The sequence below is a fragment of the Melopsittacus undulatus genome, chromosome 9 (assembly GCF_012275295.1).
Source record: "Melopsittacus undulatus isolate bMelUnd1 chromosome 9, bMelUnd1.mat.Z, whole genome shotgun sequence".
NCBI lineage: Eukaryota > Metazoa > Chordata > Aves > Psittaciformes > Psittaculidae > Melopsittacus > Melopsittacus undulatus.
In genome coordinates, this window is record NC_047535.1 from 19,019,548 (window position 1) to 19,090,118 (window position 70,571).

A 70,571-nucleotide genomic window follows, 5' to 3' on the forward strand; every position below is an offset into this window, starting at 1 on the left:
ACTTACACTTCAAAGATTAGCAACTAGAACGAGTTCGAGACTTTGTTTAAATGAAATCTACATTGCATAAAAAGAATTCACAGTAAACATCTTTGGATACAGGCAGAGATGACAAAAATGTGTGGCTTGATATTTATTGTGTATTGGTATTGCTGTTCTTTTTAATGTTTCTACTATACCTTATTATGAGTTGGTTACAGCAGCCTTGCCTTTACAGGATGACATGAGTAGGCTTATGTTTACTGTTATTATATTGCTTGCTTGTAAGCTCTGCCTGTTTTATTGCTGAATTATAATTTTTAGTAATATTATTTAGAAATGTCAACAGCTGCCTAGGAGTTTTTCTTTTTACGCAGATCAGTTTAAACTGTCCAAATCTGAGATACAATACAACTAAATAGAGTCTGTCTATATCTAACAGTCATTTAGCACTGACTAGGACTGCCATACATTAATATTTACGGAGGTCTGCATACATTTTGAAATGAGAAAGTTTTTTTTCATTGCTTCTTGAAAAAAGAGACAAATTCTTTATCTGATGTAGTTGAAAGCATGGAAGGTTGATCTTCTACATCTAAGAGCAGTGGGTATTTAAGATTATATATTATTTAAGCTGTATCTCCCTTTATCAGCTCAGTTTCCACATTGCTCTTTGAAACCACATTGTGGTTTATTTGTTTTCTTGCTTTCAGCTGGGGACAAGCTGCTACAAGGACATAAGCTTGTGAAGGACTTGTGCAGGGAGCTCCCTTCTGCACCTTAGATCTGGACTGGTTGCACACCGTTCACACCCCAAACTGTGTGCAAAGTAACAGAATGCTTTCCATGGTTTGCTAATCCAGCTCAGGAGCCAAGCAAGGTGAGTGTTAGCTGCAAAGCTGCCTGGAAGGCAAAAAGAATCAGTTTTTTAAATACTGAACTAGTGAAATAACTGGGGTTTTTAAGAAAAAGGGGTTTGCCTCTCCCCCCCCTGCTAGATCTGAAATAAAAACTTACAGTCCCTCAGGAAACTTGCACATTGCATCATGAGGAGGAAAGAATTACTTGTTCCTTTCAAGTCAGTTGTTAAAAGAGGAAAATATTTAAAAAGTGAATCTTGCAGTCTGGAGATCAGCAAACTTGTTTTATGTAGCTGCCAGTGAAGAGTCTGGTGTCAAAATGTAGTGGGGCTTGTAAGTGGTAATCAATAAACATGAATTATTTAGGAAACACAGGATAAAAATGAGCAAGTGTTAAAGCAGGATTAATCCACTATATAAGCACTAAGGAATGTGTATAAATTCTTAGCAAAATGATAGTGATATCCATTTGGAATCTCAGTCTGCATGCGTAAAAACAAGTGAATATTTCATTATCTACATGTAAATAAATTATATATAAATTTTAATTAAACTGTGTGAACTAACTGTTAAGGGTCGAGTATCTCAAGTTAAAACAGTACATAATACAGTATATAACAGCAGACATGTCTGGCCAGGTGGTGTGAGAATAAGAAGTGACTTCATTTCAAGTAAGTAACAAGCTCCTGGAAATCCTGTGCAGAGGGATTCAGCTGACCACCACATTGTAAAATAACCTGGAAGGAAGAGACAGTTTAGGAGTGACTGCTTTCCCTGTGCAAGTCCCTGTGCAACTGCGTAGGGAAGAAGGTTTTAACACCATACCAAGCTGGAGCCAGAAAGAACAACCTGTAGTAGAAATAGCAACACACAAGGGACAGACTGATTCAGGCAATTTACTCTGCTAGGCACCAAATGCTTCTTTGAGGCTATAAGTGATCATTTAGAAATTATCTCAGATCAAGCACCCGTAGCCAAACAAAACCAAGCAGAGAGGAGTCTTTGTTGAAGGGGCAATGAGAAAGTCTCATTTAACACAGACACTCTGTCATTCACACTTTTTGCTTATTCTGTCTGTGGAAGTGAGGTCCCAACAGAGCTCTTAGATGCTGGAGAAGCCTGATGAGGGATGTCATTCCAAACCCACCAGCAGAGAAGTCACCCAGAGAGAGGAAGAGGAGTAATAGTTGTTACATGTAAATGAGGTGAGGCAATGCCTGAAAAAATGCTTCACAACAAGAGGAAAAATGAGGCCAGGAATTGGGAGTGCCCAAAAGAGCACTTTGGAGAGCAGCTGCCTGTGGGATGCTAAGAAAATGCCAAGCAGGTAACGGAGACAAGAAAGGAGGTAGAGAGAATCCATCTGAAAACACTAAAACAAACTTAACCTACAGTTCTATCTCCATAGTACATGTGTGAGTAGATATGGGGACAGGAAATGTTTTATCCATAAGATAAAACAAAAAGTAATATGAGAGGGTCAGGGTTGGTTAGTTCGTGATTTTTTGGCTGGTTGGGGGGTTGTTTTGTTGGTTGTGTTTGTGGTTGGTTTTGGGAGGGGTTTAAGCAAAGATTGACATACATGAAACAGGAGTGAGACCATGACACTGTTTAAGCCAGTGGCAAAATCCTTTTGACCCCAAGTCACAATCAGGGCTTTTTCATTGCAGTTTCTGATCACTCCTCACCATGTCACATTAGCACTTATCTCAGTGTTAGACGTCAGCACCAGGCCTTAAGTTGTGTGAAGAGTTATGTACACGCATGTGCACATGCTGTATGTTTTGTATGGAGAAGTGTACATGGCTGTCTTCCATTTATTGTTAGAAAAATGTAGGCACAGAGAGCAGGAGACAGGTGTAAGGCTCCTGACTTGCAGCACAGCACTTCATGGCAGGTAGCATGGTGGTTCTGGGTGTCCCTGAGAGCCCAACCTGCTCTAGAGACCTCCTGGGAAAATGGGGTATCATCTGTTCCTAGAAAACTTGTCATCACTCAGAGCATGAGGCCAGTGCTGCTTTGTGATTTGCAATGAGCAGAGAGGCTTATGAGAATGGCCGTCGTGCATCTGGGGAAGTTTGACTCCTGGCACTGCAGTGATAGCCTTCAGTAGGTAGTGATGCACAGTCAGGTGCTGAACAGGTATAAACATACTAATCTGCATGATGCATGATATGACAAGCATTGTTGCAGACATGCAGAAAGGCAGCAAGACAGTTTTCTGAAAGCTATGTGGGAAATAACAGATAAATCCAGAATTCAGGCACACCTAATCCTCAGTCTGCCCCCTTCTATTTTCTCCAAGTCTCTTTGATATTGTCACATACAAAAAGTAATTACATATTTGAAAATGGTCCCTCATGAGTTGCTTGGAGAGCTATTAAAGAACCCACGTGCAAGGGCTGAACAGAACAAGAATGTGAGTTTCTCACTGTTTAACAGAAATGCAGGAATGGCAAACTCACCTATAACATGTAGGATGGGTTCTCCAAACCCCAGGAGAAAGACTTTCATAGCAGTGTTTAAAGTACAGTTGACAAATCTGAGGATTATCAGTCCACAAACTGTAAGAAAATTAACTATTGCAGCCTTTCCGTGTTTGGAAGTTTCATTGCTTTCAGGACCTGCAGGATTAGCCCCCAGTTTACAAAGGAAACACCTTACCTGACAGGCTTTTGAGTAATGTTCCTCTTTGAAGATATAATTCAAACCACCAGTTCCTTCCAGAGCTTTATTAGAGGCCTTCATCCCTGTTCTGCAGTTATTGGTTTCCTTGTGCATGGAGTGAATTAGTGCCATGTTTCAGCTGGATTTCATGATTGTATTAACCAGTCACTAGTAAAATCTATTCAACTCTTTGAAATACCAACCTGTTGTGGATGCAATGTCATGTTTAATGGGAGCAGGTTACGTTATGAGAGAGAGCAAATGTCTGCACAGGAGGCTATTTAGGTCTTCTTTGAAACTAAACTTTAGGACAAGCAGGGGAAAGTAAAAAAGAAAAAAATCTTGAAAAACCCTTGATGGGTGGAATTTTCAGCGAGTGTTTCTTAGCTGTATTATTTGCCTCAAAGGCAAATACATCCTCTACCTTTGTTCTACTGTTACCCTGCTGGAGTCAATCAGTTTAACAAAGTTGTTATGACTGGTCTGACTCTCACCACTGGGCACTGAGTACTGCAGAGACAGAGAAAGCACATTGCTGCTTTCTCCTGCATGCCTGCTTCTAACCCTGACCCACCACCACCTTGCACTTGTATGTATGGGTTTTGCTGAATAGACAAAGCATGTGCTTATTCTAGCTCCACTAAAGCTTAAATTTATAAACTTAAAAGTTCCTTCTCCTGTTAATTCCTTAGCTTCCTCTGTGTCCTGCCCTATAATCTGCAGTAAAAATGCATGTCGATACTGCTTTCAAACATATGTATTATCTAAAAGGCAAGCCCAGTAAAATGTTTTCCAAATGCACTTGGTTAAAATTTCAAGAGTATAGATGGATGGGGAGTGGGAATTCCCAGTATATCCAACATTAGGAGGAAAGCAGAAACTGCTTATCTTCACATATCCTACAATGTTCTGCAGAACACCAGCTTCAGGTGATGCACCCTTATTAAAACATCAGAAATGTTTCTAGACTCACTGTAGTGAAAGCAAATTTCTTTGACAGTGGTGTCATCTATTGGGACACCAAAATGATCACTGATTCTTACACAAGTAACAGAAAGGTTAACTTAAAGATCTTGAAAGGGAGAACTTATTTAGCTAAAAGGGACAAAAGATGGGGGGGAAGGGAAGGACTGAAGAAAGTTGTATACAAAGAAGCCATTTAATGCAGATTTGCCATAAGGCGAGATAATAATGCTTGAACGTTATGAACTGCAGAAACTCCATGAACACATTATATTTTAAACACTTAATCTGTTTTACAAACTATATACATTCTTCTGCTAAATAAGATGAATTGGGATTCAAGAAGCAGCACATCCTGACAAATATCCTCCTAAAGGCATCCATTAATATAAATCAACAGTAGCAATTTTGTTTGATCATTTATTTGCAAGAATCATTAAGGTTTATTAGCATAATTATTCCCTGTGGGACTTCATGTCACATAAATGAAAAATGGCATTATCAATATTTAAAAGACAAGTGTGTAATGTTCAGAGTACTTAAACAGCACTCTGCAGGTGGTGTCCAGCTGGAGCAAATTAGATAAGGTTTGATTTCTAAATTGTAGAAATATAATTTCAGTGCAACTGTTTATTTCAAAACTACGTCTGCTCATTGTGCAAGGTATAAACACACAGCAGAACTCTGTAGTTACTTGTTACAGTACATGTGCGTACATTGTTTTCTGATTTCAAGTAAGCAACTTGTCTTGAGATATCAAATGGGAAGCAAATGTTGCTTACTGGTGGAAGTCCTTTTATAATCCTGTCTTTTTTACTTTTTCCAGTTTTACATGATGACCTGAAATTTTCACAGTGAAACAAGAGGACTTTCTCTCTTATCCTCCTGTCTCCTTCCAAGCAAGAGAGTAGTTACAGTGTTATTAGATCTTCTCCTCTACAGATCACAGAATCAGCTAGGTTAGAAAAGACCTTTAAGATCATCACATCCAACCTTTACCCCAGGACTGCTAAATTCACCACCAAACCATATCGTTACAACCCTCATCTACATGGTTTTTGAATACTTCCAGGGATGGTGATTCCACCACTGCCATCTTCCAATACCTGATCACTCTTTCAGTAAATAAATTTTTCCTAATATCCAATCTAAACTTCTCCTGCCACAGCTTGAGGCTGTTACCTCTTGTCCCATCACTTGTTACCCGGGAGAAGAGACCAGCCACCTGCTGCCTCCATCCTCCTTTCAGGTAGTTGTAAGAGAGTAATAAGGTCCCACCCAAGCCTCCTTTTCTCCAGACTAAACGACCCCAGTTTCCTCAGCCACTCCTCGTAAGACTTGTGCTTGGAGGGAGACACTGCTGGTGCCTCAGTACCAACTCTGTGATCATCTCCGTACTAACAACGAGCTTGGCTTACACGAGCACTTTCTGAAGCAGATGCAGGGACTGGGGCATAGTAAGACATTTGGGCAAGATTCACAGCCCGCAGGCACTTCCAGGTTTCTGCAGGATGCTGTGGAGGTCAGAGTTAGGAAGAGAGTGTATGGGAATATAATGATGACAATCAGAGGGAGATCAGATGAGTGAAATGCCTGCTTATCATTTGCTTCTCTGGTTGCTCTTGTTGCTGCGTGAGCAAGTGCTGAGTGGCAGGTGTGAGCAGGGGCACACGCTGCTTTCAGGAACAGTTGCCAAAGGTTCCTGCACAGATGAGTACCATCCGGGCACTGCTCGAAGTGAAAGCCTTTGACTGAGGGAAGGGACTAGTGAGAATCCAGCTGTGAGGCAGCAGAGCAAACACAGCTTTTGAGGCTGGGTGAGCCCCACTTTTGGGCTGTTGATCATAGCATGCAGAGCAGCATGAAGCAAGGCAGGGAACATGGCACTGAGCCTGCTGTCACTGAAAAAGGCCTCATGGCCCCTCTGTGTGGCTGCTGACAGTGCTGTGATCCCCCCAGCTCTGCAGTGCCCTACATCAGGGTGCCTTTTGAACAGAGCTGGCATGCAGAGTCCCAGCACAGGAATCATGCTGAGAGGTGAGAGACTGGGAGCACCTGGCAGACAGAAATCCATGGGCTTTGTCTGGTCCACACCAATACAGAGGCAATTCACCACCTCACTCATATTTTTTTGAGCACAAAATTGCTGTTTTATCAGCAGTGAAATGTATCAGGAACCACCGTGTGCTCTTCTCCTCTCAAGGTTCTTGAATAAAACATCAGGGATTTTACTAAACATGACCCAGGACTCCTGCAGACACATCCCCATATGGGGCAGGGAAGCAGAGCCTTTGCCAGCCTGGGGCTCATCGTGGGGTTCTGCCAAGCCTGATGGGCAGGATGAAGTGCCAGTGTAGAAATGTACACAGGCAGCAGAATTACTTTCATATTGCTCTCAGCTCTTTCTGGGACTGATGTTTGTTTTCTATAACTGCCCTTCAGTTGCCCTTTCCGTTGCTTGGCTTAAGGTTATGGTTATGGATTAGTTTGTTAAATACTTTATTGTTTGCAAATGGCATCTATCTCCCTAGTTTTCCAATCCTTGCTAAGCTCCCCTTTGGAGCTCCTCAGCTTTGTGATTATTTACAAATGTTAAACTAAACTCTTTGGAATGAATTGTGTTTGGTGGTATCTTGCAGAAATGAAAGGGGTTCTGCTTTCTCTTAAGTATGTTTCTTAGTGCTCTCTTTGCACTCAAGTTAGAATATATACTTATGCTTGGAGCTGGTGCTTCCAAGAGAATAGGCAGTCCAGAACGCATATGCCATCTCACCCTTTACTTAGTGCATACTTTTCTATGCTGCTACAGGGAGAAAAACAGTAAATCTTAGTACTTAACAGCTCTTTCTCAATATCTCCTTTCGCCTTGGAAATTACGAATCTTCCATCCAAAGGTGTATGTTCTCATAGCATTGCATACAAAATACTGAAATGGAAACCACAACCTTATCAAGTACTTACATGACATCCAAAATCAGCTGAGGCGAGGACAATCACTGGGTTAGAAGCAGTGATGGGTTTCCCTGTGAGACGCTCCCTTCTGCCTGTTCAGTTGGGCACTTTGGCAGATGAGCTCATTGCAGCCTGGTTACTCAAATGCCTCCTCTAAACCCTGCACAGGAAAGACAAGGAAAGGATAGAGATGGAAAAATGTAAGTCTGGTATTTAATCTTCCTGCTTCCAAATGAAAAGCTACAGATGGAACTCATTGTCTTGAGGGGCACTTTGTGACATTTAAATTGGAGTTCACATGTAAAAATCTGATTAAACAGAGAACTGTCTTGAACAGCTTTTACAAACAGAACCTTCATACCCATAAATTCTCAGCTAAAAGTCATCGCTGCTAATTCTCTTACGAAAAGACTCAGTCCTTTTGCTTGAACTTATGTTCTCTATTCTTTTTCACAGGGGACAGGAGTTTGGTTAAGACAGGTAAGTGGATAAAGATCTGAAAGCACAAACCAGAGGTATCATTGTAGCAGTGGTTTTACAATATTTTTTACACAGAAGAATAATATTTGCTCTGCCTAGAATATTTGCTTAAAAAAAAGAAAGGAAAAAAAAAAGAAGATAACAGGTGAAGCAGAAAGCCTGGTAATTGCAACTTGTATTCTCCTGAGTGTTTGCTACTTGGATTAAAAAGAGCATGGTGGACATGGCTCTCTAATTGTTCTTTAATCACTGAATGCTAGTAAAGTTGTGCCAAATGCACAGGACAAATGCCCTGTTCTGTAACCCAAACAGATCTACTGGCCAGGCAGTCAGTTGGCAAGTAAGCTCTGACTTTGCTGTATGCTATAAAAGCTCATTTCCCAGCTCAGTGAATGGATGTTGGATGGTGTACAAAACCTGGCTGATGTTCAGGCTGTAACTGCTGCCTTTTTTCAGGTTACTTACAAGAAGCAATTAAACTGCAGTACAAAGTAGGGAAATAATAAGAAACTATAGAATACACAGGACACTTAAAAACTACTAAATAATGTAAATAATGTTGGTTGATGGGAGAGATGCAGAAAACCACCAACTTGGTATTGGTTGGAATAATAGGAATGGAATAGAAACTGCAGAGAAACAGAAGAACCCAAAGAAAATAGGAAAGAAAGAGTCAGAGAGCCTCAGGCAGGCTCCCATATTGACCCTGAACAAATCCTGACAGGCTGAACACTGGCTGGAGAGAAAGACTTGAAAATGAGTGACAAAATAGTGTCCTAATCCCCTGCTTCTGTTTTACAGCATCAAACAAGTTTGTGCTGCATGTTTCAAGAAGCACTTAGTTTCCTGGCATTGCTAATGTGGAAACAAAGAAATGACAAGGATTGTGTAGAGGTAAGAGACTGTGGGATGAAAAATGATTTTGTCAACACATAAGCCTGGAAGGAACTGTCTAATCCTGCCTACAAGGAAGCTGAACCCGGTGTAGCTGCACTACACTGCAATTTTTATCCTTTAAGATGCTCTCCACAGACTACTTAAGGACTCTGTTTTGGTGTTACCCTGCCCTTTTAACTACGGTAACAATTATTTCATGTCCAAGCAGCAAAAATACCTTCTGTGAGAAACACTGGAGAGTAAGATCACTGTGGTGTAAAATTCATCTGTGGTCTTTGGAACTTACATATTCAGCTGTTAAAAACAGTATGTCTCCTCAGAGGAGCAGGTGGGTGCTTTATAAACCTGAATGCATCAGTAATAAATACTATCAGGAAATGTTGAGGACGTTGTTTACACAGGAATATATGCTGTACAAAGCTGTGGATAGAAATGCATTTCAGTAGTTTGTCATGTCAGCCTTTAGACACACAGCTCACAGCTTTTACTCATGACCAGAAGGACTGAGCAGAGATGAAAGACCAAAAACCAGACCACAGTGCCCCTAAAAAAGACTGATTTCTGTTCATGTCCTTTGCACAAACATCCTTTCTGGCCAGAGACACTGTTTAATCTTTGGAAACTCAGTACTACAGCTAAATACCCATTAAAGCATGTTTTTCTCATTAGGAACAGCTGTATTTTTGTTTAATGCATTTGAAGCACTATTTTTGTTCCTTGTAGTAGTTTTGTTTACAGTCTATAATGTCATAAGTAAAAGATCTCTGCTCTGCTGCTGCCATGGAACATGGTTTTTTTTCCCTACTGCTGCAGGATAATTAAAAAAAAAAAAAAAAAAAAAACAAAAAACAACAAGTTAGTGCTAAGATTTTCTTGAGAGCGATGGCCCCTTAGCTGCTAAATCTGCTATCCCATCCATCACTGATCTCGAGCAAAGCAAGCATTAGTTTCTCTGTGGCTTATCTAGGTCTTTAGTAGATCAATAGCACAGCTCAGATGTCTCAAACTCTTCCCTGTTAGTTCACATTTATCTTTTCATCCAAAGAAGGTAAATTACCTCACAGAGAAGCTGTGTTATCCCCAATAGCGGTTTATAATGTTGCAATATCAGCATGACCCACATATCTTATCTCAGCTGGAATGCATTTGTCACTGTCTCATGTTATGATCATCTGGTAAAACGCCCTAGAAAAGAGGTAAACCTGCAAAATAGCTTCACCATTTTCATTTAATGACCTTTTCTGCTGTGTGCTCATGTACCACCTTCTATTGAAACTGCTTAAGTAAAGGAAAGGTTATTTTTCCCTTTAATGCTCCATTTAATCACTTTTATCATTAGCAAAACTGTTCATGCCTTGGCAGTCTTCACTTCTGCTGTCATAAGTTGACCTGTATGTGGTGATACTTGAGTCTGAGAACTGAATCATTTATCAATATCCTATATTAACCCTGAGAAAGGACTGCTGAGTTTAATCCTACATTTGTACAGTTGGGTGCTGGTTACCTGAAACTTGTCAGGACATGGGAGTGTTTAATGCTGTTAGGAAAAAGGAATGAGAAGCAGGTCACCGACCACTAAGCTATAACCATGCAGCTGTCAGAAGAAATGCTCTATGAAACAGGAGTTTGATAGCAATTATGCAGCTGGGACTCATTCCTCTCCAAACTATAGTAAAGTGGATATTTCATTATCTGTTATTCTAAAAGCTTAATAAATTGTATTATGGAAAGAAAGCTTAAACATAAACACACTTCTAAGGAGTCTGATCCAGCTGGTTGAAAGAACTACATTCCTTATTCAAGTAAGCTGAATAACTCTGGACTGAACTCTGTTCTGCAAGTGTGAAATTCTTAGGTCTTTAACTGCAAAATTAGCTGGTGCCATCAAGGAGGTCTGCTTTTTGACATGAAGAAAAGGTAGGTCTGCCTTCAACACAGTGACTTCTTCCCAGATAGGAATGTACAAGGGGGTCCCCTACCTGGAGCAGTGATCTGCTGTGATGGCACAGCTGGGAGGAATAGCAAAAGCAGATGCTTGCTCCTCAGGTGGAGGTAGATCTTGCAAGAGAGGTGACCTTGCTGAGGAGAACAGGATGTGCTTGGAGGCACAGGACAGAAGCACTTGCCCAGGTGCAGGTGCACTGCCCATGTGCCTGCACCCCCCAGGTTTGCAGATAACCTGGACAGGGGGGTGCAGCCAGTGCCTGGGGACCACAGAGCATCCTCTGGGTGCTGCGGGAAGTGCACTAGGAACTAAGCTGGGCTCCTGCCGAGAGGCACAGTGTGAGTCTGAGTGGCAAGTGGTCACAAACTGGAAATGGGGAAGTTCTGACTTGATGTAAGGAGAAAGAGTAGACATTAAGACAGCCAAGCTTTAGGACAGGAGCCTGCAGCTCCTGGGAGAAGTCTCAAGAAGAGATGGGACCAGCAGTTGTATTTGAAATGGAAGAAATTACTATTTTCCATCCTCAAGTATTCAATGTAACAAAAGGAACAGGGCAAGGATATATTGGGTGTTTCTTTGGAGTTTCTGGGGTGTTTTTCCCTCCCTGTTCTCACCGTGAAACACTGTACTTGCCGTCCTTTGGAAATCTGCCCACACAGTACTGAGCTCTCCCTGCGGCTTAGTTTATGTTCAGGAAAATAATCACAGCATTAAAGGTGAAGAGTTTCTGAGCACAAACTGCTGTAACGTATCGAGGACAAAGTAATTCTCTGGTTGGTTTTTCTCTGCATTTTAAACACACTGCAGCTCCTCTGAATGAGCATGGGAAAGAACAATGAGGCACCAAGGCCTGGAAACATCAAAGTATTTTTCTTTGGGATCTGACTGGATATTAGTGCTGTGTTTTGTCCATTCTGTGGATATGCTGATCACAAACACTCTTTACATGCAAATACAAGCGACCTCTTTCATGTTAAAAAATACCTTTGTGAATGGTCTGGTTGTCTCTGATGTGTTTGTGTGTTTTCAAGCATTTTAACTCCCACCTTTTTGTCTGAGAGCCTTGCTGTCCTGGAAACTGAATCCAGGTCTACTTCTGTTCTCCTTTTAGAGTGCTGCTGTTCCCAACTGAGGACCTCATGTGAGCAAGGATGAGATCTTTTGCACCTGACAGTTATTTGCTGTTAATTGCAGAGGTGAGAGGTCCTCATTTTGTTACTTTGTTGGTGAGAACTCCATTTATTTCCAGTGCATCATGTTAGCTCTTCACTGAGGAGACTGGACAGCAAAAGGATCTTTTGCACCTCTCACCCCACGAGACCTTCACAGCTTGAGCACTGGAAGTCAGTGCTGGCACAGTGCAGTTAAAAGCTTCCTTCTTTCTCCGTAAGTCAGCACCTCAGAATCATTGTGGGATACTGGCAGAGAAAGTTCATGAGGTTTTTCTCTCACATCTCTATCAGTATGCTTTTAGTTAAAGGCATGGTCTCCTATACTTTATTCCCCCCACAGCACTGCAGGAAAATCTTTGTCATGAAAAAGGCAAAAACCACCTAAAGCTTCAGAAAGAATTCCAGTCATTTGGGAGATTTTATAAAAGATTAAATTTAAAATAATGACTATTCTTATATATCTAGATATGGGTGTACCTAGTACAGAATTAGTAGAAACATACAGACTTATTTTTACTCGGTTCTGAGAGGTGATGTTCTGTTAAGCTTTATTAATTTTATTTTATAAAGTAGGTTAACATTACTGAATTTTAAATATTGCTTTGATTACACGTCTTTAGTTTCACTTCACTAGGCAGAAAGGAAAACAACGGTGTGAAAAGTGGCAGAAGTGGTTGGCCATGGATTGGGGTTGAATCCCTCTGGGAGCAAAGCCATCCCAGCGCACCCCTCTGGAGCGAGCACTTGAGTGGTGTAAGGGCTCTCAATGACCGTCTTGTTCCAATGAAGGTCACCCACATCCACCTTCTGTATGCCGCTGGATCCCGGTTTCACCCTGTGCGGTTGACCCCCCCCCTCCCGCCGCCTGGTTGGGATCCAGCACAGAAACACTGAACCGAACGCTGCCCGGTACGGGCCGCGGCTACCGGTGAACGCAGGCAGCGCCGGAGGCCCTGACCTCAGCCCCGCGGGCAGCCCTGCTCCTGCCACGGCTACGCCCACCTGGTCCGTGATAGGCCCGGCCTGCCTTTTCCACCAATCAGCGCCGCGGCCTTCCCCGGAAGTTAAAACTGTTCCCCGCACTTCCTCCCGGTCACGTCTCTCGTTGCCATGACAGCGGCGGCGCTGGCGGGCGGCCGCTATGGTGGGTGTCGGGAGCGGGGAGCCGGGCCTGGGGCTGCTCCTGTTCTGTCTTGTGTTACCCACTCGGTCTTCTCGCCCGTAGGCGTTCTTGAAGCGGGATGCGGGGCAGGTGGAGGTCTCGATGGAAGCGGAGGAGCGGAGCGGGCGGCGGCGGGCTGCCAGGCTGTGGGCGGCGCTGGAGCAGGAGCGGCGGATGGAGGAGGCCGTGCGGCAGGTGAGGGGGACCGGGGAACTGGGGTCGGCGGAGGGCAGGGAGAGGTGGTGCCGCTGGCGGGTCGTCTTCCGGCTGCGCGGTCGTGCGGTTTGCCTGCTTCTAGCTGTAGGTGCAGCTGCGGTGGGAGAGGCGTGACGGGGACTGTTTGTTCTGGTCAGGCCGAAGAGAGCAAAGCCCAGAGGGAGTTGCAGCTGGAGCAGGAGGAGAGGCTGGCGGCAGAGCTGGCGAGGTTGAACCACGAGAAACTTAAAGATGAGAGGATGAGGCAACAAATCAGGCAGAACAGGTAACGCTTTACAGAGCTCAGTGCTTCATTTAACTAGCTGCTGCTGTAAATCACTCGCTGAGAAGTGTGCTTATAGAAGCATGCAGCCTGTCGTGTACCTCCTGCTTGCTTTTTATTTCTCTTGATTGCATTTTGACTGAGCCTTAGATGCAGTGAGATTGTAGGACGGGATCTTTTCAAGCAACAGAGGCAGTTCTAGTGTGCTCTAACCAGAATGCACAACTTACTTTTTACAACAGGCTTTAACTTCCTAAATTTGTGCAATAGAGAAGATCATAACTGGAAAAAAAACATGGGAAAAGGTTGATTTTGAGTGGTGGTTGGGAGAAGGTTGTGGCTGTGGCTGCAAATGCCAGAGATGTGTGTGTCAGAGAAAAGCAGTGGAGGCAAATGTGGGACAGAGGAGGACTGGGCGGTGGGACAGGGGAGGTTTGACAAGGCTGTGCCCTCAGTGGGGTGAGATAGGCTGAAAGTTGTAGCAGAAGCAAAAATGAATTTGAGCTGGGAGGGAAAGTTATTTTAAGAGTAAGGTTTGATAAGTTAATTTTAAGCAAATTTTGTCAATAAAGGTTGCTAAGAATGTTTTGAATATATGTTTATATATATACTTAAAGTTATACATTTCTGTAAGCATGCATATTCATAGCATGCATGTATTTATGTAGTTAGATGTAAAGTATGAACAAGTATTGACAGCATATGTAGAAATACAGATAACTCTTGTTTTAAAACAAATGTTCTTTTTGTGCTTTTAGTAGAGTAGTATTTTTGCCTGAAAAATACTTTTTTTAAATTGGGTTTAAGCAGTGATGGGAATTCCATTATTTCCTATGGGTACTTCCTTGTAATAGGATAAATGTGTTACCTCCCCAGTCTTGAACTTCAGGAGCTGGACAAGAAGCTGAAATTCGCTTACATGAACAAGGAGCGAGCTGCGCAGATCGCTGAGAAGGCAGCTCTGCAGTATGAGAACATGGTAATGAGCTGCACCCGAGTGCAGGGGCTTGTTGTAGGGATGGTGCTGATCACCTTTCCTTTGCTACTGAACTTGCTATCTAAAACAGTGTTCAATGTGGGCTTTCGGGGTGTGTTGAAAATGGGGGTTGTGTTAATGAAGGACTAATTATCTATCAATAACCAGCTATAGAAAAGGTTTGCTTTGTTATTGCAATCGAAGTAGCAGAATAAAGCTGTGTGAATGGAGAGAGTTTTTATTTTAATGGCTTTGTAATATTTATCCAAGTTAAAACTGTGGCACAACATGTAGAACAATTGCTTATTGTAGTGAATCATTACCTCAGAAGCAGATTGTTGAAAATGTTGTTACTACACATCTACCTGAACCACTTCAGAGAATTGTGAACTTGTATTTATGTGTAGAATAACCCTGGTGATCAGGCAGATGGTTCTGATTCCATGAATGTTTTAGACACAATTCAGTTTATGCAGATGGTGCTAAAGACAAGAGTTGACAGAGGATGTTCTGTGGTGTTAACTGACATCCAGTCATTAAGCTGATTATAGTTCTGCTCATGCTGAATGCTCTGCTTGGTCTTCGTTCAATACACAGCTTCCTTAAAGTATTGTTAGTTCCTTTAAGTTGTTTAGATATTGAGGGTTCTCTTCAAGGGTTCTGCTTACTGAATTAAGCTATTAGGCATGTTCAGCACTGCATTTATAGGCTGAGGTAGAAAACATTTCTTTTTTTTTTGTAGTGCTGTGTGATGCCTTTTTACATTACTTGTGTTTTCATAACAAGTGTTATTAGTGGGAGTAAAAAGGAATCTTGCATTGCTTTTCTCCCTATAGATACGTGAGGGTGAAATAGCTCAAAAGATGAAGGAAGAGCACGAAAGGGCAATAAGAGAAGAAAGTACTGCAGAACAGAGGCGAAAGGAGGAGAAAATAATGTATCACAGAGAACTGGAGAAGCAGATTGAGGAACAAGAGAGGAAGAAGCAGGATGCTTATGAGCAGTTTCTAAGAGAGAAAGTCATGATTGATGAAATTTTAAGAAAGATCAATGAGGAAGATCAAATGTTAGTTACTTTTTTATTATTTATGAACTTAAAGCAAAACAATTCATGTACTTCTGTGTAGAAACTAATTCTTATATATTTATTTCATAGACTAAGGCTCATTTTAGTTTTCCTTGGTCACATTTTACTAATAAGAGACTGACTTGTTGAATTTTGCTGTATAAACATCAGAATGTTCCAGCCAGTCTCACATCCTTGTTCCCCAAACACAAAATCCAGCTGATTTCAAGGTGTGCTTCCACTGGTCCCATTGTGCTGGAAATGGCTGTGTGTCACTGATTTCTGACTCGCCTCCTGTCCCTGCCTCTTTGTGAGAGATGTTGTGTGCCTGTCTTATGGACAGGGAGAGGAAATGAGGCTCCTGAGGGCAGGGTAGTAGTGTCTCTGTGGTGGGGTAGCATTTAGTATAAATAAAAAGTCTAAGAGATGCTGATGCCATTAGTCTATTGGGCTTCCTCCTGGTTTTGATTTGACAGAGTGTATGAAATGCAGTAGTAATGAGTACCAATATGTTGAGACTGTCCTCCCTAAGAAAGGGGTTAGACATGAGAATCTTTTTTGGGGGCAATTCATAAATAAGTGTATTCAATTTAGGTGTGTAAATGGATATGGAGAATCATTAAATCTTAGTCTCTGGAATGTTGTTAGCTATGAGTATATGGTCTGTTTAACATGATTCTGCACCATGTTAAATAAACATTTTTTTTCCATCTTCTCCAGGGAAAAACAACTGAAGTTAGCTAAAATAAGAGAAACTCAGGCACATATTGAAGAATATAAAAAAGATCAAGCTGTCTGGGTGAAAAGGAAACAGGAAGAGGTGGAAGAAGAAAATAGGAAAATTATGGAATTTGCCAACCTTCGGCAACAAAGAGAAGAAGATTGGATTGCTAAAGTTCGAGATGCTGAGGAGAGAAAACAAAGAGTTCGAAGCATGGTATAAAAACTTAAATTGGAGAAATAAGATTCTTGTACATTCTTGTCTTTATTTAGAAATCTTTCCTTCCTGTGATAGATTGTCCAGAACCTGGAAAAAGAGCAACAGAAGCACAAAGAACAAGAACAAATCCTCCAAGAGCTGTATCTGGAAGAACAAGCAGAGGCAGAAAGGAAGAAGGAGATGGTAAGTGCTGGCACGTAGGTGAAGTATAACCTGTGCAGTGTGGAGGAAGGGGAATATTTCACTTTCACTGGGCTTCTGTAGATATACGGATATTGTCGCACTTGTCAGATATGGGGTTTTTTTAACATGCTGTATGTATGTTAATGTGTACCTGTGCATAAACTGTTAATGGAAAATGCCAAGTGGAGAGAGGATTATTGCAGCTTTGCTGTAATTCCTCCAGAACATTCAGGCTAATGTAACTGGTCTGGATGAAACTTCTATAAAATAAAAATAGTGGTTATGCAGGAAACCATGTAGTTTATGGAACACTTGTAGCTATGGGCAGCCAAGTCTAAACAGACCAGATACAAAATGTAAAGAGAAAATGAAAACTTTGAATCACTGATCTAGAAGATATGTAATAAAGTGAATGCAAGGGCAATATTTTACATCCCTTCACTTCTTCTGACATCTTTGTGATGGAGTGGCTCTCCTTCAGCTTTTGCGCATGTCACTGGAGTTGTGATGCTTTACAAACATTGAGTGAGAGTTTCCCAAAGTATGTTCAGTAGCAGAGCCTTTGATTACATTTCCTTTACAGGCAGAAATAGAAAAGAGACTAAGGCAGCGCCTAGACTTACAGCAAGCATACAAAGAGCAGTTGGCTCTGAAGGCAGCTGTGCAACAAGCTATACAAGAAGAGGAACAAGCCTTCAGACAACAGATGTTGGCCAAGTTGGCAGAGGATGATCGCCTTGACCAGCTGAATGCTCAGAAACGAAGAATGAAACAGCTTGAACACGGAAGGGCTGTGGAAAAACTTATTCAACACCGTCGCCAACAGCTTGTTGCAGATAAAGTAAGAGCTTTCATATTTGCCTTAGGCTGGAGCCAAAGGGTTTCAGTGAGGACACTCCCGCTCTCTGAAGCGACAAGGCTGTTGTTACTAGGGAAAGGTGACAGGGGACTTGCAGAGAAATGTGCAGGTGAAGCAGGCTTTTGTTTTGGTTTGCTGACAAGTGAAAAAAGTCTTGTTCAAGCTAACTTTTTTTGTAGCTAAAGTCAACAACATCCCTAAAGCCCTGAATACTTGACATGCTCTGCAAATCCCTCCTCAGGAGCCATGGGGTCAGTGCCACAACTAGGGTACTACACTGATCATGATGCATGAAAAGGGGCAGTCCCAGCCTTGGCTTTAGATTAAGTCTCTTGAATTATCATCTGAGGAGGAAAAACGTAAACTGAAAACAAGTCACAGAATCTTCTGCTGTGGTTTTTGGACCCATTTGTAGGGTATAAGCTACATGTGCAGTGTGAATTGAGATTTCTACTTAATCAGCATGAGACTGCGTGCCTGTTTCTCTTCTTCTTGGATTAGCACAGAAGGGCAGGAACAGCCTAACTTGTCTGAGAGCCAGGAAAGAACCAAAATTTACCTACCTTGAAAATGGCTTCCAGTACTGAGACCACATGCTTATGCAGCAGACCAGCCCTGTGTCTTGCCATTCAGTCTTCTCTTTTCTCTGACATTTTTTTCTCGTTACCAAATCCATATTGTTTAAACAGTGCTTTGGGTTTTTTTACATAAACTTTTCCACCCTTTTCAAATGAATTTCCTGTGACCAGGAGTTAGTAAGTGGAAGTTCAGAATTTACTCCACTAAAAAAAATTTCTCTTTATACTGTGGTAGATATTGGTGGAAGCAAATGTTCAGAGAGCCAAAACTGCAGCATTACAAGAACTTCTTTACTGTAGGAGCGGGAACTTGAAGAAAGACAGTTGGAGGTGAAGAAAGAAGAGAAGTTCCAGGCAATTGTTGAAGAAGAGAGACAGAAACTCTTGAAGGAGCACGCATCTAAATTACTGGGTTATCTTCCTCCAGTAAGTGAATTGTATTTTCAGTGCTTTAAATGTTTGCCCTCTTTAAGGTGAAGTTGCAGAGCTGTGTGAATTAATGGAGTTGGTGGGTGTCCTTTATTGTGTCAGCTCTCCTGAGCTCACCTTCTCCTTTTTCCTTTCTTTTGTCTTTGGGAAACAATTTACCAAAATACTCTTTGTGTATGAGGGGCTTTGGGCTCTACTGTAATGTGTATGCCTTGTACAGAGCTTGCTGAAAGCTCCTACAGTGTTTTGCATATCCAGTTTTTGGAGTATGGCATGTAAGTTCTAGAACAGGGCTCTGCTAGCTGGAAAGGGGTTTGCTGTGTCTTAAACCCCATTTCTACCACGCTTCTCAGTTGGGGTTTGGGAAGCAATTTCTTACAGCATTGGCTTTTCCTCTGAGTCTTCTGTTCCCAAAGGAACAAGGCCTTGACTCTGCTGTGTTTCAGAGCTCACTGCATCCATCCATCCATGTGTTTGTTAGAGTTAAAAAGATGGAAGCAGTCACTGTAATAGGAACAAACTGCAATTTATTTTGTATTACACTTCGTAATCAGAAGGACCACGTGGTGGGCCACAAATGAACAAGGAGATGCTGCAGGGATCTGGAAATGCATTTACATTTCTTACTCTTTAAAGAAATTCTTCAATATGGGAAAGCATTGTAAATGTAGTGGAGTGTATTTTTTTATTCAAATATTAATACACTGATTTGGTCATGAATTTGTAAAATTTGGAGTGAATTATTTTCTAATGTAGATTTAGTTAAAGATAACCCTAATTGGCAATACTGTGGTATAGTTTTCTGGTTTGAATATGTTGCTGTAGGAAGTCTTGGTGATGTCAGTGTCCAGGGCTCATGCCTGTTCCACGATATTGATGTTCTGCTTTGTTCTTTTCTCTGCTTTAACACTGTGTCTGAATCCTGTAGTCATACATCATGTTACTTCGCTCAAAATGGTTAAATACAAATGCAATTTGTAGTTTATGTTTTTCCTTAAGTGCTGCCTTAAGTGTGTTCTGTGGGTCATACACATTTTTAGCCTAAAATTAATTTAGAAGTGGAGATCCTGATTTCCAGTTTCCCTTGCTTCCCTTCCCCAAAACATAGTTTCTGATGAAGTTGTTCAGCATCAGCTGATTTCCAGAATGATGTCTTTCTACGGGCTAGTTCAGTACAACTAAAGATGGAGGCAGAGCCTTGCCCCATCCAGAGCCTATCCTCTTGATTTCACTGACCTGTGCTGTGCCGACTACAAATGCTTCCATTAAGAGAGTGCAGATGAATGTTGTCTTTTGTGCATTGCTCATGCTGGAATCTTTACACAGTTCTTGCCATCGTTTGCGTGAAGAACGAAAGAGGCAGTTCTAGGTCAGCACCCAGCACACCTGCTTGAATTCAGACTCATCTGGGAAGTTTTGTTTCAGTTTTCAGGGCTGTTTGTTTCAAAGGTGACACCAGAACCAGGATACAAGCTACAAGCACTCTCTTCCCTGAAAAATCTCAGAGCTCTCTCTGTGTTTTACCTGCCAACGTGTGTTTGTTTCCCTCTGCTGCAGGGAATACTCAGAGATGAAGGTGACATCAATATGCTTGGAGAGGATTTTAGACTGGCGTATCAGAAGAGAAGAGGCAATGCACTTCCACAAGAGAGCTGAAACTTCCCCCATCTCATCTCCGGGTTTGCCACTAGGTGTCACTGGATTTCTAATGAAAACTTCCATTTGCTGTTAACATTGAGGAACTCCTTTTTAACATCATAACAAGTCTCCATTTTAAGACTGGAGCTCTAAACTGACAAGCATTTAGCTCTGCATTTTCCATCAATAAACTGTTACAGAGTGCTCAATTAGTCTCAGTCAGTGCTGTAGCAATGTTAAAAATGTTTTCTCCAGCAACTCTGCAGAAACCTAAGCTAGTGCAAATTCACATAAGATTCTATGAATGCACTATTTCTGTTTGTAACATAAAAGATTTATCTACGCTGGCATTATGCTATTAAAATGCTCATCTAGATGTAGCTACCTCTCATCTCAGAGGGGTATGTCTGAGTTAGTTGTTCCACTGTTAGGTCCTGTTACTTTGCTGGTAGGATCTAAGCAGAGACATTTTTCCATTTTGAGATCAGAACCACCGTTTATACCTTTCTTTTAGTTCATAAACCTACCGTTTATCTGACACGTTCCTGTTCAGTAACTGTGAGGGAGGAATCTGCTAAAATAGCTGAGACTTGGCCAAAGCTCATTCAAACAGCAGCAGCTTTTCTTGTTCCTGTGCATTAATATTCACATGATATTCTTAGCTCATCTACACTTAAATTTTTATCTAGTTCTTAATTATAATGATGACACAATGAAATCTTTTGCTTGCAGAGCACCTATGAGCACTCCTGACTGGATCCCAAAGCAGAAGCTGCTGGCCAGGGAGAGATTTAATATTTTCACCTTTAGTGTCAGCTTCACAGAATAGGACTGCAGCAGGTTCTGCAGCCTGTCTTGGGTGTGAGGGGCAGTCTCATGGGTGGTTTTGCCAGCCAGGGTGTAAGATGTAACAGCTAAAACAAGTTATGGTCATTTCTATAAAAGAGCTGGTGGTGCTTAAATTAGATGCCACACCAACCAGCTCCGAGGGGGGATCTGTTACAGAGAACAGACAAGGCCAATTTTCCAACCACGTGTTTTAAAAAGGACATGACATTTTCTTCTCAACTGGATCACCACTGGGTAATTTATTTCTGTTCCAACACGGAATTTTCTGAGACTAAACCCTGACTTATTTGGACAGAATATTACCTTAGGTAAGGTACAGTTTAAAATGCTAAAACAGAGCAAACTGATAACAAAGTTCACATATTGGAATATTCCTTGTGCAGTCTGTGGTTTTCCACTCATTACAGAATGGAGAGGTTTGTATTTCATGTGATAATACATCACAAGCTTTCAGGCTTACAGGAATTAAACAATTTAAACATAAGCAAAATCAACAAAGTCAATTCACTGGGATATACAGATAGTAGCAATTAACAAGCATTCCTATATGGAGCCAAAATACCATACCATCCAATTTGTATTTCAAACAGAAGTTGTATTTTTATGGAATTAGTGATTTCCCCACTCAAGAGCTTTCATGAATTCCTCTTCAGTAAAAGAAAGCATCTTAGTAGCTTCAATGTGCATCTTAAAAGGAAAAAAAGAAAATAGGAGCAGAAGGTAAAACAGTGTGAGTGACCGATACAAAATCCTGCCTAACAGCTGAAAGGGGCCTCAAATTAGTCATTCCTTTTGGTTTTGTACTATGGTTTGAGTGGATGTGCCCCTGTTCCAGCTAAAGCTGCTACTAATACTTTTCCTGCAAAAATTTGTAGTGTAGGGATAATGCGATAAATTTGATGCTAAACCTTGCACCTGCAGCTCTAGTAAAACAGGACCAACAGCCTTTCCTAGTTCCTTATAGTGCTTTACAAATACCTCTTTTTTCTAGTGAGGCATTGGAGAGGCCTGAAAATCTGCCAGCTCCTGTGATCTCTGAAGAATACATGTAAGAAAACTGGTTATATGCTCCTTCAAGCTGATTGATACACAGCTGCACTTTAAAACTATTACAAATCAAATGCATCACTAAGATTCAGCGTGCTAGTGCTTCTAATATGCATGACTGAATGTTAACTGAGGATTTTAACAAAATACCACCATTAAAAATTAGCCATCAACATAAAACAAAGAGTAACTGTACTGCACCTTAACAGGAAATACCTGGAACTGACCACTGGTGGCTCTGTTGCCACATATCACACCATACACCTGTGGTCCATTATGCACCCCCCTCCTACATGTACATATAGAATCATAGAATCATAGAACAGTTAGGGTTGGAAAGGACCTTAAGATCATCTAGTTTCACCCCCCCTGCCATGGGCAGGGACACCTCACCCTAAACCATATCACCCAAGGCTTCATCCAACCTGGTCTTGAACACTGCCAGGGATGGAGCATTCACTACCTCCCTGGGCAACCCATTCCAGTACCTCACTACCCTAACAGTAAAGAATTTCTTCCTTATATCCAGTCTAAACCTCTGCTGTTTAAGTTTCAACCCGTTACCCCTGGTCCTATCACTACAGTCCCTAATGAATAGTCCATCCTCAGCATCCCTGTAGGCCCCCTTCAAATACTGGAAGGCTGCTATGAGGTCTCCATGCAGCCTTCTCTTCTCCAGGCTGAACAGCCCCAACTTTCTCAGCCTGTCTTCATATGGGAGGTGCTCCAGTCCCCTGATCATCCTCGTGGCATCCTCTGGATTTGTTCCAACAGTTCCATGTCCTTTTTATGTTGAGGACACCAGAACTGCACACAATACTCCAAGGGAGGTCTCACAAGGGCAGAGTAGAGGGGCAGGATCACCTCCTTCGACCTGCTGGTCATGCTCCTCTTGATGCAGCCCAGGATACGGTTGGCTTTCTGGGCTGTGAGTGCACACTGCTGGCTCATGTTCATTTTCTCATTGACCAACACCCCCAAGTCCTTCTCCGCAGGGCTGCACTGAATTTCCTTTTTGCCCAACCTGTAGCTGTGCCTGGGATTGCTCCGACCCAGGTGTAGGACCTTGCACTTGGCATAGTTAAACTTCATGAGGTTGGCATCAGCCCACCTCACAAGTGTGTCAAGGTCCCTCTGAATGGCATTCCTTCCCTCTAGCGTATCAACTGAACCACACAGCTTGGTGTCCTCAGCAAACTGGCTGAGGGCACACTCAATCCCACTGTCCATGTCACTGACAAAGATGTTGAACAAGATCGGTCCCAACACTGATCCCTGAGGGACACCACTCATTACTGGTCTCCAATGTACATGTTTAAAAATCATTCAGTAGTCTGATTTTTATTTCTACTGCACAGAATATACCACATGAAAAGCAGACTGAAAAGAACAAACAGAACTTTTAAACTCAGAACAAATCTATTTCCTGTTCAAATAATGCAATTGGTTGGAGAAATGTTGCCAAGATCATTGTTGTTTGATGAGAAAAGAAGTCCTAAACAGGCAGTGTATTTGCACAGAACTGCCAGTTAAAAAGGCAACAGTCAGGAAGCCCTGACAGCTCCCTGGGCTCCATTCAGCTGATGTCACAGCAGAGGCCATACATCCTCAGCACCACACCACTGCATCAGCTCTTAACCTAGGAAAGTGTCCCAGCTAAATAGTTTTTACTGCAAATTTTAATAAAATGGTTATGTTTTGAAGAACAGGAAACAATTCATGTCTCCAGCCCATTATGTTGGGTTTTGGGTTTTTTTTTGACATACATAGTCTAATATATAGACCTGTTGTCAGTTCAAAAGGACTGTTCCCATGGGCAGTATAATATACTCCAGCTCTGTAAAGCTCAGACTAACTTCCCTTAACCCTTTTTAAAACCAACACTTCCTATTAAATTCTCAAGACAAGCAGAGAGTGGTCTGCAGAGACCACCTGGAGCACCCACAGCTCCCTGCTGCCAGCTGCTGCTCATCCTACTGCTGCTACTTAACACCTTCTGAGGATTTTTCCCTCTAGCCCTTCTTCTTACCCTCACCTTTAGGCTTGCTGTATCTGCCACGTGCATCTGAATCTGCCACACGAACACTGCACAAAAGGCCCAAATCAGGTTTTCCTCATTAATTCAACAAAAGGCTTGTGTGAAGCAGATTAGAAGTCGTCTAGGTAGTTACAGAGGTAGAGCACACGGGAGCTTCAGCAGCTCCTCCCCTGTGCTTACTGCCAGGTACAGGAAGCAGAGTTAGCACCATTCTCTTTCAGGTTCTTCAGTCACTGCCTGGTCTGAAAGAGCAACATCCTTCTGTGGGTAAATGACAATTTTTGTAAGGAAAGGTAAGTGGCTTCCTCTACTTTCTGCAGTTCTGATACAGTAAATTTTTAAAAAATACATTTAATGGAGTTTTGTGGTGTTGATCTGAGACTCTGGTTTTGGTTCAGGGTCAAAAAATTCTGCCTCTTTGACACCCATTTCACTGAATTCATGTTCTGTAGAATAATGTGCTACCTCACAGACAGAGTAGATTTTGAGGGAATTCTCAAAATAAACGCAAAGAGCTAGAAGGGCTGGCCAAAAGCCAAGCTAGCACAATTTTTGTTAGATGAATCCCCAAGATCTCCTCTGCATCCTATTACTGCCAGAAAAGTTCCACCAGAAAGCAGGAGCAGCTCCAGTTTCTTTTGTTCCAGTTACTTCCCCTCCCTCATTCTGTGTTGGAGAGGAGTTCCAGCTTCAAGGGTGTATTTCCATATTGCAGTTCCCATTCTTAGGGTAAGTATGTGTATTTTGTTCCTTGAAGCTGCTACTTCATACAGAACTATTCCTCCTTGGTGGGGGATCAACAATTTCCAGAGTGTTTACAGAATGTCTGGTGATCACTGCAGTGCTCAAAGGGTAAATAAAATGGTATTTTATCGCAGGTATTTTATCGCAGAGGCTGGGCCTTCTAAGGTGCTTCTGCTCAACAAGTCACCAGACATTGCTGTATTAACTCTCCAGCTGCTTTGTTTTGAGAGTGCAGAAAGGAGAGCAGTTAACTCCACCCCAAAATGAATCTTATATTCAACAGAGTAAGCAATTAGCAGTGAACCACTTTGTGGTGTTCAGATCTTGTGCAGTCAGTTGTGAAGCCTCTAACTCTGCATGTCTCTTGTTCAGCCTCAGAGGGAAGAGCTGAGAAATGACAGCATACAATCCCAAGTATTGGGTAAGTGAAAGGTGTGATGGAACTAGTAAGGCCTAAGTGCATCAGTAAGTGGAAAACTTATTTGGGCAACATGTATAGTATGCATTCCCCTCAGTTTAATTTTCTTTCATGTTAACTCATAGGTTCTTTCAATTCATATCATCAAAGCACATTTGAACGATCTATGCTGAAAATGTATTTGAGAAATACAAGGTATTTACCCACTCTGTAGTGTCCCAGGTTTCTCTTTCCAAGTAAAACACCCCTCCTTTTTGGGACATCAGTATGGCTTTACTGATGCGATAGTAAAGACCTCTTTAGCTATATTCTATCTGAAGTATTAGTCTACTTTTTGCTGAAACACCTTTTCTATGAAAGCCGTATCACTGATTGTTCAGCATGAATTGTCAGCAAGTATTTTATTGCCTATCTTCTTTCTAATTGTAGCTTCAGCTGCTAAAGAAACTGAAAGGCAGTAACCCCTGCCCTCTTACGCTCTGAGGAGCAGGATGGAGTGAGATATGAATGTAGACTCAAATGCCTTTCAAAATAAGGCTAGCTGCAAGTCAGGGTGCACAGGAACAGCCATGCAGCTATGCAGATATTGCTACATCTGTGATTCAAAGTATGCATGATATTCCAGGAACTGCAAAAGGAGATCAACTCCCCTCGTCCAGTCTAGTAAATTCACACCTGGGATATAAGTACTCTCTACTCTCACCTTTTTCTTTTTTGTCTGACACACAAGGAGATCTGCACCTGGGCAGAGTTGTACATGTACAGAATGCCTCAGAATATAAATAAACAGTGTTGACAGAGAAGGACACACTTTGAGGACCCAGGAAGAATGTAGGTCTAAAATGTAACGGCTCACTCCTGAGAGGGCACACTGTTACAGCTGCTGCTATGACAAGTAATATGCTTGTGAGGGGAACTAAAAAGAAAATCTCAGGTCGCTAAAATGGATTCTACTGACACAGCAGCAAAGGGAGCTGCTGGCATTACCTGAACAGTGTTTGTTCTGGGACAAAGAGATACTCTCAGTGCTAAAGTTTGTCAGTAGTAATCTTTCACCATGACAGGCTAGGCTTCAAGTTAGGAATGGGATCAATTCAAAAGGAGACCAGCCTCTGCTATAAAGCAAAATGCTAGCAATATGCACTAAAAAAAGTGAGGCTGCTGCTGCCTCGCATCGAAACCTCCCAGTTTTGGGACTCCAGTTTACAGCCCTAACCTTACCTAACAACAGACACATTTAGCTAGAGACTGTTAACTGAAGTAGAACAATACCTGATCCTTACCTTTTGTCTCTTTAAGATATCAATTAACTTTAACTGCTTTTTAAAACCGGTCATTAGCTCTTCTTTTTGCTTCTGCAGTTTCTTTTTCTCTGCTTTTAATTCTTCAATTATTTTGAGTTCTTGGTTAGTTGCATCCTACCATGAGAAGGAAAGGAGAAATGTATAGTCAGTGGAAGTGGTGCTTTAACCAATAAAACTTGGCATTACATCACGAAATGACAAACAGTAGCCACACATGACATTCCTGAAAAGAAATAGGATAAATCAAAATATTTCCACATCAAAACTTAAAAACCCGAAATCTCCAAGATAAAGCTGTGGTTTGCCTGTGTGTATGTATCAGGTGTGTGTGGGCACTTCTCCTTTCTTCTGAGCACATCTAATTTTCACACAAACAGGGAAAATTAGAAAGGTGGTAACCTTATTCTGGACATTTCTTCCTCCTGCATAGGTCGCAGTAGTGTCTGAGATAACTCATCAAGCCCTTTTGGTGACTTGCTCTAATTCAAGACTGTAAGAGATATGATGCTCCCAAAGCTGCTTGAGCCATTTATTTCTTTTTACCATTACTGACTGATTACAGATCAAAACGTGTTTTCCTAAACCACTGTACCTTGTTACTTTGCTTCAGTTTACTCAGCTCTGCTTTATACTTTTCTGCTTCTTCAAGGGCCCTGTTTAAGCGAACCTCTGTTGCACTCTGACTGCTTGTGGCCTGCTTTTGTACACGCTTTAGATTCTCCAATTCCTATTTAAGAAGGAAGGTATCAAAACAAACATGAATAATGTTATTTTACTGAATCCCATACAGACATCACATTTACAGCACGGCTCACCCTTAAAAACTGAAGAGCCTGTGGGCTTCTTTGGCCTGCAGATAGAATCTGTCTCAAAGACAATTAACTGCACCAACAAAATATCCCCTTTGAAATCTTGAAAAGATATCTTTATAATCTTTGTTTTAAAGTTCTCTCAAAACAGTTGTGGAGCTGATCACGTAAGACTACAGGATTGACTGGAAAACCTGTATGTTCAGTCAGAAAAATAAACATCAGTATGTGCCCTCTGTGGCACTCTGGAAGGGTGGCTGGTATCCCCAGCTGCTCCCTCCTACATGTTCCTTTAACCTCTTTTCCCCAAAGATCACTGTGTGCCATAAAGTTAAAACAGCCTCCTGAAGGTGGCTAAGGGTAGGAACTATTTCATCTAGCAGAAAATAGCTCATCAAGTGATTATGGCAACAATCAGAACAGTTCTCTCTTGTCTCTGATGATAGTATTTCATAGTGATGTATGTGGGGAAATGAGAAAAAGAGACCAAGCTGAGGAACAGAATAATGAGATTAAAGATCAGGGAATATAGATAAAAGACAAGGTAGAAGAAATAAACAATTCTGGCAGAAAGAGAACACCTTGTCATTTGTGAAAAAGAAACAAGACTTTTTAAAGTCTATCAAATTATTAGTAATGGGCACAGAAAGATTCTTTTAAGTAAATCAAGGTAGAGAGCGGGCTTGTTGTTAACCTCAGACTGCCTTATTTCTGAGTAACTGTTACATTTTCTCCATTTCACACCACCTCTTGTAGTGGTTACTTATGATTTCCACATTACTTATCCAAGAAATACATCCTAATGGACAATTGTATGCAGTAAAGTCACCTCGGTAAAATTATGAGGTATTTATGAGTCACCTCAGTAAACTTAGGAGGGAACAGGTATTTTTAGGAAGCTCAGTTTTGTCCAAAATGGATGAAGAAAACAAAAGAGTAAGATACATCTCACTGACCCTTCAAAATCCTGTTGGTGAATATGCCTCCTCTAAGAGTGCACAAAACCAGATGTTGCTTCAAGGTTTTTATTTTGTTGCTAACCTGTCCATCTGACTGATTACAAACCACATGGGAAAGAGCCCGGCAAGTAGAGCAGAAGAGCCCCCCACCTGAGCACCTGCATCATCAGGGAATGCAAATCCATTTGCTGGAGACTGACCCAAAGAAAACAAGCTGCACAGCCTGCAAACCAATATGTCTTGTATCAAGATGATGAAGCTGTAAAGAGTCAACTAAACCTTTTGTGCTGTGTATTCTGCATTAATATGAAAAGCTTTGATATGCAGCCTTCTAAGCATTTAATGACCAAAACCACAGTCTCCATGCAATGCAAATTACGTATCAGCTAATCATATAATTTAGTGAAAGAATTCTAATCATTCTTTTAGGGCCTTTTTATATTTACTGTCATACATAATACCTTATCAAGGATTTTTTTTTTCACAAGTCATCTAGTGAGGATGGTTTTAATCTTAAAAATGCTTGAAATAAGTATTTAACTTTGTAAGTTGGCAAGGTTTCTGCCAGTTCTTCAATACTTGAAGTAAAAGCTGGATTAATTTTCTCATATAATGTTTCTCTAAGGGGGGGGTGGGAGCACATTACTGTGTTTTAAAACTGCATCCCTTTTCCATCCCTGGATTGTCTCCCCTCTTCTGGCATGGCTAAAGCACTTATATATCAGTAGGGATTGTGATACCAGAGAGCTTATCCACAAGTAACCTGCCCAGCAGGCTTGCTTTTCTCCCAGTAGCAAGCATATACAGCACTTCTATCTTTAGAAAGCTCAGCAACACCTGTCCACCCCCAAAAACATTTGAGAGGTGATGTTTGCTTAATGTCAAGCTCTTTTCAAGGCAAATTATAAAACCCCTGCATGAAGCCTTAAAAGGAGTAAGAGAACAACCTTAGTGTTTCCCTGATCTTTAGCTAACACTATAGCAGATTGTACTAACAAGTGAGAGAGAACACAGAGGAAAGAATGTTCTTGTAGACAGGCAGTGAAAAAAGACAGAAAAGGTGATGTCATTTATTAGATCAATGAGATGGGGAAAAAGAAGATGCAGGAAAGAAGAGGGTGGAAGATTTGTGCAGCATCAGCACTCAACTGCTGCTTGAGGTGGGTGTTCCAGCAGAAATATTCAGAGTCCAGTCGCCAGAAGAACGAGAATTAAAAATAAACTCATTACCATGTTTTAGGTAAATTGTGAAAACCAGGTGAGAATCTGTGCAGAGGCACATGAAAGAAAAAGTAGCTGGGGGATTAATGAAATTGAAGAAATTGTGGGAAATCTACGTGTGGGAAAGCACGTAGCACAATCAGAGTCTTCTATCATTTATGTTGCAGCAGAAATCACAACAAAAGCAATAAAAGCCAAAAACTCAGAGATTATATTTGTGCTATCTCAACTATGCTTTCTCCATGTGAGTTTTGAGTTCACAGGCACAGCAGTACAAATTCAGGCCCATGTTCACAGGAAATAATCTTTACACATATGTCTAGAATTAATCTACAGCTACATTAATTATATGGTATTGATTAATACTTCCTAACTAAAGAATAGAACAGTTTTCAGATTGCCAAGTCCACAGGATATCTAAGCAGTTTCTGCAAAATTATTTTTAAATGCATGGGTTTGGTAGATATTTTTTTATATCAGAAAAAAAAGAGTAAAATAATTTCTGAATTAGCAGAGAACCATTCATTACATACACTTTCCTTTTTATGCCTTATTAGTATTTAAACAGGTACCACTATTTGGCATGATCGTGCCTGATCGTGCCTGAGAAATTCTAGAAAACAAAATCTACTAGGAACAACTGAAGCAACTGAGGATGGTAAATGTAGAGCAAAGTGACCGTATTTTGGATATAGCAGCTGTACAGCAGAAGTGAATAAACTTTTCATCACAACAGACATCCAAATACTGGGATAAACTTTCTAACTGTGGCTGTGCATAAGAACCAACATAGACTGTCTAAGGAAATGATGGAAAATTACCATCACAGAAGGCTTTAAGTATAGGCTAAACTTATTTCCAGGAGGGTTTGGATATCATCTGTCCTGTCTTGGTTTAAGAAAATGGCCTAAATGACCTTGTAAATCTTTTAGTCCTATTTACTGTGAGTTGATGAACAGTATGAGTACTTCTGTTGAATATTTTTTTGCTGACAGAATCAATCATCAGGGTACTTATTTGAGGGAACTTAAAACCTCCAAGAATCTGCACAAAAGAACACACAAACTTTAAACATTTTAGTTTAAAAATGCTAGAACTACAAAACTTAGATTGTAAGTTACAATGCTAGAACTACAAAGCTTAAGATGAAAGCATGCCTATAGAAATGTGTAATATGATTTAATGGCAGTATAATGAGACTGTATCAGGCCGAGTTGTGTTCTGTTTTCCCCATTTTTTAAGAGAAATGTTCTCCTGGTTATACTACATGTGCAACACAATACTATATGTATCACATGGTTTTGAAGTCAACTTCTCCCACCCTGAGTAATTAAACCACATGCTGCTCTTAGATAAAGTTCCAAACAAGCAAAGCTGCGTATGCAGCCATCTGCTACAACTAGGCACCTATACAATTTTGCATACGTGGCCTACAGCAGGAGACAGGTTAATTTTGATTATTTAATTTTCAAGACCAAAGACACATCTTTTCCTCTACCTGCTGAAACACTAATGTAAAGCCACAGGTGAATTTTTGGTTTGTTTTTTTAAAGTTCACTAGGTTCTGCAGTCGACAATAAAGCTCTTATTACCAGAAGTCATTTTTGACCATTATAATTAAAGCCAGAAAAATAAAATATCCCTGTATTTTCCAAGATTCCTCTGTGAATTTGACAGTGGTTGTTTTTTGTCTCTTGCGGGTCTTTTACACAAAAACTTAATTATTTTAAAATACAGAAATATATGATGGTGGAAGCAGAAGAAAAGCAATTTGTAAAATACATTATTTCCTCCTTTCAAAAAGTGATTAGACTATTTAAATTACAACTTCTAAAACTACTATCAGAGATTGAAACACTAATGGGATCAGTGGAAACCCATCTATCAAGCTAGGGAAATGTAATGCAGTACTTTTCCCTTTCTGTGAGACAAATGAGACTAACATCTGCAATACCTTTTCTAGCACAGTGACTTCTTGTTGTAACCCTTGACTTTTTCTGCTTGCTTCTTGTGACAAGGCTTTGTATTTCTCACTCTGAGAACATAGCACACTGATGGTTTGTTGCAGTTGGGCAATTTTTCCTTCAGTTTCTTTAAGCCGAGACTTTAAATTCTGATTTTCGTCATCCTGTTTGACAGTAATTAACAGAAAGAAATCCCAACTTGATTATTGCAAGGAAGGAGCAGGATAATGCAATAGTAACATTTTGTAAATAAAAGACTGTAAATATACACGTACTGTACACATGGAAATCACTAGTTTAAAAATTGTTATTTTTAAACTTTCAGATCCTTCATGATGGACTTCACAACAATTTCAAAGAGAAAAAGGAACTATGAGAAACTAAGAAAACAAAACACAGATCTACTAGGACAACAATTAAAAGGATGGGAATGCTTTCCTCATTTATTTTTCTGCAGGCTTTTACTTCGAAGTGTCTTATAGCAGTATGTAAAACATTTAATTTCTCCTAGTTCAAAGGTTTTGAGAACTATGAAAATGCTACAGAATAGTGTGAATAACAGAGGCATGCAGACATTTTGTGACACTTTTGTGAGAATAGCTAAATGCACTCATTAGAAAAAAGAACAGAGTATAACTACTGATAAATCAATCCATTATGTTTTAGGAGATTATCTGGTTTTGAATTAAAAGCAAGCTAATGATCTAGGATCCATCAAGTATTCAAATTCAAGATTCTCTTAACATCAAGTAAATCCCATATTAGATTCATGACCTTACTGGCAATTACATCCCACATTAGGCATTATAATTTCAATGCATTTTTATTTTCTAACCTTTTAAACATGGTAAGTGAATATAAATGTTGAGTTATTTCAGAGATACATTATGCCCTTCATTCCTTTAAGAAAAAGAAATCAAGGCAAACACAGAAATGGGATTTCCATGAAAACAGATCTTCCTCTCCTGTATTCCCAGCAACTAGGAATACATGCTTCTCACCTGAGAAATATATGTGCTTTACTCTAAGTTTCATGTGCCCACATTCACCTCAGAAGTTCCTAGTTCTTTAGACTTAAAACAGATTTACTGCTTCCTTAGAACAACTGGACTGTGAATTGGAACAAAACCAGAATCTAACTCAAGGCTTTGTGTATCTGAAATTTTTGTGACCTTCTGAATGTAATTAAGATATTTTCAGACCAGAGAAACTAGAACCCAAGACTATATGTTTAGATACAGAGCACTATGGGATGAGGACAAGAATAAGTACTGGGTCATCTTCTGTCACCTACTATAGTAACAGAATTCTGTGGTATTTTTTGCATGAAATTATGAAGTTCAATAGCTACTGACAAATTATATTTGATTAGAAAATGAATGTCTTCAAAATCTAATAATGATGTTCTCCCAATCACAGCATGAAAGTACTGAGATGCAGATAAAGTACAGATATAAAATATCAAAAACTAATTCCTTCCAAATATTTTCTCCAGGCACTTATCCTTCTCCTTAACTCTAAACTAAAAGCTTGAGAGAAAAAAATATAGGTGGTTTGCCATATGTTCTGAATGCCATCATCACTTTTGGACCTGAGGAATAGGTGCAGAAAAGCATTCTGAAGTTGAGAGACTACAACTAAGAATGATCTAACAGTGGAAAATGGAAAGTTAGTTCAAAAATCTTCCTTAATTACAAATACATGAAAAAGAGGTGATCCCTCTGGCAGGCACACACAAACTATTTAAGGTTTTACAGTTCAAGAGATGTTTAAGCATTACCTAAAAACATGTTGCTAGACCGTGCAGATCATAAAACTCACCTGTAGTACACTCTAGCACTAAAATAACAGTGTAGCTTAACAATGCCTTAACTTCAGCCTGATCTGCCCAAATATATAATTCCAAATACAATTCTCTGCATCAAGTACAATCTGAAGAATGAAGAAACACAAATTTCTCTTTTGATTACAGTATTTCACTTGAACTGGATCACAGATCAGCTCCAGGCACCACTCTTCTCTGTGTACCAAAATTCTTATTTGACTGCTAGCTTATCCTTCTTTTTCTGAGGCTCTGCTAATGCTCTCCATCCCAGCAGTGACGGCTAAGGCACTCTGCAACACCAGTGCTCCTACAGCTGGGGCATATCTTCGTTCCCAGGGGTTCTTTCCTGCCTGCAAGCTTTCACCCCACGATCATACAGAGAAATTACTATCCTTAATTCTAAATTCTTAGGAAATCTAGAAAAAACAACTTATCTCTTAATACTTAAAAAGGAAGGGCTGAGGGACTTCCATTGTGATTGTGTTAAAGGGGAACTTACTCCATTTCTACAGCACTCACCTTTTTCCTGCATACACGTACTATACTAGCCAGCTCTTCTTGTGTAACACGTAACTTTGCCTTAAGAAATCTTACTTGAGCTTCTGTGAACATAAAAAGTTACATTTAATATCCACAAGTACTCATTATTCAATGCAGTAAAGAAGCAAGACCGATACAAGAACTCACTTTCATCATCTTGTTTTTTAAAAACACACTACACTGGTTTTAATTATTAAGAGAAAAATAACTCGGATTCCTAAATAAATATTTCAGGTTTCTCACTATTAGGCAAAACTTTGTATAGATTTTTCTTCTAATGACTGAACTCGGTATCTTTAAAATATAAAAGATTCATAATTCAAAATTGAAACTTTTGGCATACTATACTATACATTACAGCATTCCTTGAGATTGACATCAAGAAAACTATATTGTAGGGTATATCTACACTGCAAACAATCTGTACTTACAATTTATGTAGTTACACCCAAAGTAGTTTTGAACTGTTCACAAGGAATTAAATGCAGAATGCAAAACCTTCCTAACAGGTAAACACCCCTCCCACAGAGTAAACTATGCTTTTTTTAAAGTACACTATTCAATTAATAGTCTAAAATTAATTTAATCAGATGTTTTTTCCAAATGAAGTACTTTATTGCTCTTGGACAGCTAAGAAATGTACTACTGTCATGATAAAACCAGCTGTGTGCGAACAATTATGTTCTTTTATCCTGTATTCCCCACCTTTTCCTCAGATCACTCACATGGAACTCCCCCTGAACTTGCACAGGCATAAAGCATGGAAACATTATGAGGCTCAAGTTGAGCAAATAAGAATAACCATTATTCACCGTAGGTACAAGGGGAAAAGCATAAAGTGGAGAATGATTATCAGGAGCTGCATGGAAGGGATGGATGGTTGCATGTGTTCACTTGTTGGAATAGGAATTCTTTTAATTTCACCCACAATCCATTAACTGCCCATTGCAGATTAAGTTGCAACGCTGCAGAGCCCAATTATAAGTAGGATTTAGAAAAACACCACCAAAAAAACAAGATATAGACCAACTTTTTTCCTCCTGTTACATCCTTGCTAGTTTCTAGTAACAAGCAGCTGTCTTGAGATGGAGACTATATTGAAGCCACCAAGTTAATATTTTTTCATGTACTTCTACACTATTGCTTGATTTTCTTCATAATAAAACATATTGTAGCTTGGCATTCACAATATCCTGTGTCAATAAGTTGGCTAATTTAATTGCACATTGTGCAAAAGAAAAACACTTTGTATAGCTTGCTTTAAATCCAATTTAATGTGGCATTTACTAGTGTTTGCATTACAAAAAGACAGTTTTCCCCTTCCCATTACTGTTTTCATTATGGAATTTTTTATACTGCCTTAATTTGGTTTGTTTTCAAACTGAAGATTCAAATTCATGTTCTTCCATGCTTTTAACTGTTACTATACATTCCTTTCTAGTCCTAGATCCTGGTTTTGAGATGGGCTATGCAAATCTGTGTGTCATACTCAAGATGGGGTAGTATCAATTATAGAACAGCATAATACTAACAGCACAATATTTTGATTCCTGTTATCTTCTGACGGATTTCTAACAATCATTTTGCCTTTTCCACCATTAAGCATTAAGTTTATGCTTTTGGAGATGTCTTAATTGGTAATAACTAAATAAAGTCCAGCTCAGAAGTAGGTGTAACTGGAGGTGGTTTCTCAGCATTACTTTGCACTCTTTAATGCTGAATATAAACCTGCATTCCATCACCTCACTCGGTGCTGAGATTCCTCTACAACACTTCAATGTCAGTTTTAACTAGCCTAAGTTGTTGTTTCATATGCAAATTTACCAGCTATATTCTTTTTTTCCAGATTATTTTTCTTTATATTGAGCAATGTAAGCTCCATGCAGAGCACTCCATGGCTACACCACTACCTGCAAAACATGGTTGTTTCTTTTTGCAATTTTGTTTCCTCTTTTACTCAGTCCACAGACAACATCTCTTCCATTTTAGATAGCTCTGTGTCATTAAGAGCACTTACTACTAAGCCTTGTTGAAAACCCAAGAGTGCAACTAGGACCAGATCAGCTTTTGGAGGTGGCTATGATGCAAAACTAGTTTGAATTCTCACAATAGATAAAGGTAATTAAACAACTAGTTTCCTAATGGGTTGCTTTTAATCACCTGATGGTCTTAGTTCATAAAGTAACCAGCAGTTTAGAGAATGGTAGGCAGGAAAGGGGTATCTGAGAGATTTTAATGTTCTGATTGAATGAATCGTTGTCTTGAATTCCTAAGGTAATCTGAAGATTAACACGAAGTGTGACAACAGAGTCAGGTATTTTGTTCGTATGTGTGTGGCTACAGTAGATAAAAACAGAGCTTCATGTTCAGCCTTCTATGTGTCTGTGTGCGTCTATCACTTCTTCTTACCGCAGCATTGAGTTATAATCCACAAAAATGGGCCCTGAGAAAAATGATGTGTAAAAATCCTGTGTTGGCAGAAAAACAGCTGCACTGTGACAACCTCTGATCATGAAATAAAGATATGGAACCTAAGTCCAAGATGAGCACTGCAAGAAGCTGAGGGAAAGGACACTGCTATCGAACCTTATCAGCCATTGGCCTAAAAACTATCACAGGCACATAAGCCCAAGGAATCATTTTACCGAGAGATTCCAACTAAGGAATCAGCCTGCTCTGTTACAAGGGCCTATTTAGTTTTCTACCTTTACTTCAAGCTCTTGGATTAGAAGAGGATTTTTGGGGCATTTTGTACTACTGCAGTGAATCTCTGACTTCATGCTTACTTTAGCATTGTAAGAAACTATATAAACTTACTTTTATTACATCTGAGCCAAAAAGACAGATGTGCATCATTCCTTTAGCTTCACTGGCAAATACTGCAACCCCCTTTCCTATTCTATTTCTAGGACAAACATAAACACACCATGTGGAGTGGGAAAGTAGCTGGAGGATTCAGATTCAAGCACTGTAGCTGAACCATTACTTCATTTAAGCCACTTTCTAAGATCCACAGCACTGATCTGAGGAAAGGCTTTTTCCTCTAAGGTCAGAATCTGTAAAGAACAGGAGTTAATCTATTTGGAAATAGAAGCTTAGCATCACATATTTTTATTCCCGCAGTGAAATGAATCAAATGTCAGACACAAATTTGACATATGTAACCACCCAAATATCTTCCTACAAAGGTAAAAATCAAGATAAAAATTCACTTTTACCCATGATTATTCATATGTGATCTGATCTTTCTCTAGGATTACACAAAGAAGAAAAACCTTCCTGTTCTGCCTTTAACTAAAGTTCATTAGAACTTTCCCTGCAATTCCTGTATAAACTCTTTTTTTTCTGCAGGAGAACCCATTTCTAACAGTGAGGAAGGAAGAATAAAACTACTTAACCACAGCAGGAAACCTACCTGCTCCAATTTCATTTCCAGCACTTTGAATAGTATCATCATCTACACAATCTGGTAAGACTCCTTTCTCTAGTTTTTCCTCAATTTTGCTTATTGTTTCTGCTAAAGAAAAATCCGTGCAATCCCCCAGTGCTGCAACAGCATCAACACTTTGTACTTCCAGGTTTCTTGCTTTTGAACTAAAAAAAAAGCAGATCTTGGATTTTAAATGTATAATAATAATTTTAATATCTACAAAAATATAGTGTATTTGCTATTTTTAAGAGTACACAAAGTTATTTACCTAATGCAACTTCATTGCTTGCATTCATATGAAAGGCACATTGATCGCAATTTCTCACTTTCTTTGTGTAAGATTTCTTTATGTAAGATTCCCTTACTGTATTCCACATAAACAATTACAGGGTTTTACATATTATAATGTGGAGGGCAGAAAAGCCAGTACCATTTTCTACTGAGAAGATTCTGGCATGATCTTCTCATCCTACAACTTCATAACTAAGAGTAAAAGTAGGAAACAGGAATGTCAACTTGCCTTTAGCTAATGTCCTTTACCTTAATTCTGCTGTTTCTCCCTACCTCCCATGTTAACTTTGAGGACTCTGTCCATTCTAGCTATACTCCTACCTTACCACAACTTCTGTATCATTATGCCTGGCCTAGGAAACTTCATTGATCATGGAAGCAGCATACCAAAGTTTTCATAAAATCAAAACACAATGTTGTGTGATGCAACGGCTACACAGGGTATCTCCTCATCTTTCTTTTATAAAAAGATAAAGTACCCACAGGATCTGAAGCTTCTAAATTCTTATTCCAGTATATCCTTATCCCAGTGCAGCTGCCAATCTCCTAGCTGCTAACTTTCTCCCACAACTTTGGATTCACCCTGCATCTGCACAATTCCATCTCTAAATCTCTTGAAGTGGTGCTAGTGTGACAGTCTCCCCTGAACTGCCCAAGAGAGGTCCAGAGGGTCCACAAGTGACTTACGGGTCCATGAGTGACTTACAGGTCCTGAAAGACAACCTCATCCTGTGTTAATTGCATGTTCTGTCTCTTTGCAGCCAATTTTCATCCTGGTTTTGGTATTTGTCCATATTCTGTGGCAATTTTAATTTGCTCCCAGGATTTTATGCATTTCTCTACTTTTTTCTTTTGTCCAGATCTCCATTTCTTGCTTTTACAACCTTGAATTTGCTTTTGACAGAGCTGAAGCTTTTCAGCTTGGAACTCCTGAAAGCTGTAGCACTATTACTGCTTCTGTCCTGTCCTGTGAGCCCAAGACTCACCAAAATAAAAGAGACACTCAAGAGCCTTATTTCCCATCACAAGTCTGATCACAAATCAGTCTGCACCAGCTAAGTGTGCTCTCTGAGGTTGATTCAGATTATGTAATTCCCACATGTATGCTCCTTAGGCATCCTTTCACTTGAAGAGTTAAAAGAGTTTAACTGTCAGCCTTGAGAATGCTTGAGCAGAAAGCAACAGTTGGAATATTAATCACACATGTTCCCTAATAATTTTTTGTATGCTTTCTGCAAGCAAACAGAGGTAGCTACATGGTGGAGCTGACTGAGCAGGACCAAAAGTTTGATACATTTATTTACACAAGTATATATCAATATAAAACCATACATGAATGAAAATAACCTGATAGACAAAAATAGCAACTGAAATATTTTATTACAAACAAAAAGAAGTGTATAATATACCTTGAAGTTGCTCTTTTCCCGTTACTTCCAGAGTATGGTCTGTTCTGAGCCATCAGCATAGAAGCACATTTCTTCTTGTTTGTTGGCTACAATTTGTTTCAGAAAGTAGTGATTTTTTTTTTATTAGTTACAAATTACTTTTTTTTTCCTTTTTTTTTTCTAGTGTCTTCTGGGTTATTTTTGTTTGTTTTCTTCATCTATTTAGACTCAAGGATACTTTTCAAACTTTCAGAAGAACAATTTTTCAGTTTTATTTGCACTCATCTTCATCTTGCTACTTCTATGACTATAGGCCCAAATGATAATACAGCCAACGGTCATTTGTTTGTGAGAGGTTTTGCACACATACTCATAATAAATTCAGGCATAAGCAAGGCTCTTGGCCATCAAGATATTGACTACTTAACTGTCACAAGAGTGCATTTCTTTCAGGACTTCATACTGTCGTGCCTTCAAAGCTATGCTATTTTTATGCATTTTTATTTTCATCTTACAAATACCCTGTAAAAGGAAGATCTAACAACATTTTTGTTACTTTCACCCAAACAAATATTCTTCCAAAATTAAGGGATTTTTTATTGTATCCTCATAAATGAGGACAATATTTTGGAAGTTTTAGCTCACCTCCTAAAAGATTCAATACAACTGTGATTAGAGACCATTGAGTTTGCTGCTATTCTCAGGCTCCTTTTTCCATTCTATTTCCCTTCCTGTACTCAGTTATTTTGACTACTGGTTTATTTTGACTACTTGTTTATTATTACACCTAAAAGACACTAGCACTGCCTTTAGTATTATACTGGTGGGGGAATAAAGAGGAGAAAGAAAAAAATTTATTATGTTCTAATACTTCGCCCTTAATTTGATGCTCCCAACACTGAATAATTCTGTGAATGCTTTACAGAAGAGGAAACTCAGAACACAAAAATGAAATGTAAGTCCACTTAACCACCAGTGTCACTGAGAAAGCCTGGTAACACAGTTCCTGTACCACTGTTTTGAGCATCATTTCCTTTTGGCTTCCTACCCATTTAAGTCCTCAGTGTAGAACAGTCTCAAAACCAAAATATGTGAAAATCATACCAGAAGACAAATTAACCAGGATAGTTTTAACTCTGATACCTTAATGTGTGAATGTGTAAGAGAACAAACTTGAGGACAGAGTGGATCTCTGCAGAAAAAAAAAAAAAATAAAAATTAACTGAACATGTATAACAAAATAAACATTTTACAATAAATATTTACACTCCCCTGCCAGAATTAGGAGAATAACATTTTATATATCTAGAATAAATATAGCTAAGGTACTTCAACCATAAATTCTGTCTCATTCTCTGCCCTTCCATTCTACCTTATTTGCTATCTAAACCACCTGGTGAGTCTAGAATACCTAATACAGCAGTTTACTTAGGTACCACAATCTGAATCTTTTACAGTTCAGGTGACTGCTGCTTATCTGCTTATTAGGCTGAAAACCATGCTGCTTAGTAACTGAACTTCAGGTTAAATGACTATTTTTTTAAATCTGCTGGAAAAAAAGCAGAAATTTTTAGCATACTGTGTGCTATCCAAGTCCAGTTTCTTGTCATATATGTCACTTTTTTGCTTTCAGAATCAATTATGGGCATTTGTGCTATTGCACTAAAAGGCTACCTTTTTACTACCCTTTGTAATTTTTTACTTCAATTAAAATGCTGGCTTATAAAAGATTTGGAATAAAATTTAAATTTAAGCACATCAAGTCACCTCATTTTTTTTTTCCCCAGCTGATTTGAGCAAATGTTTAGATATTGCCTTTAAAAATTTCACAGACATCCATTCATCAACAAGAATTATCTGCATAAAGCTCCACATTTTATTAGAAACCCCAAACAAACAAACAAAACCAACCCCCAAAAATCCTAACAAAACCCCCAGCCAACCAGCAACAAGAAGAACAAAAACACAACTGGAGAAATCATCTGTGTGTGGCTGGCAACAGACTTCAAGAATAGGATGATTAGTTTTCGTCTATTTACCCTATTTTCCTCATGCTTCCTTCCTATTGGCTAACATTAGGAGCATGCAGAAGGTGAGGATTTGCTGCCATAGAAATAGCAGTTTTATGTTATTCTGAAAAATATGAAAATACAATGCTCTCTGTACTCAAGAAAACAATAATGTTCTTTCCATCAATAGACTAATCTGTTCCTACTATAGCTGTTGTCTCAGGGCCTTCTTTAAAAAACAGAAACAAAATAAACCCTCATTGTTCACTAAATTCCTCAAACTTGTTTAACCTTAATGATTTATTTCCACTTCCCCACACATGACAACCCATTTTTAAAACCTCATAACATAGTTCTATAGTTGTGTCATAAGTGAAAATGGATGTGTAAATCCTGAAAAGGTATATAAATAAGTAGCTAGAGTATTGTGGCAACACTGAAACAGAAGCTAATGTTTAACCATTCCATCTCTGCATGTAAACAGGAGATGCATGTGCATGAGCAAACCCTTTGTGTTTGCTAATCCTATTCAAAGCCTCTAGCATGCTTGTCCATGCGCACAGTTCCCACCGCCATGAGCCTGGCAATGCTCTGAGGAGTGAAAGTGTAAACAAAAGCTGATGTCAGTGTGGTGTCACTGGAGCTGCTTTGTCTCTATATAATTCAAGTTTCTCTGAAAAAAATGATGCAATAAAACCTCCAGAACCAGTTATTTTAAAATATACACCGATTTTGAGTGACTTATATTTGTTGCTCTTTTTTCACTGTGCTTAATGATTATTTTTTTCTTTAAACCTGTCTTTTTTTCCCCTTGTACTACATCTTTCTTTGCTTCAGTTTCTCCCCTTCTTTTCAGTTGCTTTAATGTTCATTCTCTGTAATGAAATCAATGGAAATTTCAAATGGATGTTTCAAAAATCTCTGAAATGTTTCCTTTAGATTTATGGTCTATCTGCTTGCACAATTTTGGAAAAAATAAATGGTCTAAATTAAATATTAAATACTTGGAACTAATCTAATTGAATGGCCTCAATGTTCACTCATGGATAATCAGTGTGCCTAATTCCTAGCACACATTTCTATTTTTTTCAGTACGGTATAGGATTTAAATTCTTCTGACACATAAAGATCTGCCAGCACACAGACTGTGGTTGTTTTAGGATCTTTTAATTTATGAAGGTAATTGGTAGATCAGCCGCTTCTCTGATGTGCAAATTGCCAATATTTGTTTTTAATTCTTCCAGCACTCCCATTTATTTCAAATGCAAACCGTCAAAGCTATTAACCCCCTTTGTGGGACTGAAGCTTCCAATCACATTACCTCATAAACCAGCCCTATAACTTAACTCCAGTTTGAAGTTCTTAAAAATCTTCTGCTGTTCAAAATCCATCAAACAGAACATAAAACTAAAGCAAGATCCAGAATTTGTTTGCAAAGCATGATGATACTGATAACACATGGAGGTTTTTTTTTTCCCTCTACAACTGACAAATTTAGCTTTTAAATAGCTCAGTAATAATTTTAACTACAGCAGCAAACTTCTGATGGTATAGCCAAGCTTCTAACACAGACTTGCTTTCTACCACAGTCACACTTTTCATGTACTGAAAAACCCTTTCATGTCCATAGAGAAACCCTCACTTTTTGGTTTCACTTTTGCTCTGCACAAAAGTAATTATTTCATCATCTCTAGCAGACTTTCATACATGCTATTTTATGTTTCCCAACTGCTTTACTTTTGAAACACTATGTAGTCTTGCCCAGTACCTCTGTTATCTAGTAGCATCAGAAACTTAGGAACCTACCAGATCAGATCCTTGATAAACTGTTTATTAGTCTATCTTAAATTTACCCACTCCCTGTGCTGTAAGTATACAAACTCTTGAACAACTAAGCAAATAATAATGCCCCTGACCAGCTAAGTAAATACACCTATGTATCCACTCCAGCGCTAACAGGTTTTAACAGGCCAAAACACATAGCTGTTCATATGTTCATTCAGGCCAAAGCTGCCGGAGTACTGAGGTGTAATGATATCCAAGTTCCAGAGTGTGACAGCTGAGTGGTTGTCTGCCTTGGGTTTCTCTCTGTTGTTGGGGTGGGGGTGGATTTTTTTTGTTTGTATGGGTTTTTTCATCAAACACTTTCTATCCCAGGAATATTTAGGCCAAGTTTAATATGAACCAGTATCTATTTAATCGCTTTGTCAGATTAACTGGTTAAAAACCACCTACTGCTGTCTAGTGTTTCGTACTGCAAATAAACCTTGCTTTTATACAGCTATTAGTACTACTTAGCATCCTAGGTATAACATGTCATGAAAATGAAGACATTTTTGAAATAACAAGAAATAATATTTTCTTAGCATCAATTGTTTCAAATAATAGGAAAAAAAGGAGACTCCACCAATCCAGTATGCTGCAAAGACAGATTCAAAGGGAGCATGACCAAGGGTGCAAGGCAGGGTGTACAGGATCACTGTAAATATTCCCCAGGAATTATATGCAGCAGTTGCAAAGCACATACCTCTGTTTGTCTTCTTCAGATGACTCAGTCTGTACTAACACTGGTCTAGACAGTATCTCCTGGCCTTTCTTTATTTAAAAAAGAAAAAAAAGGTCAATTTTGGGGGAATATAATCCATTGAAGATTAATTACATGTTTGTAAATCTTAGATCACAACAACCGTCCACTACAGAAAAAAGTGGAAACTATAGCCTAGTGTGTAAAAGAACTTCTAAACATAGGAAAAGATGTGGAAAAATTAAAATGCCATTCCTGTACCCCATCATGTATTCCAGCTCCACAACATGCAATTGCCTTTTGCTTGTAAAACTTTGCTCAGTTTAACATCATCTGAGATGCTGTTACCCTGCTTCCTTGTTCTCTGAAATACAGGAAGTAGCAAACGCACAGCAGGTAGAACAATTTTTCAATTTTCCATATTGTATAAGCCTTAGAAATAAATGTTTATTCTTGCAATATGACTATAATTGGACACTGATATTGCTGTATGTACTTTAGAGAACAATTCAGTCTGAATGTTCAGATAGCTTCTATGCTGCTAAATTACAAACACAATGCATAATCCAGAACAAAATGCAGTTGTCCTGTTTTGTGTTTTGTTTTTTGGGGAGGGTATTTCGTTTGGGGCCTTTTTGTTTCATTTTCAACTTACAGTATTTTTCTCTTGTTGTTAAATGTATAGCTGTGCAATCTGGCAGTGCCATGTGGTATACTAAGTGTCCTAAGAATATTTATCTTCTGCTGTATTTGGAGAAGGAAAAACAAACAAAAAAGTGGTTTTGTTGTTGCTGGTTTTTAAAGGAAAGAGACTAGATGCTATTTTAACCACTTCATCTGCTTCTGTTCCAATGTCAGGCAGTTAGTCTCAGCTTGTCACAGCTCAAGAGAAGACTATGTTTTCACAGGACATAAAAATGAAGTTTCAGCAGTAGGAAAAGTGCATACAAGTATAGCTTTCCTTAAGACTTAGTAATTTGCTTTTTAAGCTTTATTTATTTGAGTGCATTTACAATGAATATATCTAATATATAGAACACCTTCTCCAAACTGTTTTGGGCATAAACCATACCTCCCCCATACCTTTGTTCTAATTTGTCCAAATTTCCCATAAAACCTTGACTCTATCTGATATACAGCCACACCAGTGTTAAAAGATAATACAGACAAAGATGGGATTTTTTTCTGTTTTAAGAAAGTTTTCTTCTTACTAACCATTTTTTTTCTATTTATGCTGCTCATTCTTTGTATTTCTTTCAGCTTGACCAATGTAGATCCTATTTCATTAGAGTGTTGTTGCAACAGTATCTGGTTTTCAGATACCTGGGGTTTTGTTTGTTTGTATTTAAGACATAAAACCAGATACTTTTCCTAAACAGCTAATTTTTCTTTTTTACACAGCTTTATGTATGTACCCGCACAAATGCTGTATGCATCTGTGTGGATACTGATCTACCTGATGGAACTATACGAAAATCGGTTTTGGGTGTTCTTAGTAGAAGTTTATAATCTTGGAGGCAAAAAAACCCCAAACGCTTTTAGTTGTCATGGTCTAAATAATTTCTTTTGAAACTGGATCCTGTGTATGTGTGAATCAAGGCTGAATCATGTAACAGTCTGCATAATCTACCCACCATTACTTCTTCAGCCTGATGCACCCGTTTTTCTGTTTTCGCTTCTAATTCTGCATTCAGTTGCCTGAAAAGAGTAAGAAAGTTCGTCACTGAGGCTTCAAAAGATTTAAAATAAGTAAGTGTAAGCATGAGGGTACCACCACCTGGACTAAGTGAAATTTTACAAACTCCTACAAACAAACACCAAAATATACTTGAGGGTATTAACAAAATTATGTTTCAACGATTTCCTGTGTTTCTGTCAAATCAATGGTCATAAATCACTTATACCCATTAAATAGTAAGGTTTAGACTACAGTTCTGAGAGGTAGAGTTTTGGCCATGTCATTGCTTAATACACATTTTACAGCTTCGTTTCTTCCATGCTTTCTGTTTTCAACAGTCTTTAAGTATACTCAGCAGCAGAGGTTGGGACAGGAATCATGTACAACTACATTTCTTGAGCACATAATTAAGATGCTTCACTATACATATGTACAGGTTAAAGTAAGCTTGTGTTCTTGCATGCTTCACAGCCTTTCATGCAGTAGGAGTCACTGACGTTGAGACATGGCCCTTTGTGCATCCTGAGAACAGGTAACAGCGCTTTTAGATCACTTTCACTGCATTTGTCACACACTTTAGAGCATTTAAGCGGTTTTTGAACAGACTTAAGCACTTATACGTTCATAACTTAAAAGTAATGTCAGTGTTTTAAATGGAGGTGTCTAGTGTCCAATGCTGTGGGATCGAAGCGCGGCCCAGCACAGTGCACAGCCCACCCTAAGGCGCCTGTGTGAGGTGGCGGGCAGCAGGGAGGCTGCACCGCGGGGGGCACAATTAAATATTGTCGTGGTACTCTCCGCTTCGGGGAAGCTAGCTGAGGGGTTCGGGTACAGGGGGTTAAGTGTAAACCCCGCTAGGACAGGGTGCAGGACGCGGCTGAGGTGACAGGGCCGGGCCGCTGCCCCCGGCCTCCTGCTTACTTGTACTCCTGCTCCCTAGGCAGCAGGTCGCCGCTCAGCACGCCAGTCCCCGTAGCAGCGGGCGGCATGGGGCCACCGGGCGGTCTCCGCACCTGCAGGGAGGACGCGTTAATGCGCGGAGCGGGCACGGCCCGGCCACACTGCCCAGCTCATCTGCCGGTGCCCGCCCCGCCGCCTTACCCCGAGCAGGCCCGCGCCCCACCGGACCCCGTCGTCCATCGCCATTTTGTTCTCGCGGATGCTGCCGTGTGGCGTCTCCTTCGCCAGGGCAACCGGCAGCGGCCGGGTGTGGTGGCTCGCTCGGTCCCTCCTCCGATCCCCCGTTGCCGCGGCCGTTGCTCCTGGCCAGGCCTCCTCCGGCGCTGTCGGGTTCGGGGCAGGGACGGATAGCCACGCTTCATCCCTTGCTGGCAGGCGGTGGGAAGCTGAAAAGCTGCATCCCCCTTTCCTTCACAGGGCTTGGTGCCAGGGTGACCCCACGGCGGGAGCCCTGTGACAGCCATTGCAGTCCGGGGGACGGGCTCGGGCATGGGCATGGGCCCCTGAGCAGAGTCCCGGGGTCAGCTGGCTCCTGGCATGGTGCTGGGCTGCTGTGGGTTCAGGTGAGGGGATGTGATGAGGTCTGAGGGGGCATTACACTTACTGTTGTAATAAACATGTATTACAACTTTTCAGTTAGATCCTTTTGGCCTGGCTACATATTGTCTCACCAACATGGCTGCAGTGTGTGAAACTTTTGCTTTTGCAGCATTATGACAATGGTTCTACCCTATTTACTACTATTTAATGCTGTGGTCTCCGTGTTTTCTGGTGCCAGTTTGATTGTTGTCTGTTTTTCGCCTTTGGCATGCTTTTGAATGTCTCCATTATTTTTGCCCCTCACCCCTGCACTGTTTGATTTTTGCTGTGTTTCTCCTTCATCTGTCGCTTTCCCGCTCACCTCAGTCACTCCAGTTTCCATTCCCAAGTTTCTAACAGATGCTGCCCCTCCATGCAACAGCAGCCCTGCCATCCTGTGCCTGTATAGGTACCTAGGTATCTACATAGCAAGAATGATATGGTTCTATACCCTGAGTTCCATAAACTGTATATGAGTTTAATGAAGAGATTTGCACTTGAAAAATCAGAAGGGCTTAGCTGACTATAAGGTCTGTGTGTAGTTGAAGGATTTCTGCAGAAGTATTAGCTGGAAAACAGAAGAAATGCTTGGAGGAGGTTAACTTTGAGCACTGAGACATGCAGTGTAATGGGATAAGTAGAGGTGAAATGAAAGACAGTACAATTGTGGTTAGTGGAAGGAAAAAATAGAAATACCAATATAGAAAATGAAAGTGCTTAATAGTAACATTGACAAGAAGGTATGGACACAAAGGAGGAGAAGAATGAGCCTATGAAAAAAGTTACAGAGATTTTGAAAAAATTGTCAACCAAGAAGTCAGTCCATTATAATTGTTTTTTAGGTTTTTTTTACTAACAAGAATAGCAAGAGGTTAATAGCTGCCTTTCAGAAAGAAGATACACAGAATTTAACTCCATCATTTATGCTTTTGATTTAAAGAAACAAGAAAGGGCAAGGTTAACAGTAGAAACCAAACCTCCAAAGGGAGAAAGACAGATTTTGTTAAGAAATAAGTTGCAGATTCCATAAGAAATTAAAACATCGTAACCAAAGCAAGGTTTTAGAAGCCTCTCCAGTGAGGTTTAGTGAGGTTCTGGAGAATTTTAAGAGAAACAGAAGAGCCAAGGAAGGAAAACAAGGTTGGCAGCATGAAGACTCGAAGGAGAAACATGCTCTTTCTACACAGCAAATGGGATTTTTCAAAAGAAAAGTACTATATCTTTTCGTAAAACTAAAATATCATCTTAGTAATATTCAATATTTAAAGTTCTTGTCCAATATAGCTGCAAGATCATAACACCTTAAAAATGCCAAAGGATTAGCTGAAGACCTCTGTTAGTTAGATACGAAGGCAACAAAATCACTGGTTGAGATTAGAGAGATTAGAGCCATGGTTTTCAAGCCAGCTTCTATCTAAGTCTTAATGAACAAAAGAAGGGTTATTTATTATACCATAAATTGTCGGATATGTTAACAAAACAGCAATACAAGGGGATTGTTTAGAGCCCTCTGGGAATAATAATTGCAGATTTGAACAATTTTTCTAAGTTTCACAATGTGATTTATTTAATAGGATTTATTTTATTGAAATATCAACCGGATTTAGAATTAAACAACCTATATTTGAAATAATATGAAAAGACTAGGATGTTTAGATAAGTATTTTGAGGTGAACTTTAAAGTATTTCTCCAGAGATGTGGAAAACAGAAATAAGAGATTTTGGTACATTCTTGATCCCTTACTCCATTAAGGTTTTATCACTTTAAAGTTGACCTAATGTGACCTTAACAGTTGTGGTTAATTCTCTAATACATAGTTGGTAACTGGGTAGAGAACAGGCTTATACTGGAGATGACAACCAATAGCAAGATACATAAGGACCTCAGAAAATGTATCTCAGTATTTATCTGGAGAAAGAAAAAAAAGGCATTTGAAAGCATAACATTGGTATGATATAAGATTTGGCCAACATTTGTCAGCAGATTCCCATTTTCCGTTTAAGTAATTTTTTAAAACTTGACGTAACACAGTAACTGTAAAACCAAAATGTTTTTGTCATTTTGATATAAAGCGTCCATCAGATTGGATGCACATTTCAAACAGATTGATGTTTGTGATCATAATGAGCTGTACTTGGGGCCTGTTGCTTGGGACCTGCACAATTAGAATAGTACATCACCATTCTGTATTTTCCAAGTGTTTCAATTTTCTTTTGGGTTTGTTTTGGATGTTTTTTGGTGGTTGGGTTTGGTTTTTTGTTTGTTTGGTTTTTTTTAGAGTTATAATATCTCAGAATTAAATGACTCTCACAGAAATGTTAGATTTGAAATTCAGTGGTTCACTGCATTGCTGTTGTTGCTCTTCCAGTGAAGGAGGAGGTAGATCACAGAAGCTGGTCAGAGTGAGTCAGGACAGAAAAGTGTGCACAGCTGGTATGATGTTAGAACAGTTTATTGCAGTAGACTGCTGAGGATCAATATTCAGTGTTTACTTTTGATTAGACCAAAGAACATGTGTTATTTGTTACCTGTGGCTCTCTTTCTGTAGCCACAAATTTTGTGATCTCACTTTCCTCCCCCAATAAGAATACAAAAGCACAATATTTTTATATTAAGTTACTATCTTTATACTTTTAGATACATTTTTTTGTCCATAGTATCACCTTACTGACTTAAAGATTCATTATACAGGATTTTCCATGCTTCTCATAAAAGTTGTGATATTTACTAGAAACCCAGAATAGTACCAACAGCCAACATTATAGGAAGGGACAGGATCCCACTGTATATCCCATTACCTGTCAGAAACAGAGGAAAAAATGTGGTTTAGGACAACATTTTCTTCCATAAAAATCACTGCAAATGTATTAGGCCAAACAGACAACAGCTGAGACCCTTGCTCAACTCTTCATGTGTGGGTTTTTTGCTTTTAATAAGGTACATTGTAAACAAATAAATAGCATCATATATATCCCTCCACAAATGCTCACCATTTAGTAAGGGATCACTATAAGGGTTATATATTTGCTTTGGTGTGTGGTAGAACTAAGTTTGATTAAAAACATATATATATATATATATATATGTATATATATATATATATATATATATATGAGAGCCTTCAGTAAAATATTACCTCTATTGATTCCACCTCTAGATGAAAAAGTCTTTTATAGGACTTGCTGCTGCCTGCTGTACCTCCATCCTAGGAAGGAGGGATGCTTCACTGAGGCAGTATAACATGAAGTATGTCATTCTTACGTGTAAGCTAATTTATTTGACCAGAACAGTCTGTGCTGCTTAGATTACCCTGCTCCAGGTTAAGCACTCATGGAGGGACTGTTTAACACACCATATTTACACTTTCATGTCTGAACTCTGGTACTTTTTTCTGTCAACACCCCTGTTTAGTCACGAGAATCCAAAGCAATCCAAGGAAGGAGATGTGTTACAGTACACGGACTGCCTCCATTGCAGCTGTGTGTGCCACACAGTGCTGCCATATCTCATGGTCCATGTGACATAAACTGCCATTCACGCTATGCTTCTTATCACTGTGCTTCACAAACAGGGCATGCATAGGGAGCCCTACGCAGAACAAAAACTACAGCCTGTGCAGGCTGAACCCAGTCATCAGGAAGTAAAACAGAGACAGGCTGACTGCAGCACTCACAGATGAAGGCAAAAATGTAAAGCTAGCAGGCAGTTTGTTTGTTTACTTATTTATTCTAAATGTAGCAGAAAGGATGCCTAACATATGCAAAACATATCACTGTTACCTAAGCAACTGTAACAATTACAGTCCCTTCACACTTGAATAGTTTCCCTACCTTAAATTTTTGCTTCATTTTCCTAGTGCTAATTTCCTGGAGGAGAGAAAGGGAAGAGCAGAACTTTGGAATGAATTGTAGGTGAAATTTAATACTTAGCAGCTTTCTGAAAGCTTGGAATGTTTTAGCTCTAAATACTCATTTTAGGTTTTACTTAAAAAGATACAATTGCTATTTCATATTCTTATTACATGGAGTGGAAGTAACATCTAATCTTGAATTCACCTACAATCAGACTAAAATACATGTTTTTTGTGCAATAATAGGGAAGAAAAAAGTACAGCATTTTCAAACAGTAGTGGAGTGGTTGGATCTAGACAATGTGTAGCTATTAAATCAATAATCCAGACACTGAGGGAATTGCCCAGACAGCTGTTGGATTTTTTTCCCTAATCAGTAATAATAATCCAATGGTGTTTGAAATGGCATGATTGTATATTGGAACCTATTTTTGTGCTGGTATTTTCTCATGCATCTCTAATGGCTCCCTAAAAGACCAAGTATTATTATTAACAGCCATGTATTTTTTTTATTAAAAAGCTGCTAGCTTTTTTGGATATATGAAGTCTGAAAAAAGTACCTTTAGACCTTATTGACAAATACCTGCAGCTGATTTACCTTCAGTATAGCCTGGTAGCTTTTTTTTTCTAGCAGAATGACCCTGATGGATGTTAGTTGCCTGTGTCAAGTTTTGCATGACAGAATTTGGGGAGGGGCATGGGAACCAAGCGTAAAGGTTTTGAGGGGCTCTGCAGCTTGAGGGAGAGCAAGCCGACCAATAAGTCTCTTCCATCTCCAGTGTCTCCAGTTTAGCTTCATATGGATTCAAGTGCAATGGAAATGTTTATTCTGTTTCTAATGGCTGTGTAGACATATACAATACCTAGTTTCCAGGCTAGTCTAAGTTATTTTTTTTCTATAGCTATAACCAGCATACTTAGGCTATCCAGATTGCTATTTAAAAATACAAACATATTTCTTTGTTCTTCTCTGCTTCACTGTACTATGGAGCTTACTTATTTCAGTGTCATTCTTTCTAACCTAATCCAAACAATAACCTTGGCTCAACAATTTAAACATATTGAATCCCTGAGCAGAGTAGTTTTCCCTAGTAATACTCTGATTACAGCAGCTTTTATGTCTGAACAGGAAAGGACCTTAAACACTAAATCTCATCAGCACTGTAAAAAATAAGTGGTGTGCATCAGTCACATTTTCTTGAAATACCACAAGTCTTTCTTGAGGCCTAATCCTTTAATCTCTGGATTTTGGGCACTTCTGTTCTGATTACTAGGGATCAAAAGGTTTGGCAAATACTCTTCAGACCACTCTTCAAAGTGGCCACTGTAATATTGCCAGGTTGTTATGACAATTGTATGATTTTTCCTTGTAGTAGTAGCTGGTACTTTTGTAAAAAAGTAGAGAAGTTTGCCCGTGCAACAGTCTGCCACATGGAAAATTAATAGAAAATGGTCCTCCAATACAGTGGTTCAGAGGATTTCAGAGCATGGCAATGTCAAAGGGAAATATCCTTCACTAATGATGTAAATCCCTCCTACTAAGACACATTTTCTAATGGCAGGTACCCTGAATGACCTGCTGCAACATATACAAATGTTGTTTTCAGATCTTGTTCCCAAAGATACAAAGCTGTAATTTTAGTGAAACTAGAATTCTTATCCCATTTCCTACCTTTTTTGCATGTCATCCATAGACCAAAATCAGTCCCTTAGACCCTACTACCAGATAGTTTTATCAAATGTTGCTTGGTCTGTTCTGGAATTATACTGTTTTTCCTAAATAATCTCATTTCCTCATCCTATTTGAAACACAGACTAAATAAGTTGAGAAGAATCAGTGACTTCTCCCCAAGTTTCATTTTACTTATTGCAAGCTAGAAATAAAATTTGGCCTAATATTTTCCCTATATTTGATCACCAGGACTCCTAAAGACTGACTTTACAAGTTAGAACTCTGTCTAAAGAAAACAACCCTATCTCACTTAAATTTTAGAGGTAACATGCTGCTTTTGAGAAGAAATCACTCTCTCTTCAGCAAAGAGGCATGCTGTTGACAGGGCAGATTTGGAAAAAGAATCAATCTTGTCACCTAGATGCAGAGCCCTGCAGTTATAATAGGAGCAAGTGCAAATCTATACATGCTGCTCCTGTTTATCACAGCCTTCATTGCTGACCTGCATTTTTGTTCCTATCCATGTAGTTGTCAATAAGAAATTCAGTCATGTATTTAGAACCCAAAACCCTGGAGTCTGAAAGAGCCAATGTCTCTTTTCGTTAATATTTTATTTACATAGGTGTGTTGTCATTTGTATCCAAATCCTCTTCACTTGGAAGATTATGTTCTGCTACATAGCATAAAATTAATTTAGAAAACACTTTTTTATACTGTTGCTTTTGTGGGGTTTGCTACATTGTATATTTGAGCATGCATATGAAGGGTGAATGCAGATGAAGTCCCTCAGAAGTACTCTGCTGTGTTGACAACACCACAACAGATCTGGCCTTTACTATCAACTTGCATATTTTTATTAATTTTTCATTCAGTGCAGGGTAAGGCATCATGGTACTAAAATATTCAGTGAATATAGTGTGGCATCACCAAGGAAATTAATATTATGTAACAAGCACAAACAAGTTCTAATATTTTAAATGTGTCGATACTAGCATTCAATGTTAGCCTTAAACTAGAATAACACATCTTTTGGCATTTGTTCTTTCTATGTTGCTTGATAAAAGAAATGCTAATTCAGCCTATATTGTCAGTTCAGCCCTTGGCTGCCCTGCTAATGCCTATTCTCTGGTAGAAAACTTGTTTCGGTGCAATAAAATGGATTAAAAGTCAATCTACACAGCCATGTGTAAACTGCCAGTATGAACGCACTTGTTAGTGCGTTAAACTGCATTGGAAAATTACTTCAGCTCAAGGGAGGTACAAACTTTTTTGCTAACTGTAGTAAAAGATGTGTAGCTGAGGGAGGTTAGTTTGTTATCTTTTGCTTGTTTTCATAAACAAATGCCAACAGCAATTGTTGTTATTGCAGAGCCAGCAGAAATTCAGAGGGTTTTTCTTTTTGTTGTTCTGCCACACAAAAAAGGGATGTTATTTTAACAACAATGTTTGATAGCTTTTAAAAATACAAGGCCTCACTTTTAGGCATGCTGAGCCCCAACAATTGCCATTAAAGTAGGTTCTTGCTGCAGATGCCCTACAGCACCCTAAGGAGTCCCTCAGATTTGAGATCCAAGTACATTAGGCAACATCTGTGATGTAAGGATAGGCACCAGGAAAAGCACAGGGACTTTTGTTTTCTGTACATGAACTCAAATTGGAGCGAGTCTTTTGAAACATACATACATTGAAAGTGTTCACAGACTCTGCAATGGTATCATCACAGCCATCAGCCTCAGCTTAAACTAAAGCAAGGCTTCTCTAATGGGAATTGTTGGATAAAATTTGGACATAACTACTGTGGGATGATCAGGCATAGTGAAACATCCATCTTTTGAAGAAACTATGGCAAAAATAACCCTGGGCTGAATACTGAGCTAAATTCCCAGAGATTTAAAGGTTTCTGTTGTATGATCACAATGTTTTGTATCTCTTAGAGCAGCTAAGGTTTTACCAGGATTCATGCCTCAGCAGGTAACAGCAGATAGCTGAGAAGGCCTTCTGGAAAAAGAACCCGACAAAACATGTAAGATTTCAAATCCCTGACAAAACCCAGTACATAAATGAAAATGTATTAGTTGCATGTGCAAACAAAGTGGAAAAATGCCTTTGCTTCTGTCCCATCACTCCTTACTGTCCTCTTCCCCAAAGTTGAATCCCTACTTTAATTTAGGTGTTGTATATTTGTTGGGTGTCATAGGGTAGATGTACAAGTAATGTAGTGGCAGGTAAAGGCTGTGCATTCCTTTAAATTCCTTTTTATAGTGAAATAATGTATTAGCATTATTAAATGAATGTTTGTCTTTAAATGCTCTGAACCCTTGGTTAACAAGGTAGGAGAGAAGAAAGACTGGCTGATGTTAATTTTGAATGAATCAGCTTTTATGCCATTGGCTGTCCTGAGTAAAAAGAACACTCCAAAGGCATTTAAGTTCAAAGACTACATTGTGGCTTCTTTTCCCTAAAACCTGATCAAAAGAAAGAGATTCATTGGAACAGCTATTTTGTTTGATTAGATTTGGACATTCTTCTCCAGTGTTGGCAACTCAGATTTTGCAGGATCATGCCACTGCATAAGAAGGAGAAAGTGGAATGTGGAGATGAAAGCAAATGTTTGCTATCAAAGAAAAGCTGAATTCTCACTGTAAACACATAGTTTGAATAGTGAAGATATTAATTGTAAAAATTTTGCTGATATTAGTAAATTTAAAAATTTACACTAAAACATAATGTAAAGCTACATTAATACTTTTTTAAATGAAAAATCATCATATTAAATAGGTCTTATAAAAGTGATTCTATAGTGATTCTTTTCATTATATATTGAGTCTTAAAAGGTACTTAAGTAGAATTAAAACTTAAAATGATACAATTCTAGACTGAGATTGTCATAAGCTAATGTCATACCTCCACTCCAGGATGGTGACTTCATTTCTGTGAGAATCACCTCTCTGTCACTTCTTAACCAGGCTGAACTAACAGCTGTATTGCAGATGGTATTCTTAGTTCAAACTGAAAGTCCAAAAGTGCACTAAAAACTCCACACAATTGATACTGTGCAACATGCAAAGCTGCTGTACCTGCTGTAAAAACATTATTTATAGCAGAAGTCATTATCTCTGACATGAATTTTAGTGCATTCAGTGACAACAAACATACTGAGACTCTTCTTAGGGACTGTCTTGTTACAAGTAATGTGTGATGCTGGTTACGTGAAGTTGCTGATGCCTATTAATCAAGCTTTCTCCTTATTTTAAATATTAGAAGGTGAATTAGTTCAATTAGAAGAGAAATACTTTCAATTTGAAATCACATTAAGGAGATATTGAATATAATAAAATCATCATCATATTTTCTAATAAACTCTTAGCAGAGGACTATGGGTTTCTGACACTGGTATCAAACTGTCAGGGGTTTGCTCACAGCATTCCTGTTTTCTGTTCTCTTGCTGTATAACATATCTGCTGTGGGCCTGAGTAACTCACATGTTCTTCTGCTCCATTCACTGGCTTGAGGCACAGTAAAGCAGTGTCTGTCCCATGTGTGGAGGAAATCAGAGAAGGCACTTTCTCTGGCTGATTTTGGAAATGATGCTAGAGATCACATGAACTGAGGAGAAGGAAAATGGATCCCTAAGAAGGGTTGTCAGAGCTCATTTAGCCTTGGTGAATGATCTAAAGAAAAGGTCTCTGAAGTCAAACTGGGACAGCAAAGAGAAGAGCTGTAAAGAGACTAGCACATCAACTGTGAAAGAGCAATGAGCAGAGTTAGTGGAGGTTTGTCTGATGACTGTCTTTCAAATCAAGCACATGGAAAGATGATGAGAAGAAATCACTTTAACCTGCACACAATGGGAAATTAAGGACTGGAAAAATCTTTGTAACATATTGCTTGTGAAAGAGAAAAAAAAACCCCAGGCAATTGCAGTGAAAAATAAGTTAACTTTTCTTTGAAGTCAGCACAGCATGAAGAGCAATCATGCATCCTTTCCCTGTGCTACACTGGCATCCTGACTAAGTGCTGGCCTGTAGTAAACCACCTCCACTGAGGTTGTGGTTTATTTTCCATGCAGCTTTTCCAACTGTGTTGACATTAACTATAAAGCTGCACATAATGTTATTCCATGCCATGTATAATTGTGTTTTCCCTTATGTGGCCAGCTGTCCAATAGGAAATTAAAATAAACTACCTCTTTTCTGGGCCACGTTGAACAACCATGTGTCTGAGCATTCAGTGTTTTATAGAGCAATGTCCAAGTTTGCATCAGTGAAGTTTTACAAAGCTACACACGTGACAATGGCAGTTGTTGATCTGAGGGGGCTATGCTGAAGAAAGCACCACTTGTGTAAATCTGAAAGCATATTTTCCCCAACTTGCATATTTTTGTAGATCTCATTTGACAGAGATTTGAGTTTTGCTGGAGATTTATTCTGATGTTGGAAGTCTGTTTCAGGAAAGTGGTTAAGCTCATATAGAGTGCTAAGCATGTGAGCTGTTATCTAACTACATTGCTGAATCAGACTTCTAAATTTGTTTCCTCTTCTTTTGAATGGAAATTGATCCATCTTCTGAAACACTGTTCGTGCTAATCAAAACGCATTTATTTTTCCAGAAAGACATGTTAGGTCAGTTAATGTTTGCTTTAAAGTTAGGTTTCTCCTGGCAGAGAGAACAGTTTAAATTATGTCTGGGCTACAGTAGAACGAATTTTGTAATGAATATATAAGTGATGGAAGAAGCATATCAAGCATTCCTGCAAGTAATATGAAGCATCTATTTTATTGTTTGATCTATGGCTGTACTGTTTGAGATTAAGATTTCTTCTTTTTTTAAATCTTTTCCTAATGTTTCAGTCCTCTGGAGTATTTATCCTGTAAATTAGTAGCATGATATGAAACTGTACTGCCTCTTTCCAAGTTCTTTTAGAATTTACTGTTATGTATGAGTTTAGCTCAATTTTGGGAAAAAAAAATTGTCAAGTTTTTCTATCTGCCTATGATTTTTATGGCAGAGACCACGATGCAGAGACCACCTTTGCAACTGATGCTGTGTGGTCTGATATCTTAGTGTATTGCAGTCATTGACACAATGTGAATCTGAACTCATTAACTCAGCTTTCCACTCATGCTGTCATATCTGTGTCTATGTGGCTTTAACCTTTTGCTCTTAAAATATCTCATTGTTACAGCCTCTGGTTCAGCTCTGTGAGAATGTGAGTCTGCAGACAGTTCATGCAACACCAAGCTTTTGTATTCTAGGTTAACTACTATTCAGATTCATCACAAAAGCAGACAAAATAGCTGAAGAAATACTGAGAAACTACTTTGGTTGAGGGAGAAAAACTGAAGGATGGAACATGTGTTTTGTCACCTCAAACACCAGAGAGCAAAGGATTACATTGACAGTTTCCCAGGATCCAAAATTATATTTAGTCTGTTTACATAGCTGCATAGGTTATTTGAATGAGAAAGAAGGAAATGAAAGTGGCCATATCTACATCAGCTGGTAGCTGTTCACAGGAAGCAGCAATTACTGTCTAGCCTTCTTCCCCAGGAAAGCCCTCCCAGTTGCCTCATGTAAATGCATGGTGCATGGACATGCAGCCTTGCCATCAAAAAAACACCAGAGAGTAATACAAACTAATACATGAGTACAGGAATTAGAATAATTCCTGCATGAGCACAAGCAAAGGTAATTTCAAGTGCAATTCTCAAACTGAGCTAAACTGGCAATTGAAGGAATGTGTATTTGAAATCAGTAGCTGTGCACTTGCAGTGAAGGAGAGACTCGTGAATGGCACACTTGGACAGTATTGCCTCCTTCAAATGTACTCAGCCTGTGCAGTACTCTGCCTTTTCCCTCTTTGCTGTTTTTGGTCACAGCTCACACATCTGTGAATCATTCAAGGGGAAAGTTTTAGAGATGCTATGTGTCAGGTCAATCCAGGTTCATTCACTGTACAGCCTTAGAAAGCCAGGAACACTGGTGTGTAAACAACGGGGGAGGGGAAGGGAAGGTTTAACAAGACAACCAGGGTTCATCTTTTCTTTTAGTGTTGCGTATAATTTGGTTTTCTGGTAACACAGTAAACGCAGTTGTATTTTCTTTAATTAACTTGTACAAATACAGCAGCCAGTTAATATTCCTGCACTCTGTGTGTCGTGAAGGATGCACAGAGAAAACCTTTGTTATTTTTCTGGTGCTAAAGGAGCTCCTCAAATTAAACCACATATTCTTCCACACAGCAACAGCAACGTAGATGACTGACAGCATTAATTCAATCCAGAATGCTTGATAAATTGAGAGGAGTTGTTTACCTAGTGTATGAAAGAGTCTCTTGGGGATGGGTTTTATTGTGATCTGCATAGTCATCCATCTTCCTGTACTGTGTGTGCTCATGTTTGTGAGTAAAACATATACAGTAATTTAGCATTCAGATAATCCCACAGCTATAATCCAGACAGATTTAGCTGAAATTTCTCCAGGTTTTCTATTATCTAGATTTAGCAGTGTGGTGTCGACTGGATATTTTAAATTACTGCAAATGCTTTTTCCTACAATAAACAACATATTTTGATGTTCTCATAATTGAAGCTGTGGATTCTTCCTGGCATTAACCACATGTAAAAATGTATCTTTGTGAGGACAGTGACTGCACAGCTGGAGCATGGTTTTAATGGATTCCGGCTATTTGACTACATACCACATAAGACCATACAATGTTTATATGAAAATCAATGTAACATATATGAAAGTACTGAAGATAATCTGAAGAATGTGCATCTTCACACATCATCTATTTAAAACTGAATTCAACTTTAATTCAACTTCAATTTTAATAATGTTTTACTACAGTATATTAGACAATATAATATAGAGCCTGGATCTCTGACAGCATTTTTCATAAGTAGATCTTCTTTTGTTGCTTTCGGTTTCCTCAGACAGAGTTTATAGTGTTCCTTGCTCAGCAGTTTTGAGGAAAAGAGGGAGTCCAGGGGGAGAGAGAGCATCATTATCCACATGAAATGAAGGGATATTGAGTCCAAATGCACTGGGTGCTTTTCACAGCAGAACACCCTTTGTCATATGTTCCTCTGAGTAATTGCAAATATACTCAAGGGAGCAAAGCAGACACTGAAGAGAGGGTTCAAGTATTCTTGCACCAAAAAAATGCCAGCCCTCCTACACTTGATAGCATTGGTGGAGCTGCAGGAGAAATAATGCTTATGTAGGAAATTTTTAGGAGGGAAATGTACTGTGGGGAAAACTGTAAAGTTGCTTCTTTCACACAAGTAGCCTGAGAGTGTCTGAATTGAGGCAAACTGCAGAGCAGGGCACGATTGTTCTCTGCCTCGTAATTGTGTTGCAAATGCACCCAGCACATTATTCACCCCCAGGTCAGATCTGGGAAGAGGCTTGTGCACACTTGGCACAATAATTTGATTCTAAGATTATGTCACCCATAAGAGTCTGAGAAATTCAAAATAGGCAAACCATTTGGGAATGTTTGAAAAACAAACTATTTGGAACCATCTGTGGGAGCTGGGATGCCTTGTGTCACATTTTTGCTCCCTGAAGTGTAGGATTCAGGCTCCAGTTGACTAGGTGAATTCATGTATGCTGCCCATGAAAGCACTGTGCTGTGTTCCAGGTACCTTCTCTGACTGTGCAATATCACCAGCCCCAGTAACTGTAAAAATCTTGAGAAGTTTTCAATACAGAGGGGGAGGATGCTGTGTCTGTGTGGTGGTACTTCTGGTTTCATACTTGCTCTGAGTTATTCTTTGCAATACTATTGCAATTGGGTTTCAGAAGCAGCAGCGCTTATGTACTTGCAACTAAAAAGAAAGGGAATCAGAACATTCACTCACCTCGCTCTGATGCCCCTGCTAAAGCAGTGGGCCTGCTCCTGTTGCACTAAGAGCCTCCACTTCTGGTGTGAGAAATTATATTTATTCTGGAATATCTATCAATATCCAAGTTTCATCCTCAGTAACTTAGAGCTATGAAGCTGTAATGCCAACGAGATGGAAAAGCAATCCGATAGCTCTTAAACTGCTCTTTCTTCCAGACGGTGCCTGGGGCACCAGCTGTTGTAGCTGGGAGTTTTCAATCCCCAGTTCTCTTCTTTCTCAAAAGGATTTCCTTAGACTCCTAAAAAGTGATACCAAACCACCACAGATGAGCAGAAGAGTTTAAAAAGGACCTGACATAACTATGTCTTAGCTGCATCTTTATTTGAAGTAGAAATCAATTTGAAGTTTGACAGTCAGTGTCTAAGGAAGTTGCAAATGCACCCACAGGCATTCTCATTGCTACACATAGCTGCTCAACTCACTAGCTAGAGTCTGGTTGCCTGCTTTTTTTTTTTTTTCTTGTGTTTTTTTCCCCCATCCTATTATATCCTAACCTCTCATTCAGTAATTAAGTCATGCTGAGGACATTTTTCCTCACTCCCTTTGGATTTTCACTTGCTAATGCAGATACATCTCAAAATACCATCTTCCCAAGTTATTAAATCCAGGGCTTGGTGTTACATACTGGGCTTAGTTGAAGTAGCAAACCAGCAAAGAAAGACCAAGAAACAAAACAGGATATAAACCATGTAAATATTGACAGATTGTTTTTATGACTAAGCTATGATTACTCTTTGTTAATTTGTCTATGTTTCAGAAAAGAAGGGAGGAAATTTAAAGAGCAGAGTAGTAGTTTCTTACAGCAGGTAATTGTGTGTTGTGATGTAGAATTTTCTGTTCAAGAAATCCCCCAAAATTAAAAAAGTTCTTAACAAAAACTATGACAGTATCTCACAGTGATGCAAGTCTGATGTGTTTAAAAGTAACACCAGTGTGTTTTATGTCTGTATCTGTAATCTGAGATTAAATACACTGTGGATAAGGTTAAAACCATAATTTTTAATAACCACCTACCAGGCACTTATGGAGTATATTGTTTCCTTTTTGACAGCTAAATTGCTAGTAATAAAGCTTTGTATCTTTCCCATGATAGTGTTTGTCCTCTAACATGGTTGTGCAACTGCATCATCCGCCATAAACTGCACCAGTATAAGGATGGCAGAATCTGGGCCTGCAGCATTTAGTTAACCATTGTGTGTGCCATTAGCAGAGCTGGTACCTTTCTGCCACCTCCCCTACCTCAGTGCAGGAGGAATAAAGCAACTCAAACTAGTTAATGGCTGCAATTCTGAAAACAGATTTCTGCGCAAGAAGTTGCCATATGCACAATCATCCTTTTCCTCTTTGAGTAGCAAACAGCCAGAAGGTACTGAGCCCCGTCTCAGCATTGCAAAGGGCAGAATCTCAGTCATGGCTTTGGTAGCTGTGCTCTGCTGTTTTTTTTAACCCATTGAGGTATTTTCTAAAGATGCTCTTATTTCCCTGTGCTTGGCTGGTGTTATGGTGACCATTAGTGAATATATCAAGTTACTGGTATGGGAGTAGCCCTGCCAGGAAGCCAGAGGGCATGTTCAGTGCAAACTGTTTTTAGAAGCCCAAATAGGCACAGCTCGGAGTTGAGTGCCTGCTATGTTAATAGGACTAAATGTTACTTCTCCTACCCCCTGAACTTGGACAGAACACAGCCCGTATCTGAGAAAAGCCTTACTTCTGGGTTGATGTCATATTTGGCTACTTGGCACTTAAAGCATTGTGTAAAGAACAGTTTTCTCAAAGTGGGATCAGACAGTTGTATTTTTGAGTTTGGGATCTGCCAGAATTCAGGGGGAGGACTTTTTCAAAACAGAAAGGGGAGAAATTTAGAAAGGAAGCAAACAAACAAATAAATGCCCCATCCTCCCCAACATGGGAAATTTTAATAAACAGAATGTGATCAACTAACTCTGTGGGTTAAAGTGAAAATGAAAAGCAAAGTCAAAGCTGCCCCTGCTTCCTTTCTTCCTGATGTTGAAAGACATCTGTTCCTTGATTCGTGAAAGAAGGAAAACGATCTGCCTCAGGAAAATCAAGTTAGGATGGTAACTTACTGATTTATTTATTTTAGTCTTCTCATGGTGGTATAAAACATCCAGCTGCAAAGTGCACTGGTTTGTAAACTGAGCTGCTCCACTAGAAGTTATTCAGATTAAAACTGCTGGAAAACTCTGAGCACCATCCCAAACAGTAAAGTCTAGCATTTTATCAATTATATTCCCCATGCTTTCCCCCTGTCCTCAGATATCAGTTGTAAGATGGCAGCTTTTATCCAAATCTCCATGAGTTCACACATAATATTTATTAAAAAGCTATTTAAATACACCAATTATCTCTTAGGTTCCTTTCAAAATAGCAGAGGACATCACATGCTCTCTCATACTGAGGTTTATACCTTGGTCTGTTTTGCTTTTGAATTGTTAGGGGAATTTTTGAAGCCTGATAGTATGGGAACGGCTGTTTCTTGGCTGTATGAGGTATTGATTTGTAAGAGCAGTGATAATGTAACTGATCAACTGAGACATTGATAAAGTTTTTTGATAAAGGATGCCATTCTTCTCCTATCTCAGCTGATTTGCTATTGTTTTTTTTGCTAGGTTGAGCATCCAAACCAAACATGTTCATTAGGACCACAAAGATCCCTGTGGGTACTGAGAAGACTATAACCACCACTGCTGACTCATTCACTGCACACGGGAACTGCTACCCACCGTTTCCCTCCCGCCCCCATTCACATGTTATCTGCCCATGGAGTGGGTTCCCTCAACTGAGAACTGGCTTCATCCCCATCTCAGTGGTACCTTTCCTGTTAGCCTAATTTTGGCTCTGAGCTAGATCCAGTGCCTAGATAGGATAAGATTTCAGCCAGATGGATTATGATCAACATTTTCTTTTCAATGTTCTTGGCTCCAACCCCACAGAAGATTGCTTCAGCCCAACAGAATAAAACCCTGTCCTTCAGGCAGCTGAGCCAGTTGCCTTATTTTAGCATGCAATGTGATTATCCTGTATGTTCCATATAAGAGGTAGTCCGCTCAGACATTCTGATTTGCACCTGAAATCTGAATTTGCTCCCAACTTTACGACTACACAGTGTGAACTTCCTTACACAATTAGATGAGGGCATTAAGAATCTGGACCTATGTATAATATTATAGAAAAATAAGTCTTTTATTTCTTACATTTCACCCTGATAAAAATAATGTACGTGCTATACTGAGCTCTGTGCTGGTGAGGAAAACTTGTGAAGCTTATAAACTTATTCAATGCACATAGATAATGACTTTTTTTCCCCCAACTTGATTCAGATTGTAGATTAATGAGATTTAGTCCACCAGTCCTTACTAATTCTGCAATCACATATTCATGCTGAAGAAGACCTTTCAGTGAGATTCTTCACAGGGTAACCCTTTGCCAGCTATTGGAAATGGGATCATTGCAGAGATACTAATATTTGCCTGCTACTTATCAAATGTATAGCACAAATCTGCCTGGCCTTTTTGTTAATTATTTATAATGTAGCAGACAAGGATAACATTCTTAGAATTATTATTGGAAGAATTTGTGATCTGTTATGAAGTGAAAGTGATTTTGATATATGAGCAGTATCGGGAGGAACTGCCAGTGTGAAAACTCAAACCGGATCTGTGTGCATAATAATCTTGTCTCACAGGAAGTGGTGGGAGTAATATGTGAAAGAGGTTGTTCACATGTCAGTATCCTTGGGAGGTCTCTAGGTGACTTTTCCTGCACTTTGTGATATTCTGCAAAAAGAAAGATTCTCCTTCCCCTTCTTGAGCCTTTTTATGTCACAAAGTGTGCATACCAAGCCATGTCTGTAACAGCTCACACTGGTTCTTCAGCAAAGGGTGCAAAGTAGGATCAGCTGCAAAACAAAGGTTCCAGATCTCACTGCTAGGTAATGTTAATCATTAAAGCAAAGGTATTCTTAAAACTGTCTTCCTTATTAAAGGCTGATTTATCTTTCCACATTATATTGTGATGAATACCAGACAAGCTTTTGCATTGCTTTTACTCACAGCATAACTAGAATCACAGTTTTCATAATGAAGTCCACAGCCTGCAAAAGATTTGTATTCCAAGTGTGTGCATAGACCCTGTTGTTCTAGATTGTACTTCTCTCCTGAAGCATGCACTGACAAGCTCTTCAGTGTGTTTATTACTGTACAACACTGTGAGCCAACTAATGTTTATTACTGGTTGCGCATTAGGTCACTCCAGAGTTTCACCACAACAGGGTACATTTTAAATGGGTTGTGCCTGAAGGGCACTATCCCTTATGGATTATTTTAGAAGAACCAGAATCTTAATAAGGATATGCTGAGCTCCCACCTCAGCCTCAGGGGAGAGTAGGTAGAGTGACAAGTCCCATCCTCGTATTCTCCAAGCACAACCACTCTTGATTTGTACCTGGTCTTTTTCCAGAGCTCTGGGATGAAGGAAATCTTCTGTATGTCCTGTCTCACTCCCTACAGCTGCACTAAAGCCAACCGCAATTACTGGTATGTGTATTATGTTGAATAATTAAGTCTATGTAACTTCATAAATACATGTGTATTACACCTAAGTTATGTTAATAGAAGAGAGATGCATGCATAAATATATGTACCAGACTGCTCCATACAGATGGTATTTATTCTATATTAATTAATACTGCATTCAGAATTTCCTCCCTCTTTAAATATTTTGAACATAATCTTTTAGAATCTAAATGTATACATACAGATTCTTTTTGTTTTGACAGCTGACCATTGTATTTTGTCTTCAGTCAACATAAATGGCATTGGGTTGTTCTTATAAGTACTATTTTGTGTATTTTCTATTTAAATGCCATTATTGTAATTCTACTCTCTACTTAAATCAAGTTAATCAACTGATTTAATCAGTAAAGATGGAAAGCAAACAATGGTGCTAACCCTCCTGAAATCTGGAGAGTTAATAGGTTGAGTCTGACTGCATTTGAGTCTGCAGGTGTTGGCTTCACTGGCCATCACCTTCTTTTATAGTTTGTTTTTTCTTAGTCGCTTGTTTCAAAACAACATTACACCTAAGCATGAAATGTAGCCACTGCTGAGATTTTACTGTTCAGCATGTGTTCAGAAATACTGCTTGAGACATGCAGTTTTTGCCATTGTAGTCTTACAGTAGAACATTTCTGCCTTACAACCAGAGCCACACAGATGTGGCTAAAAACAACAAAGCAATGACACTATCATGGATATGCAAACCCCATTGCTTTAAGGGACACTCTAAAGGAAACTAGGCCAAAAACTTGACCTATTTTAAAAGACATGGCAATCTGTTCTTTTAAAAAATGATTCACACTCCACTGAGTCCTTCTCTCTCTCCTATACCATGAAAAATATTGTACGGTAGCAAGAGTCAGAATTTTTTTCTCTCTGTACAGTTTCCTATATAAATGTTCGAAGCTGAAATCTCCAATTTGACATCTTAGTTTTTCTCCATCACTGACCTTGAGAAAAAAATCATCTTAAAAATTACCAAATGCACAAACTGAACTAATTAGGTGTAGCTAACTGCAATTGCTACCTCTCTGTACTTTCTCCCTAGCGTTAGCTGCAGTGGACCCATTTGGCAGCCAAAAGGTCTTAGAATCCATACAGGATTTTTGCTTCTAGGGACTTCCATGTTTTGCGCTTGAAAGCCAGGAGCAGTGAGCCATATTTCTCAGTTATTTTGTTGTTTGAAATCTGGCTGTGAAACTCTGTTTACTTTGCGTTGGACTCCCGCCAGAGGAGGCCTGGTTTTAGCAGATGGTCACAAAGCAGAGGCCAGACATTTCCTGCTGTGTCCTGACGAGGCACTGATAGCACCGCTCTGAGGCACCGGCAGTGCTGTCTTCTGCAGCCACCATGCTAGAGGTGCAGGGACTGTTGGTGGAAAGGTGGTGAAGAGTCCATGAAGCAGCCCCTGGGGCAAAAACCTTTGTGAACAAGAGTCCTGACATGGAGCTCAGAGGTGGTGGAGCTGCCAGCCAGAAGATGAGCTGGAGTTTTGACTAAGAAGAACTGAAGTGTTAAACCAGATGGATATAAACCAGTAGTGATAACCTGTGATTGCTTTGATCTTTGACAGGACAACCCACTGTCCTGCCAGGGATAGAGAGCTGAAAGAAGAAAGACAAAATGGGAGGCTATGGCATTGTGTAGTTTTACCTGTCTGGTCTACAAGCACAATGTGTACGTAGCATTTTCCTTTTCCCCCATTTCTGGGGGGCAACTTCTCTGAGAAAAAAAATCCTTAATGTGTCCTCAGGCTGGTGTTTGATCTTTCAAGACACTGCCTGCTTGCAAGATGGGGAATCAAAGGGCAATGCCATAATTGCAAGCACTTGTTTATTGCTGGATCACTGCCTTGCCAACTTGAACACAGGAGAAAATGCAAACAAATTTCTCAGGAGACCGTAGGACCTGGAAATCTTCCAGCATTCCTTTAGGCAGCAGTAAGATTAAGAACATCCATAGTTAATCTGGGGACCCAGAGCTTGGACCAACATAGCTGAAATTCACAGATCCTAAATGGCTATGTGCCTCTGCATCTGGGGATTTAGTGCTCTCCCATTCTCTGCTATCAGGTACCTGGAGCCACCACATTACCATGTCAATAATTTGAATCATGATTTTCTGCAAGTGACAAGGACCCTGTGAACTGCAGCAGGCCCTCTCCTTGCACTCAAGCCATTCTGCAGCTAGGCAGTGTTTAGTTTTGAATGCTTGTGCATTTCCAGTTTACTACTGGATCTCAAATGAAAACTAATCAAGGGAAGACTGAAGTATTGACTGCATTATTACATGAAACTTGCATATATTTCTCTCTCCTTTGCCTTGATTCTGTCAGAATCTCCTCAAACTGAACCTCTGGAGCAGCACAAGAAACAACTGACAAGATCAGGCATCTGTGTAGGGGTCCACATGAAGCAAGGGCTGCATACCCATTTCATTACAGCCTTGAAACTGCCTTGCAGAGATACAAATTACTAAATAGATGGCAAAGCAGAGAACTGAAGCTGTGCTTGCCAAGAAAACTGCTTCCATAACTAGTCAGAGTGGTAGCTAATACTTCTTCGCTGGAGAAGGACTCATGATCATGTGGCCTACCTCACACTTCCCTAGCAGTTTCTGGTGATTCCCATTATTTGCCATGTTGCAATACTGCCCACCACGTAACACTTGCACCCAATCCAAACGTGCTGCAAGACCCAGCAAAGCTCTGCAAACCTGTGGTCAAGTAGGATTTCTTTATAATTAAGATAGCCCCCTTTACGTTAGCCTGGTTTCTCCTGTCAGTTGGTATGATATGATTTTGAAGGTTTTCTAGGTAAACTGGCTATGTTTTTTTTTAATAATTGAAACCATAAAAGCTGAAATATTCATTAAAAATGGTGGGGTGAATTACTAGTTATTGTACCTTCATTTTACAGGTGCTACACATGATATGAGATAACAAAACAAAGAGAACCAGAGGGAGATGTCTTGGGCATAGCTCAGGATACACCGAGACAGAGATCCCTAGGGAAGGAGAGCTGCAAAAAGCCATCACAATGGAGTTCACTGAACCAGCATTTAAAGCTTTTGGAAAGTGTCTTTTTTTAGCAAGCCTTTAAAGTCAGTTATCCTCACAGAATATGTTTTATATTTGTCTTGAGGATAAGGATAGGAAGATTTCATTATTTATCTGCCTCAGACCTCAGGTTAGTCTCTCAGTGTGTAGTCTCTGGCTTTGTGCTAGGCAAGAGGTGGCAGATCCCTCTCTATTGACAAGAGAGAGGGAAAAGCGTCTTTCCCTCAGTGCTATCTGCTAGCTGGAGAAAGGGCAGCGAGGCTTTCCTCCTTGAAAGCATGAGATGCTATATTCCCTGATTGTCAGAGACAATTTATAATGCAAGAAAAAACAAACCAAAGCCATGGTAAAGTATAGGAGAGAAAATGCAGGAAAATAGGTTAGTCAGTGTTTAAGCAAAACTTTTCCCCACAGAGAGGGCTTGTGTTAGAGCCTAAGCTCCAGAAATGGAGGAAAAATAAACACATCTTTTGGAATTAACCTGACAAAATGGAGTTAGCTCCCACCTGTCACAGGACTGCATGGTGGAGATTGTCTTCTTGCGGACAGCCACCTCTTTCCCCAAAACAGCTCTTTCATTCTCTTTTGGAGGTCAGCTTCTAATGAATATATCTGCCCAGAGCAGCAGGCTTCCAGTGCTTCTGAGTTCGAAGAGACAGGAATTTTAGTGCTAATACAGCAACATCAGTTTCCAGATGAGCAAAATTCGTCTGCGGAGCAAAAAGGAAAGGTGGAAGGGAAGCTCCCAGCCTACCTGCTCTGAGCTCAGCTGCTGCTCTTCAATAAAAGCAAACATTTGGAAAATGGGAAAAAAACACTAAAGATCCCGGTCCTGCAAATACTGGTCAGGTTTCTGACATGCTTAAACTTTCACGCATGCCTCTGTTTACAGCAATGAGACTTAAAATTAACTCCTTTGTATTACTTTCTGTGTGTTTTTTTGCACAGTGCTGACCAGGAGCTCAACCTCCCGGTCAAATGAAGGTGTTCAGACCCATTAGATAGAAGAATAGATTTAGTATTCCCTGGAGGCCTCCAGTCAGTCCATCTGAGTTCAGATTTGTCTCTTAGCTGCTAAGTAATTCCCCTCAGTGTATCCAAGTTAATTCTGTCAGCCCAAGCTTTTTGTTTACACAATTACTCTGGATCTATTTGTTCTTTTCTTTATAATCATAGAATCAACCAGGTTGGAAAAGACCTTTAAGATCATCAAGTCCACCGGTTACCCCAGGACTGCCAAGTCCACCACTTTAGTTGTTTATCATCATGTAAACCGCATATCAGATGCCACCATTTTTCTTTCACCCATTTTGCACAGCGCAGAGACTGTAGGAAACACATAAAGGCACGTTCAGCCGGTTGCATAGATCAGCTAAAATGGCCTTCATGTGTGCATCTACCTACTGCATAAAGGGAAAAATTCCTCACTTGGTGCTAGAATAGGCGTGTAACAAACCTGCACCAAACCCTGCAGTCAGTCACACTGAGGGAACGTGGGGAAAGCACTGAGGGGAATTACTCCTAATATGAAAAAGGCTCTTGGAGAGCAGAGTGTGGGCTTCTCTGCTGTACTTCTACACAACACAGCACCATTTCTTTCAAGCTTCATAGTGGGAAAAAAATCTTATTTAAGAAGAAGAATTTAGATTCTTCTTTATTGCTAAGCCTTTTTTTTTTCCACAAAATGGGCCCCCAGTCTCATTATGGGCCTCTGCAATCTTATTTTGGGCCTACTACTCAAACACAGCAGTAGAAACTGGCTTGCAGTTGAAAGACTTCTTCACACCAAAGAAAGCACAGAAAAAAGTTGTGTTGTTTTTAAATACGTGAGTTGATGGTGAGATATGGGCATACAGATATAGCTTTTGAGGCCCACTGACTGCTTCTACCACAGAAATGCAGCCTGGGAGCATCTCTGTGCTGATTTAATCATATTGTGCCCTAAAACACCTGGTGTGAGCACAGGGGGCTGGTGATGGTGCTGGGGTGCCAGCCCCTGCCCGACACTGTTTGGAGAAGAGATGTGACTCTTATTTGTTTGGTTACATGATGCCCATACAGCTGTACATAAGTGTGATGACAGTTTGACCTGGCTGGGAACTGAATTTGTGAGGAACTAAATAATAAATTAGTGTTCCAACTGCTGGTTTAGACTGAAAGCAACACTGAAATGATGTATTTTTTTCCCCCCCAATTTATTGTAACAGTCTACAATCCTGCAAACACAATCCATGTTTGTTGAACTTAATTCTCATGTGTAGGCCCACCAGTTTCAGTCTGGACTAGATGAACATTTTTAGGGCTGGGATCTCTGTGGGTTAAGCTGCAGTCAGGCAGATGTCACAGGGTCCGCTAAAGATCTCAATAGGGACAACACTGGCTGCATTGATACAATTGGTATTAAGTGGAAATTGCCACAAAACTAGAGAATGTCACTTAGGTCATTCCCCTTTCTCTTCCTGTTTACATGCATATTAAAGTAGTTTTCCTGCCAAAAAAAAAAGCATAGCAGTTTAAAATTTATTACTTTTTTGTTTATTTCTGATTACAATTTTTACTTGTGTTTTTCTCTTATTTTATTGGATGCCCTTCAGAAATTTCCAGTAAAAGTTAAAAAACTGCTTTTAATAAGAGGCAGGAACAAGAAAGCTTAGTGGTTCTGATGATAAGTTTTATAAGGAGAAGAAAATCACCATCGT

The 70,571-nt window shown here is 39.5% G+C and overlaps 2 protein-coding genes across 2 annotated transcripts; one reads left to right on the forward strand and one right to left on the reverse strand.

Annotated features, from left to right (window-relative positions):
* Nucleotides 1-13,012: 13,012 nt before the first annotated feature.
* MNS1 (meiosis specific nuclear structural 1) lies at nucleotides 13,013-20,430 on the forward strand. The gene is made up of 10 exons (XM_034066240.1): nucleotides 13,013-13,059; nucleotides 13,141-13,272; nucleotides 13,431-13,558; nucleotides 14,432-14,534; nucleotides 15,368-15,597; nucleotides 16,318-16,534; nucleotides 16,613-16,720; nucleotides 17,304-17,561; nucleotides 18,458-18,583; nucleotides 20,144-20,430. Exons 1-10 carry the CDS (start codon nucleotides 13,057-13,059, stop codon nucleotides 20,240-20,242), a joined length of 1,404 nt encoding a protein of 467 aa, XP_033922131.1. The 5' UTR covers nucleotides 13,013-13,056; the 3' UTR covers nucleotides 20,243-20,430.
* Nucleotides 20,431-21,581: 1,151 nt separating this feature from the next.
* On the reverse strand, nucleotides 21,582-46,408 carry TEX9 (testis expressed 9). The gene is made up of 12 exons (XM_031046138.2): nucleotides 46,364-46,408; nucleotides 46,184-46,275; nucleotides 45,219-45,282; nucleotides 43,588-43,655; nucleotides 40,195-40,243; nucleotides 39,073-39,158; nucleotides 37,358-37,536; nucleotides 33,922-34,004; nucleotides 31,568-31,741; nucleotides 27,217-27,351; nucleotides 26,604-26,738; nucleotides 21,582-21,760 (listed from the first exon to the last, which is right to left on the reverse strand). Exons 1-12 carry the CDS (start codon nucleotides 46,406-46,408, stop codon nucleotides 21,683-21,685), a joined length of 1,188 nt encoding a protein of 395 aa, XP_030901998.2. The 3' UTR covers nucleotides 21,582-21,682.
* Between the last annotated feature and the right edge of the window lie 24,163 nt (nucleotides 46,409-70,571).

Coding starts and splice junctions, on each gene's coding strand:
- TEX9 (XM_031046138.2), bottom strand. CDS start 46,408: ATGGCGATGGACGACGGGGTCCGGTGGGGCGCGGGCCTGCTCGGG. Junction 45,283..46,183: donor CCTAGGGAGCAGGAGTACAA/GTAAGCAGGAGG, acceptor TACTCTTTTCAG/GCAACTGAATGCAGAATTAG. Junction 37,537..39,072: donor GGGAAAAGAGCAACTTCAAG/GTATATTATACA, acceptor CTTTTTTTTTAG/TTCAAAAGCAAGAAACCTGG.
- MNS1 (XM_034066240.1), top strand. Junction 13,559..14,431: donor CAACAAATCAGGCAGAACAG/GTAACGCTTTAC, acceptor TTACCTCCCCAG/TCTTGAACTTCAGGAGCTGG. Junction 14,535..15,367: donor CTCTGCAGTATGAGAACATG/GTAATGAGCTGC, acceptor TTCTCCCTATAG/ATACGTGAGGGTGAAATAGC.